The sequence below is a fragment of the Pinus tabuliformis genome, chromosome 4_1 (genome assembly GCF_031772625.1).
Source record: "Pinus tabuliformis cultivar Carrire ecotype Pingquan chromosome 4_1, CPIR1, whole genome shotgun sequence".
Lineage (NCBI taxonomy): Eukaryota > Viridiplantae > Streptophyta > Pinopsida > Pinales > Pinaceae > Pinus > Pinus tabuliformis.
The window spans coordinates 71,288,961-71,361,049 of NC_142303.1; the positions used below are offsets into that span (position 1 = coordinate 71,288,961).

The 72,089-nt window shown below is 35.7% G+C and overlaps 2 protein-coding genes across 2 annotated transcripts; both read left to right on the top strand.

Moving 5' to 3' along the window:
- The first annotated feature begins 26,562 nt into the window (after positions 1–26,562).
- Positions 26,563–30,393, top strand: LOC149174190 ((-)-limonene synthase, chloroplastic-like). The gene is made up of 10 exons (XM_089419224.1): positions 26,563–26,887; positions 27,011–27,213; positions 27,307–27,422; positions 27,585–27,793; positions 28,354–28,463; positions 28,680–28,778; positions 28,863–29,078; positions 29,188–29,326; positions 29,445–29,693; positions 29,936–30,393. Exons 1-10 carry the CDS (start codon positions 26,621–26,623, stop codon positions 30,233–30,235), a joined length of 1,908 nt encoding a protein of 635 aa, XP_089275350.1. The 5' UTR covers positions 26,563–26,620; the 3' UTR covers positions 30,236–30,393.
- A 19,708-nt stretch (positions 30,394–50,101) lies between these two features.
- On the top strand, positions 50,102–53,932 carry LOC149174191 ((-)-limonene synthase, chloroplastic-like). The gene is made up of 10 exons (XM_089419225.1): positions 50,102–50,426; positions 50,550–50,752; positions 50,846–50,961; positions 51,124–51,332; positions 51,893–52,002; positions 52,219–52,317; positions 52,402–52,617; positions 52,727–52,865; positions 52,984–53,232; positions 53,475–53,932. Exons 1-10 carry the CDS (start codon positions 50,160–50,162, stop codon positions 53,772–53,774), a joined length of 1,908 nt encoding a protein of 635 aa, XP_089275351.1. The 5' UTR covers positions 50,102–50,159; the 3' UTR covers positions 53,775–53,932.
- The last annotated feature ends 18,157 nt before the right edge of the window (positions 53,933–72,089 follow it).

Sequence of the window (72,089 nt, forward strand, 5' to 3'; positions counted from 1 at the left end):
AAAAAGATTCACATATGCATTAAAAAATCCAAAAGTGATATTGAATATTCGATGAGTTTTATGCAGGTAAGCATCCACTTCAACTGTAAAGTGACAAATAAAAGATTGACATATAACGATTCAAAAATGTAATGTAATATTTTAAATATTTTATTGCTATTAATATTAAAATTTTTATTAGTTTTATATAGTTAAGTATCCACTTCAAATCTATAATAAAAAATAAAAAATAAATATGTAATAATATAAGAATTTCAAATATTATTTTATATATTTTTTGATCTAATTAATATTGAATATTTGAGTAATTTTATATAAATTAATTTTAATTTCAAATTTTTTTAGATTAAATATATTTTTTTTAGCTAGCCTTAATATTTAGTTTTATGCGAAAAGTTCTAGTCCCAAAAGTCCCTTCTCTTGACTCATGGAGATGTATTTATAACAAATTAGGTGACTCTCCACCTCCCATGTGGCTGTTTACCTCCCTCATGACACTTGAGCTTCTATTATGAATGTTCAAGTTCTTAAGTAACCTTTAGGCTTCTACATGACTTTAGAACTTTCTAGTGACTCTTCATATTCCATGTGGGACCCTTGGTTTTCCAAACATTTTGCATTTCCTCCTTTTTAGAAATACAATAATTATATTCCACAAATGATGTGGCAAAATACATTGACACACATGATTTTGTGATGACACTTGGACAAGCCCCGACATATAATATGCAATTATATACTATGTGAAATAGTATGTAATTATATATACTATTTTTTCCCAAAAAATGTCATGGGAAAACCCAAGGCATATTGCCCCAAATTAGTGGGTGTTATTCCTAATAAATTATTAATGTAGATTAGTGGACCTAACCCAAAGCAATTTGATGTGGGTCCTTGCGTACATGAAACTCGCAAAATGTTCAATATCAATAATAAGGAAAGACATAAAATAGTACATTACATCCTTACATTATTAGGTAATAATCATTTATTTATCATCATAAATTCTTTTAGTTGTGGAGACATACTTGCAATATTATTTTCTATTACTTTATTTATCATCAAAAAAACTATTTCATTATAATTTTATTTATTTATTTTTGCATATGTGCATTAAAAAATCCAAAAGTGATATTGGATATTGGATTAGTTTTATGCAGATAAACATCCACTTCAACTCTATAGTGATAAATAAATGATTAATATATAAGGATTAAAAAATGTAATGCAATATTTTAAATATTATATTGTTATTAATATTAAAATTTCTATTAGTTTTATATAGGGAAGTATCCTCTTCAAATCTATAATAAAAAATAAAAAATTAATATGTAATAATATTATAATCTCAAATACTATTTTATATATTTTTTCTTCTAATTAATATTGAATATTTGAGAAATTTTATATAAATTAATTTTAATTTCAAATCTTTTTAGAATAGATTTAATCTTTTTAGCCAATCTTAATATTTATTTTTGGAAAATGTTATCAAGTTTTGTCTCAAGCGAAGACGCGGGTGGAGGGCGATGGAGGAGGGCGAGGGTTTGGGCGCAGGTGCATAGGCCGGAACCAGGGCCAGCTGGGCCGAGGGCCTAGGGCCCATCAGAAATCGACACCGGATCACGACGAAGGGAGGAACAGTACTCCGGCGGACAACGACAGATAAGAAGGGTAGGTGGAGGTTGGAAAATATCGCGGGGTAGACAGCTGGGGGTCAACAGTTTGAAGCACAGTAACAAGGGTTTTTACTGAGGAAAGAAAGGAGACAGGACTATTGTGCTGGCAGCGACCCTTCATCGAAGAAACCGATCGGCGAGTTATCTGTGACCCTTCTCAGTAACCATGGTTAACCCTAGCGAACTTGTTGACCTAGACCCTGTAATGGAGGATATCCTATCGGTATGGGGGAAGGACCCAACTGCCCAGAACATTGAACGATATTTTGGAGCGACAGAAAACTTTAGCTCCGACCCTCTTTCACTGGAAACGCTAAGGATTAACCATCCCTTCCTACAGTCGACAAAGAAGTTGGAGGGGAACGTCTTTTTTCATCAGGACACCAAGGGTTTGCAGCAGACAAGAAGGTCGGGCGGAGATGAGTTGCATGCAGGCCTTCGACAATCCACCCAAGGCAGCAAAGGGAAACCCTCTTCCATTGGTCCGGTTCTATCTGGAGGTTTAGAGGATATCGTAAATTTCGGATCGAGCATAAGGCAAAGGTCTGAAGGGGGTTTTGGAAGGGTTTCGACCGTTACCATAGCATCCATTGCCAAAGGTCAGGGCAGCCCCAAAAGGATAGAAGGACGGAAGGAAGTCGACTCTGAAGGACTTCCAGACCCACGAAAGAACCCTACAGGATCAAAATTGGGGACTCAGGTAACAAATCAATCTCTAGCAGAGCCTTTTAATTACACCATAAGCAATTCGTTTCTAGCCTCATACAAGCCAAGGCTTTCCCCATTGAATCCCGGCCCGGAACAACAAGAAAGGAATGAGACAAGCGAGAAAATAAGGGAGGAGGACGTCGGGACAAGGAAAAAAGGGGAGAAAAGGAAAAAGCAGAGGCCGATAAACTCGCAGGATTTAGAAGGGAATTTGGTTTTGGGAATGGACGTGCAGATAGAAGAGGCTCTGGAGGTGGCTGAATGCACCTTGGTCGGCAAGGCGAGAGGGAAAAAATACACTTCCAATTTCATCAAATCGTGGGGGGAACAAAATTGGCAGTCTGATCTCATTAGAGGATTCAGGGTTTCGACTCTAGCAAAAGGCTGGTTTATGGCGCGTTTTGAGCACAAAGAGGCAGCAGATTGGGTCGTTGAAAGGAATTGGGCTTTCGGGAACATCCCTGTTCTTCTAAAAAAAATGGAGTCCTCTGTTTGATGCAATTCATGAGAAAACGAATGTCTTTCCGGTATGGGTAAGGGCTCCGGGGTTGCCTTCATTCCTTTGGGTTGAGTCGGTTTTCAAGGCAATAGGGAATAGGTTGGGCACATTTCTGGAAGCGGATATGTCCTTCCTGCAAACCCAGAATAAGGCTATGGCACGGATTCTAGTCAGCCTAAACCCAAGTGGAGGACTAGCAGAGAAGATTAATCTCTAGTACAAAGATTACGTCTTTGAACAGATCCTGGACTACGAATACTTGCCATTCAGATGCCATAGATGCCACGTCTATGGACATTTGGCCAAGGAATGCCCCTTGGGTAGGCGACAGAGAAGATTCCAGAGGACGTCAGCACAGTTGGAGAAGGCAACTTGTCATAATCAGACTCTTCAGAGAAAAGAGACTTCAGTTCATCAGATAGAAGGAGAAATGGAGATGGATTTTCAGCAGGGGGGGCAGACCTCGAATGTAGCAAATCAAGATTCACTGATAAGAAGGGAAGAAGAAGATCTTGAGCTTGGGAGCGAAGAAGCTACCATGGAGCCCATCGAGGAAGCGACAGCAACTCAAAATCCCATCAATAGCGAGGACTCAAAGGGTAGTGCTTAGATCCAATAAATACCCCTTTTCTTAATTCAGAAAAAAAGAAGATTGTATGGTTCCTGAATCTCTTTCAAAAAATTTCATTCCTGTTATCAATGATAATAAAGAAATTCATGATGGGAACAATGTGGAAACCTGTATTGAAATCATTTCGGCCGCCATCCCCTCCTTAGATCTGAATTGTGAAGTTGTTTCTTCTGAACCAATCCCCCTGGTCCCTCATCCCATATGCCCCTATAACCTCAAATCTCAGGACAATAAACCTGATCCCTTAGATACTGTGGGTGGCATAGGTCTGTCCCCTCCTCTGAGCCTGAAAAGAAAAAAAAGGGGAAGGAAATCAAATCTTTCCATGGCCCAGGTTAAAGCAAAGCATGATGTGGCAGATGGAAAGCAATTGTCAATCACTAGGGCACTTAGAGCTGTGCAGGCCCCTGAAAATGCTTTAAAATGATTCTTACATCATGGAATTGCAGGGGTTTGGCCAGTAAACCCAAAAAACCGGCTCTTAGGGAGATGGTCATGAATTCAAAATCGGATATCCTTCTACTTTAGGAGACTTTGGGGAAAGGAGCAGAAGTAGAATCAGTGCTAAATGCCCTCCTTCTAGGTTGGAAATTTTCGGCTATGGACTCAGTAGGACATTCTGGAGGACTGGTTGTAGGCTACAGGGAAGGGAAAATCAAGATAAGGAACCAATGGGGCATGAAACAGGTGATGGGCATGGAACTTCAATCCCTAGAATTTGACTTCGCCTTAACAATCCTAAACATTTATGGGCCATGTCAGGGGAGGGTGCCTTTCTGGAACGATCTGATGTCCAATTCGATGGTGAAGAGTAAATACATGGTGCTGGGCAGAGATTTAAACTTCTCAATAGGAAGAGCGGAGGCCTGGGGACCCTCGGCAAGGGAGGATTCGCTTACAGATTTCTTCCAAAATCTCTTAATTGCCAACAATCTGATAGATGTTAATCTTATTAAGTTAAAGCCGACTTGGAGGAATAGAAGAGTAGGAGAAGCAAGAGTGGCAAAAAGACTGGACCGTTTCCTCATAAATGAAGAACTATCTTCCATGATCCCAATGTTTAGGCAATGGGCTGAAGAGGGGGGGCCTTCAGATCACTTTCCAGTTTATTTAGAACTCTCTAAGCCTCCTACAAAGCCGCCAGCACCCTTCAAGTTTAATGCATCTTGGTTGCAAGAAGTTTCTTTCAACAAACTTTTTAAAGAAACATGGAGACATCCTGACAGAAGCACCTCAGAGGATAAAGGGTTCCTGTTCATGGAAAACCTCAAAAGACTGAAGAAAGCAACAATTATATGGGCGAAGGACAGAAAGGAAAAACAGAACGAGGAAATAATCCAGATAAGTGAGGAACTTCAAAAGCTGGAAAGTATAGAGGAGGATGGATATGCGACACAGGAATCAAAAGCGAGGATCCTATACCTTGAGAAACTCAAAAATCAAATTCTTCTGGCAAAAGAGGAGGAATGGAGGCTTAAGAGCAGAGCGATTTGGCTTAAAGCAGGGGATGAAAAAACGAGTTTTTCCACAACTATGCAAAAGGGAGGAAGAGCGCAAACACTATCTGGAACCTAAAAAATGATGAAGGAAGGGAGGCAAAGACATTTGAATCACTGTCAGCGCTAGGGCAAAGCCATTTCCAGAACTTATTTGCAGATCAAGGTGAGGTCACCATCGCCGAGGTTATCAAAACAGCGCAATGCTTCCCTAGGTATGTGGAGGAGGAAGAAGCGGAGGAGTTGATGAGCCCAGTAACAAAGGAGGAAGTTGAAAGTGTCATCAAATCTATGGCAAAAGAAAAAATCCCTGGGCCGGACGGATGGACCATAGAACTCTTTCACCATTTTTTTGATCTGATAGGAGCAGAAGTAACTGAAGTAGTAGAAGAGTCCAGAAAGAAAGGAGAGGTTTATAGTCCTTTCAACGCAACATTTATAGCCCTCATCCCAAAGAAGGAAGTTCCCGAAACCTTTGAAGACTTCAGACCAATTTCATTATGCAACAGTATATACAAGATTATTGCAAAAGTGATTGCGATCAGAATTAAAACAATTCTGTCAAGGCACATTTCAATTGAACAATTTGGGTTCTTGAATGGCCGACAAATCCATGAAGCTATCGGTGTGGCGCAGGAGGTACTGCACAGTGTAAAGCAGAAGAACAAGAAGGGTGTAGTTATAAAAATCGACTTATCAAAAGCTTATGACAGGATAAATTGGATATATATCCGTTTGCTTTTAACTCATTTAGGTTTTAAAACGGATTTCATCAGCTTGGATCATGGGGTGTATCACAAACGTCAGCTATGCAGTTCTCATCAACGGTGCAACCACTCCATTTTTCAAAGGACAGAGGGGATTGAGGCAAGGCTGTCCCTTGTCCCCTCTACTTTTTCTTTTAGTTGCAGAAGGTTTAAGCCAGCTGATTCAAAAGGCCAAAAGGGAAGGCAAGGTAAGAGGTATAGAAGTAGCAGTCAACATGTTCATATCTCATCTTCTTTTTGTAGATGATATATTGGTTTTCACAAATGGAGATTCTAATGAAATAAAGGAATTAAAAAACATACTTGATCTTTTCTTGAAAGCAACTGGAATGCAGATAAACTCCAGGAAATCTCAGTTAATAGTGGAAGGACTGAACAGACAAGAAAAATCACAGATCTATTCATTCTTTCCTTATGAAACGAGTAATTGGGAATCCCCCTTCAAGTATTTAGGCTTCTGGCTGAAACCCAACGCCTATAAGAAAGAGGATTGGAACTGGTTGATCGCCAAAATTGAAGCCAGAATCTCACATTGGAGCTACAAATGGCTGTCCAGAGCTGGGAGACTGACTCTAATCAAATCAGTGCTACTGGCCATTCCAGTCTACTGGGCAGCTTTAACATGGGTTCCGAAAGGAATTCTGGAGAAAATAAGGAGAATTTGTAGCAGATTTCTGTGGGCTGGATCAAAGGAGAACTCTGTTCTTCCATGGGTTGCCTGGGAGAAAGTGGCAAGGCCAAAAGATTGGGGAGGATGGGGAATAAAAAGCCTTCCTGACTTCAGCCTCATGTTGGCAGCCAAATCAGGTTGGAGACTTATAAAGTTGGAAAATTTATGGACAAGAGTGGTAAAAAGGAAATATATAGACCCGGTTCCTTTAGAAGAATGGATCAGAAACCCAACAAAGAACAAGAAGAATGTCTCGGTGGTATGGAAAGCAACTGTGGAGTCATTCAAAGTGATCGAACAAGGATGGCAAAGAAGATTGGGAATGGAAGGAATTTGAAGATAGGGAAGGATCCCTGGGTTGGCTGCAATGAAAATTTTGCATTACCCCTCGGGTTAATCAGTCACTTAGAAAACAAAGGCATACTCTTCTTAAATCAGGTGGAAAAAGTTGGCCAGTCAACCATATGGGGACAAGCTTGGAAAAATGGAGAAGACCTAGACCTAGAGCATAGATGGTGGAATGAATGGAATATTTATATTCAAGAACTCTCCAGATCAAATGTCAGATTGAAAGACAGCCTGGATCAGTTGATCTGGGCCCATGTAGACACTGGAGAGTATTCTCCAAAAAGTGGATATAAATTCATCATGTCTAGGAAAGGATGGGGGACTCCGGAATGGTGGCCGAAGCACTTATGGAAGCTCAAATGTCTGACAAAGGCTAGACTTTTCTTTTGGTGCATTTTAAAAAGGAAAATCCCAACTTGGGACATTCTTCAGTCAAGATATATGCATGGTCCAGGGAGATGTACCTTATGCAAATCTGAAGCTGAATCCATCAACCATCTGTTCCTATCTTGCTCAGAAAACAAAAAGATATGGGGGGAGGGAGGAAAATTGATGAATAAAATGGTCGAATGGGTAGGTGAAAACCTGTCTGAGGTTTGGGCAAAATGGTGGCAACAATATCCTGAAGGGAATATGTGAAATCTACCTCTCATTATCTGTTGGGGGGTTTGGATTGCCAGAAACAGAAGTATTTTTCAGGATAAGGAAACTCCGGCGACTGTCACAGCAATCCAAAGTGTCTCTATCTACTCAAGTATCCCAGAACCAGAGGAGTACAAATCCCTAAGACAAGACAAAGCCGTACAAATAAAAGAGGGCATTCCCTGGGCATTTTTTGATGGTGCCTCGCAGAACAATAGGGCAGGAGCAGGAATAGTCATTCATGTAAATGCAAATCAGTTCCTCAAAGCTTCAGTTGGACTAGGGACAGGATCAAATAACTACGCAGAGATGTCAGCTTTGAAACTACTTCTCTGTTGGCTCATCCAAAGGAACATCTTCACAATTCAGATCTTTGGAGATTCACTTAATGTTATCAATTGGGTTAATGGGCAAAGTACATGCAAAAATCAAATTCTAAAACCTTTGCTGGAAGAAATACAGGTATTAAAAACTTCCTTTAACAGTTTTTCTTTGTGTCATATTTACAGGGACCGTAACGATTCAGCCGACAAACTTTCTAAGGAAGGTTTGCAGCAGAATCTGGGCAGCTGGAAAATTGTAGAAGGAAACCATGGACAGATCCTTATATCGGATCAGCCGCCTCATTCCTAGATACTTGGTTGCAGTCACAACTTTACTTCATATATATTTTTGTCATACATATTTCCTAGACTCTTATTATGAACTTTTGGAATGAAAACTGCAAATGGAAAAACTCAGAACTTAATATCCTTTTTGCAAGGGTTGTTTTCCTCTCCTGAGGAGACCCGTTTATTTTGATGTTTTTGCTGCCCTTTTTTGAAAGGGATGTTATGATTTATGGCTAGACAGTCTTAAGCAGCAGGTTAGAACTATTTTCAGCAGCCTCTTCTTGAGAACAGATGGTCCTTCTTGAAGGTAGGACGTTTTTGATTGCAAAAGCAGTCTTATAGCAGCAACAGAAATGCTTAAGCGTATGCAATGTAACTTTTTATCACTTCAATAAAAAGTTCGCTTTTTCTTCGGAAAAAAAATCTTAATATTTATTTTTGTGCGCAAATTGATAGAAATGTGTGGTCTATTAGTTTAAAGAATCTTACTAGTGCTAGGGTGTTAAAATTGGTGAAACATCTTGGACAATAGAAATGGTCTTCCCCTATAAATGTAAAGCTTAGGTGTCTTAAAAATATTAATTATATGAATATATTAGTATTTATATTATAATGAAGGTTAGGAATTGAATGTTTGGTTTTCCATTTCTACCTCTTGCATTAAAGGTTTTTGGTTCACATTTCTATGATCAAGGTCTTGGGAGTATGAGTTTCAGGTTTTAGGTTCCAAGGATCCATTAGACACAAAATAAGAACTTTGTTTATGAGACAAAAAATGATTTCATTGAAGTTGAAATTTTATTCCAATTCATTCGAAAAAGACCAAGGAAAAAGATTCAATTATTTGATGAAGAATAAGGAAAAAGTAGTACCTAATGGAAAAGATGACAATATTATGTTCTCCAAATCACATGTATGTTTTTTCTCCCAATTGTTCTCGACTATTGGTGCATTGGAAGAAGCAAACGAAGTATAGGGACACATGTTTTCATTTTTTTTCTATGAACAACATAACACATACACAATATTTTTCATTAAATATATAAGTCATTTATTCTTTCTAATATCTATGTGTTACTCAATCCTAACATTTTATAATATTAATCATAGCCCTAGTAATTAAGGTTGAACAATGAAGACACATTTGCATTATGGAAGTTAGTAACAAGGATGCATTAAAATTGCCCAAAATAGTGGACTTAACTTTGTGCATAGGTCCCATGAGTTTCTTAAAAATACACTATAAACATGTTTACTAAAATCTCCATCATCTATTTTGATGTCACCTTTTCATGCTAGTGAAATTTAAAATATGTATATATATATATATATATACCCAAAAAATGTCATGGGAAAGCCCAAGGCATATCTCCCCATATTAGTGAGTGTTATTCCTAATAAACTCTTAATGTATTTTATTGCACCTAACCCAAAGGGATAATGATGTGGGTACTTGCTTACATGAAACTAGCCAAAAATTCAATATCAATAATGACAAAACATGTAAAATAGTACATTAGATTCTTACATTATTAGGTAATGAGTATTTATTTATCATCATAAACATCTTAATGTATATTATTGCACCTAACCCAAAGGGATTTGATGTGGGTACTTGCTTACATGAAACTAGCAAAAAATCCAATATCAAAATGATAAAAACATGTAAAATAGTACATTAGATTCTTACATTATTAGGTAATGGGTATTTATTTATCATCATAAATTCCTTTAGTTTCGAAGTGCAATATTATGTTATATTACTTTATTTATCATGAAAAAACTCTTCCATTATAAAAATATATTTTTGCATATATACATAAAAAAAAATCCAAATTGATATTAAATATTATATTACTTTTATATAGGTAAGCATCCACTTCAATTCTATAGTTATAAATAAAAGATTAATATATAATAATTCAAAAATATAATTTTATTTTTAATATTTTATTGTTATTAATATTAAATATTTTATTGTTATTAATATTAAATATTTTATTAGTTTTATATAGAGAAGTATCCACTTCAAATCAATAATAAAAAATAAAAAATAAAAATGTAATAAAATAAGAATGGCAGATACTATTATATATATATTTTTTCTAATTAATATATTTTTTTAACACGATCAAATATTGATTATATTGCAAAAAAAGAGAGAAGCAAACTCCTATTACATTCGATGGGGTTTGGATTCAAGTAGAAAGATGAAAATGGGAGCGCAGTCCCTATTTCTAAACTTGAATCCAATTTTCTATGTATTCCTTTGACTAGCTTGGCATATTGCCGTACATACTGTCCTAGAAGTAAAATAAACTTGCAATACATATAAAATTAAATGATTTCTCAATACTAGTTGACTGACTGCTCCTGTTGAGAGTGGTGCTTCTTGCTTTGCTGAGTGGAGTTTTCCCCTTGCTGGCTCTGAGTGATTGACTTGATATAGGCTATGGCTTCCTCAAGATGCTTGCATTTGTTTTTTAGCTCTATTATTTTGGCTTTCTGATTATCTATGTCTCTCTGTTTATAGATGTTCTCTATTTTCATTTCCAACCTGAGATCTATTGTAGCATTTTTTGGTTTTGATAAGATAGAATAAATTAGTCAAAATATGAAAAATATGTTTACAAAATGTTAAGATAGGATATGGACAAAAAGAATATTAAATAAAAATGTTAGGAAATATTTTCATAGATATGTCCATATCAAAGAAAATGTTAGGATAGATGCCCTAAAAAATCAAGACAAAAAAAAAACAAAACATTAGGTTAGGGAGAAAAGAAAAAGAAATAAACTCTGAAAGTGTGCAAGTTCAAATGCCACTACTATTTTACCTTTTTCTGCAAAATAATGGTTGTGTGCAGCTTGTCATAAATGCCACAACCCATGACAGTCAAATAATTTAATCTTGACTGCTTCATGCTTTAAATTCCATGTTTATAGTTAGAGAATAAAGATCTAGCCAAACTATTTAATGTTGGTAGATCAGTAGTTAGGTAAAGAATAATAAGGAGCTCATTAGTTTAATCTGAGCCCTTGGATGTTATAAGGTTAGAATTAGATAGTTTGTTTTTCAAAAGAAAAAGGGAAAAGAAAAGGGTTTGCTAGCTTAAATGCACCCATTAAGTGAAGAAAAATGTTAGGATAAGCAAAGGGTAAGAAGAAGAAAGGTTGCTCAAGTTCACAATTGATTAGTTAACTTCCCCCTCATTTCATCTCATCTTCCACTACATACTTATTAATTTCCTCTTCCCAAATGATCTCCAATACTAAAACCTTCAGTTATAAAGGCTCAGAGCATTTCTCTAACTTCTGGTGGGACCGGACCCTCGAATTGATGACTTAAGAAGGAAAGGTGCTAAATTCCCTTATAAATCATTCATCCCCCTCACAAAACCCCTTTTCTTAAGGTTAAGTTCTTTTGCCTAGGAAAACCCCTTTATAAACATGTTTTATGCAAAAACCCACCAAATACATTTATCCTAAAGTACTAAGTGTATGGAACGCGCATAACATTTCATTATACATAAGTACAATACCCATTCTGCTCATTTCACCACATATTAACTTTTTTAACTTTATTATATAAATTTCCGAGAAACCCATTGTCCTGTATGTATTTAACTCCTTTATATAAATTAACCCCGCTCCTTAGTTTATTTTATAAACTATATTACTACCCCATATCCCACAAATATATTAAAACCCCACCCACAGTCTTTAAGCCTGTATTAAAGCGTCCTTGATGAGATTAAGTCCTAGGATAATCTTATACCACCGGTAATTGGACCCATGGTCCCGCCCCAAAAAAACTTTATGTCTAAATTGCCGCGCAGCTTCGCCTCCCGATCACTGTTGATTATCCCTCCCCATCATCGAATGGCCCGTGATCATATCGGCCGCGCCCGATGTCCATCCTTTACCCGCCCGATAAAGTGGTTTCCCCCCTGACCCCAGACACTACGTGTCACACGATAAGTGGAATTGGGTGACCGCCTCTAAAAACCACCTTCACCACAAAAGCAGTGCGATGGCTTCGCTTACCACTCCACCTTACTCCCGAACGTGGTATTCCTTATTCACTCTAATTTGCGCCAAAATTTTGAAAAGTTTAACGTTTACCCGTTTAAACGTTAAACCCTCACCTTCGCTCTTTTCGCCCGTTTACACATAAAAACTTGTATAAACCCTCCTGCCCCACCCTAAGCGTCTGCAACCCATATAACCATTGTTTGCCTTCCGATAACGCTCCAGACTCCTTACATATACCTTTCAACTCAAAATGAAGCCAACGCGGCCCTCCCTGCCAACTTGTGTTTTTCTTAACATTTGTTGTGTTTTACAGGGGATCATACAAAACCTATTGTCCCAGGTTTACAAGAAAATGAATTCAAAATCCTGCATATAGTTAAGGACAAACGAGATGATCAAAATCCAAATTACCTGATGCTGAGACATAAAAGTTAAATGATTTACTGTTGAAATATACAATAAAAACTTGAAATGTACAATAAAGGTAAAAGGACACAGTAAAGGATATTCACAGAGGTCAAAGTGTATCAGATGAAAGATCATAAGTGAACATCACGTCTAGCGTAAAGATCAAACAGACAAGTAGCTTAAAAGGCAAACTATCAAAAACCAAAGCCAGCAGAACCTAAATAACGGGGACAACAAGAAGCAGTTCAATAGTTGTCTCTATCTTCTTGCATGAAGATTCTTCCTTTTCCTAGAATAAATCCTTAAACAGTTTAGGATATTTTTCTTATTTTTGTATAAATAACTCTTTTATCGAGTTATCTAGGGGTTCATTGTTCATTGGTCATTACTCACTATTCAGCTTTGAACCTTGTTGCACCCTTGATGAAGCATTTCTAGACATTTGATGTACTTGACTTTTCTAGAACCTCAATACGAAGAAAAGGATTCTGAATTCTGTTTTGCATAGTTTGTGTTTCATGTAAGTTTTTCCAGTATTACTCGTTATGTTTTTCTTCATATTCTTATGACTTTAAAGAGATAACTAGGTAGGAATAATTATGTTTCATTCTATTCCTATAAGCTTTCTGAAATGATAATCATTAAAGAGAATGGATTAATGGACTGTCTGTTTAATTAATTCCCTCTGAATCAATAAATCATCAACATCTTGTTGTAAGCATAAGCATATTCTCTTGAACTTTCTGAACATCGATTAGGGGTTTTCATACTTATGATTATGTAATTGTCTATCTGAGAATTGTGATAATCATATTATTTTTTGTTTTCTGCTCACCACTATTCAAGCTTTATCAATGTGTGAAGTTTTATAGCAGCCCTTTATTGAGATATTGATATTATTCAAAGGGTTAGATATATCAGTTCTATATTTGTTTTATTCATTGGTCTCCCAAATCAAAACAAAAACCCCCAAAACATTTATCTTAGATGCTCTGGCATTGATAGCTGACCATTATTATCTCAGAGGTACAACATCAGACTGGCGCCGCTGCCGGGGACTTTAATTTCATTAAGTTTTCCTGGGGAAACGATATGTATTCTATTCCTTTAAGGTGATTAAAGGTCTAGAAAGGTTAAAATCCTTCACCTGGCAACTCCACTCTCTCAAACTGGCACCTTTTAAGCACACCAGATCTCGTTCAGAGGGTAACCTAGTTGATCCTTTGTCAGATCCTGAAAAAATTATGAGAAAAGCTAGTTCTAAAAGGGGACATCAACCCTCTTCTTCTTATTTTTCTTCAGTCTTGCATGTTGAAGATTTACCATCATTTGATCCTTATAGTAACATTCCATCTAGTCCAGATTACTCCCACCTATCACCTAGGGTTGCTGAACTCTTGAAGAGAGGAGTTGATTTTAAATCAGCATTCCTCATTCATTCATTTGAAACTCATCCAGAACCCTCACTACCACCAAGATCTCCTAAAATTGAATTTGACTTGGGTGTTAATTTACCAGAATATAAACCAATAGATTTCATATCCCTACCACTTATTCGTTTCTTGCCACTTTTGGACAACCTGAAGCTTCTACTTCTGAACAACCTGAAGATACCTTCTCAGTGTATTCAAATCCACTCTTTGAAACAAAGGAAGGTATTCATCCATAGGTCCAAAAGTTAGTTCTTAGGACTCCTTTGAAATCACTCAGGAGATCCCCTCCTTCTTCACCTCCAACTAGTTCTTCAACCCCTCAATCACCTTCTTCAACTTCTTCTTCATCTTCTTCAACTTCTACATCCACACAAACACCTCATACACCACCTCCCACTATGGCTTTCCAACCTATTGTACATGCTAGATATGCAACTTTAGTCTTACCTCCTAATCTCGATGCATTCCCAGCTGGATACTTGAAATACCTTCCGAGGTATAATGGAGCGGTCCTTCTGCTGAAGACCATCTTTAAGCATTTTTAGACTTTGCAGATAACATCAATATTGAACGAGAAAACATCTACATGAGATTGTTTGTACAGTCACTTCAAGGAAATGTAAGAATTTGGTTTAGGCATTTACCTGCAAATACCATTAGAAATTGGGAAGAGCTTACAACTATATTTAAAAATGAGTGGGGTGTGAAAAAAGATCCTCTTTACTTTCTTACTGAGTTTGATTAACTTAAAAGAAATTTTGGTGAACCTGTATCAGACTTTATCAAAAGATTCAATAAGCTTCATCATAAAATGCCCCCTGATTGTAAACCCCCTGTAGCAGCAACAAAGTCTAGATTTTCTAAAGCCTTTGATGATGATTTTGTTGTTATGCTGAGAGAGAGAACTTCAAGAACTCTTGAAGATATGTAAACAAATGCTATTGAGGTAGAAGCAAACATGGCTGCTTCAACTACTTTGAAAGCTAAAGAGGAAAAGGCCCAAAGAAAAATCAAATCGACACTAGAGGCTTCTAGTTCCTCTAAGACTAAAAGTAAAGATTCTAAAATAGATGACATAACTTCTCTTCTTAGAAATCTATCTAATAGAATTTCCAATATTGAGACTCAACCTAGGACAACTCAACAAACAGTTTTCAGACCCCAAAATAAAAATCAAGGTCAGAATCAAAGAAATCCACCATTACGAATTCTTCAGAGACCTAGTAATGATCAACAAGTTCCCACTCCTTTGTTGATAGATGATCAACAACCTAATGATAATACTATGACCATCACTGAAGATATAAATAATATGGATACTTCCTCTGATCAAACAGTTATCATTCCTCTCTGACAACAAAATCAGGTTCAAGAAGATCAAGAATCTTCATAGGTTTCTAAATACCATGCTTTCTCTGAATTTTTAATTGCAGAGTTGAACAAAATATATGACCTTAGGCCAAGGCCTGGCCCTGGAAGACCTCGTAAGGAAACTCCAGTAATTGAACCTTGTGCCAAAGCTGCTCAAACTCAAACTACTTTCAGTCGACCATTAGAACAGCCAATTGATATTCCTCAAAATGAAAAAAATGCATTGACTACTTTTAATGTTGAAAAAGAGTTAGAAAGAGTTAAAATCCCAATTCCTCTTTCAGAACTTTCTAAAAACCCTGGGTATAAAAATAAGGTCTCCAAATGGATACAAAATACCTTGGTTGATGCTGAAGGTGATATCATTAGTCTGCAAGATGAAAAACAAGCAGTTGTTTTTGGCCCAAGCTCAGATATGATAGATGAAATAGTGCCTCCTTTCTATGTAACTCTTAAGACAAATGATTCCATGTTTTATAATTGTATGCTTGATTCTGGGGCATCACATAACCTCATGCCAAAAACTATCATGGATCATTTGAAACTTGACATAACTAGATCCTATCATGACTTGTACACCTTTGATTCTAAGGGGGTGCCTTGCTTAGGATTGATTAAGGATTTAGTAGTCACCCTAGCCCAAATTCCAAAAAGTATAGTACTTGATATAATTGTCATAGATATCCCTCCCAAATTTGGAATGCTCCTTTCAAGGTCTTGCTGTGCCAAATTAGGGGGAACTCTTCAGATGGACATGTCTTATGCTACTATTCCAGTTTATGGGGAGAACAACTAAGATTATATAGGGAGGTGAGATTTGTACACACTGTTTGTAAAATAGACCAGCCAAGGAACCATCCCATTTATGCAATTGACCAAGATTTTGGTTGCTTTCAACTCTCTTCAAACCAAGTGCATGAAACTCAAGTTAAAATTGAAGATGTAATTGAAAGTCCAGTACCAAATAAAACTTATATATGGAAACTATTCTTTGATGGCACCTGTACAAAATATTGATCAGGCGCTGGAGTAATTTTAATATCACCAGAAAAAGAAAACATTACCCAATCATGTAAGCTCGACTTCGAAGTTACAAATAATGTGGCTGAATATGAAGCTTTCCTTTTAGGATTGCAATTAACCAAAACCTTAAAGGTTCGAAACTTAAGTGTTTTTCCTGATTCAGAGCTTATTGTCAAACAAGTGAGAAGTATTTACCAGACTAAACATCCTAGACTTAGGTCTTACCGAAATGAAATATGGGATTTATTTGAAAACTTCTTTGATGCCTTTAATTTGACTTATATTCCAAGAGATTACAATATTCATGCAGATGCCTTAGTTGTTTCTGCTAGTTCATTTAAAATTCCTGATCAGACTAATGTACTCTACCAAATACAAGTCAAATATAGACCATCTATCCCAGACAATCTGAAACAATAGCAGATTTTTGAAGATGATGAACACTTGAAATCTTTTCTGCAACTTGTAGATCAATTTTCTCTTCTACAAATTGATGAAGATAGATTTGAAATAAATGAAAATACAAGTGAGAATGATACTTCAGATTTCATTTAAAAAATTGCTGATCATAATATGATCCAATTGTCTAGCAATTTTATTCCAAAAGGCTTGATACCTTTAGAAAAATTGTTTGATCAAAATGATGTTCTCCGAAATCCTCAGTCCATTTCTTCTGAAGAGGACATAGAGGAAATTAACATTGGAACAAATGATGATGTCAAAAGCATCAAAATCTGTGCATCTCTAGACCCTGAGATCAAAGCTCAGTATCTTAAGTTACTTCAAAATTATAAGGATGTTTTTGCATGGACTTATGCTGATCTTAAGACCTATGACACTTCATTAATACAACATAAGATTCCTTTGAAGCCAAAAGCAAAACCTTATCAACAGAAACTTAGGCGGATAAATCCAGCCCTTCTACCAACTGTAGAAAGAGAAATTAAGAAAATGCTAGATGCCCAGATCATTCTCCCTCTTAGATATTCTAATTGGGTTGCAAATTTAGTTCCAGTTAGGAAAAAGAATGGACAAATCAGGCTTTGTGTGGACTTTAGGAATTTGAACAAAGCATCATTAAAAAATAATTACCCTTTGCCCAAGATGGATCAATTACTTCAAATGGTTTCGGGAGCACAAATACTTTCTATGCTTGATGGTTTTTCAGGTTATAATTAGGTGAATGTTGATCGAGCAGATAGGGAAAAGACAACCTTCACTACACCCTGGGGTACATTTATGTACGCTAGAATGCCATTTGTCTTATCAAATGTTGGAGCAACATTTTAGAGAGCTATGGATGTAGCTTTCATGGGTCAGGTAAACAAATTTGTAGTTATTTATCTTGATGACATTACTGTTTTTTCTAAATCTGATCAGAAACATCTAAAGCACTTGAACAAGGTTTTTGACAGGTGTAGGAAATTTGGGATATCATTGAACCCTAAAAAGTCTTTGTTTGCTATTAAAGAAGGAAAAATATTAGGCCATATAATCTCAAAGGAAGGAGTGGTAATTGATCCTAAGCATGTGTATGCCATTGAAACATTGACCTTACCTAGAAACAAGAAAGAAATTCAAGATTTTCTGGGTAAGATTAATTTTTTAAGGAGATCCATCTCGAATTATGCAGAGATTGTAAAAGATATAACTGATATGCTCTAAAAGGATCATGAAGTTAAATGGACTGACTCTTCCAAGCACGCATTTGATCAGATCAAGAAAGCTATCTCTGAAGTTCCCACCTTGGCCAACCCTGATTATACTAAACCATTCAGTATCTTTTGCCTCAGAAACAACCCTTGCTGCTGTCCTATTACAAAAGAATGAAGATTCCAATGACCAGCCCATAGCCTTTTTTAGTAAGTATGAGAGATGTCGAGCTTAAATATGACATAATCGAGAAGCAAGCTTATGCCCTCCTTCAAGCCCTAAAATCTTTCAGGATGTATGTCCTACATTCACCTATTACTTCTTATGTTCCTAAGAGTGCTGTAAAAATTGTTTTAACTCAACCTGACACTGATGGGAAAAGAGGTAGGTGGATCACTCAAATACTTGAGTTTGATCTAACTATCAAAACTACAAAGCTAGTAAAAGGCCAGGGATTAGCTAAGATTCTAGGAGAATCTAATTGCAAAGTGCTTGGAATCAATTCTATTTTAGAAGTACAAGGGAAGAATCCACAAGAACCTTCTGTCCTTACACAAGGAAAGAATCCACAATAACCTTTCCTAATTCTACAAGGGGAGAATCCACAAGAACCTTCTCTTCAACCTAAAGAAAAGAATCAACAAGAACCTTTACCTTCAGATGAGATTAGCCCTTTACATATTGATGACAAATTTCTATTTTTAGATTGGTATAAAGACATTGTAAATTTTCTCCTCATTTTGAATGCCCAACATCATTTTCCAAAGCCCAGTGTAAAAGTATTAAATTGAAAGTAGTCAAGTACTGCATCATAAATGCGAATTTGTACTAGAAATATCCACTAAATATTTTGTTATTATGTTTAACAGAATCAGAAACTGAAGGAATCATTGATCAGTTTCATACAAGATTTTGTTGAGGACATTATGTTTGGAGAGCAACAACATACAAGATATTAAGGGGAGGATTTTATTAGCCAACATTGTTCTTGCAAGTAGGGGCAAAGGTCAGAGGTTGTGTTCCTTGTTAGATGTTTGCTGGTAAGCAGAAACTAGCAGCTTTTCCACTAGTACCATCAATAATCTCAACACCTTTCCTTCAATGGGGATTAGATTTTATTGGAGAAATCCATCCCACTTTAAGTAATCAACACAGATGGATTCTCACAACAACAGATTACTTCACTAAATGGGTAAAAGAAATTCCAGTAAGAAATGCTACTGATTTAGTAGTAATTAAATTCATTGAAGAAAACATCTTATCTAGGTTTGGTTGCCCAACTCAAATTGTCACAGATAATGAAACAACATTATATAGTGTTAAAATGATTGAGTTTTGCCAGAAATATTAGATTCTGTTACATCATTCAACTCCATACTACCCTGCAGGATTCAACAGATGAACCTGATGGTTTTTCAAGGAGAATAAATCAGATTATTGAACTTAATGAAAATAGAGATGAAGTTCAATACAAATTGAAGAAATATCAGAATAAGATGAAAAGCCTATTTGATAGAGGAGCCAGGGAAAGGGACTTTAGAGAAGGTGACCTAGTTCTAAGATGGGACTCCAGGAGAGAGGAAAAGGGAAAGCATGGCAAGTTTGATAATCTATGGTTTGGTTAATTAGCAATTGCTGAAGTAAAGGGTAACAACACCTTTGTGCTGCAAAATCTTGAGGGACAATATTCCACTTATCCTGTAAATGGAAGGTTTTTCAAACATTTCATTCAGTACTAAGAAGTTGGGATACATTTCATTGTAAAATATTCCAATTTCTTTTATTTTTAAGCGGTCAGTGAGAATTCCTACAGCAAAGAATCCAGAGCCCGAGGAGAAGGCACATGGATCTGCAGGTTCTCTGAATTCTATAGGAGAAAGCAGTCCCCAGTTGGAGCCGATGTTGTAGAATTTTTGGGTTTTGATAAGATACAATAAATTAGTCAAAAAATGGAAAATATGTTTACAAAATGTTAAGATAAGATATGGACAAAAAGAATATTAAATAAAAATGTTAGGAAATATTTTCATAAATATGTCCATATCAAAGAAAATGTTAGGATAGATGCCCTAAAAAATCAAGGTAAAAAAAAAAAAATGTTAGGTTAGAGAGAAAAGAAAAAGAAATAAACTTTGAAAGTGTGCAAGTTCAAATGCCACTACTATTTTACCTTTTTCTGCAAAATAATGGTTGTGTGCAGCTTGTCATAAATGCCACAACCCATGACAGTCAAATAGTTTAATCTTGATTGCTTCATGCTTTAAAGTTCATGTTTATAGTTAGAGAATAAAGATCTAGCCAAAAAGTTTAATCTTGGAAGATCAATAGTTAGGTAGAGAATAATAAGGAGCTCATTAGTTTAATATGAGCCCTTGGATGTTATAAGGTTAGAATTAGATAGTTTGTTTTTCAAAAGAAAAAGGGAAAAGAAAAGGGTTTGCTAGCTTAAATGCACCCATTAAGTGAAGAAAAATGTTAGGATAAGCAAAGGGTAAGAAGAAGAAAGGTTGCTCAAGTTCACAATTGCTTAGTTAACTTCCCCCTCATTTCATCTCTATATTCTTGCATGAAGATTCTTCCTTTTCCTAGAATAAATGCTTAAACAGTTTAGGATATTTTCTTATTTTTGTATAAATAACTCTCTTCTCGAGTTATCTAGGGGTTCATTGTTCGTTGGTCATTACTCACTATTGAGCTTTGAACCTTGTTGCACCCTTGATGAAGCATTCCTAGAAATTTGATGTACTTGACTTTTCTGGAACCTCAATACAAAGCAAAGGATTCTGAATTCTGTTTTGCACAGTTTGTGTTTCATGTAAGTTCTTCTAGTATCACTCATTATGTTTTTCTTCATATTCTTATGACTTTACAAAGATAACTAGGTAGGAATAATTGTGTTTCAATATATTCCTATAAGCTTTTTGAAGTGATAATCATTAAAGAGAATGGATTAATGGACTGTTTGTTTAATTAATTCCCTCTGAATCGATAAATCATCAACATCTTGTTGTAATCATAAGCATATTCTCTTGAACCTTCTGAACATCAGTTAGAGGTTTTCATACTTATGATTATGTAATTGTATATCTGAGAATTGTGATAACCATATTATTTTTTGTTTTCTGCTCACCATTATTCAAGCTTTATCACTGTGTGAAATTTTATAACAGCCCTTTACTGAGATATTGATATTATTCAAAGGGTTAGGTATATTAGTTCTATATTTGTTTTATTCATTGGTCTCCTAAATCAAACAAAACCCCCAAAACATTTATCTTAGATGCTCTGGCATTGATAGCTGACCACTATTATCTTAGAGGTACAACAAGATCCTTGAGTGCTTCGTTGAACTTGCCTATCATGAACTTATTTGCCCTGCATGCTGGGCATCCATTATTTTTTGCAACTCTTTCTATAGGATTGCACTCCTTTTTGATCCTCTGACTTGGTATATCTTTTTTAATTTTTCTATTCCTCTTGTATGTGCTCTTGCTGATCTTACTGCCGTTTTTAATATACCTTATGCTGAGATTCTTTTGCTCTGCTTCGCTTTCCTTGGAATAAGAATTTGTCCTGTTGCAGCCTGTTACCGCACAATAAAGACTGATACACAACAGTGCCCAATCTGGTAAAGAGAAGATGCTCTGAACTTGATTTGAAGAGATACTTTGTAGCCGATTTGAAGGGATGTCCACCGAGATTTTTCCGGAAGCTGAATGGATAATGGAGAAAACATTATGGGAAGACAAATGGATCTGAAGGAAAAGATCAAGATTTCAAGAAGAGGGAGACACACTGATAGAATGACACAAAGGAACGGAGACACAGGGCAGAATGCTATATCGATTCAAGGGTGGGATACATAGGGAGTTATTGAGAGTGATATGCTTGTTGGGGGAAACGAGAATACAATTGCTGTTACCGTGTTTGGAGATGGCTGAGAGAGTAACAGAGAGCTTGCAAAGGGACGACGGATGACACAGGTGTATGAAAATGCCTAACTGAGAGAATGCTTCACTGATAGCTTGACACAGGAAACTGAAAACATATAGCTGGGAACTTTTGCTATTCAATGGAGAGTTACACAGGCTAGCATTGAAATTACTAAGCCTGTTAAGGAACGTGAGGATACAAGTCCTGTTACAATGTTTGAATATGGTCATTCGATTATGATTTATGAACACATATTTTCTTGAAACTTGACACTGATATGATAGATATCGGCTCGATTCAGGTAGAGAATATTTCTATCTTCCTTGGCCTACGGGCTTTGGATGGTGTTATATTTTATTTGGATTTGCTGATTATACTCCTGTAGGTACCCATTGAGTGCATCTGCTAACAAATCTTCCTTTTGATCTTCTGGTGTACTCTCACTGTTCTTTTGTTTTTCCTCATGATTTTTTCCAATTTTTTGCTCTTTCTTGATGAGGAATGTAATAGATTATGGGATGGAGCTGCGGTATATTTCGTTGTTTTCCTTGATGCTTCCTGCTTCTCTTTCTGTAGCCTTATTGGCGAGGTTATCAGCGTCTTTATTATGTTCTCTCAAGACATGTTTGAAGCTGACCCTTCCTAATCCTTTTAGATTCAATCTTGTCCACTTATATATTTTGTTCATTGTCGAATTATTGGGATTTTTACTTTTGATCATTGCTTCAATAACAATTGCAGAGTCTCTTATTATTATAAGATCTCAAATTGCTTTTTTTAATATCCTTGAGCCTAATAGAAGGCTATAGGATTCTGCGTTGTTATTTGTGGTTTCTCCTAGGCCCCATTCGTAGGTGACGATCTCTTTCCCATATGGATCACTTATCACTCCTCTTTTTTTTTTTTTTTTTTCACGTAGGAAAAAAGTCGTAATTTTATTCATATGAAGAAAATTACATTTTGTAGATGCTTAGAGCATATGCATATGAGCTGTTCCTGAAAATCAGGATGCATAAGAATACAAAATTAACAAGAATAGAGATATTATGTCAGCATGCCTATACTTTCCTGCTTTTTTTCTTCTCCACTTTTCACCAAATTCCAGTGTTGGGTGGGAATAATTTTAGCAAGTTGGTTTTCCTCTGTGTACATTGGTTGTTCTTTATCAAATTTCGATCCTTCAGAACTATGTGCTCGTTTGATGCCGCTTATTTCCAGCGGTAATTCTTGTTGCCATACCAAGTTATTTGGCCCCAAATTGGGCCCCTCGGTGCTCTCTTCCTGTATGTTTTCCTGTCTCCTTTGCATGTCTGTGGGTTCTGTCTTCAGTTCCTCCTCCCCCAGTGGTTCGGTATGCTGCCAACCTTTAGGTTTTTTCTGTTGTTTCTTGTTCCCTTTTGGCTCCTTACTAGCCAATGGACAGGCATAATGTAGGTGCCCTGTCTGCAAGCAGCCGCGGCATCTGAATGCCGTGTTCTCATAGGCAAGCGGTTGTGTCCACAGTGAATTATTAAAATTCAATGTGATGTGATCTGGTAGTCCTTGACTTAGATCCACCTCTACACATATTCTGGCATATGTGAAGATTCCCCGAATAGCTCTGTCTTCATCTGTTTTAAGGTACTTTCCTAAGGAGTTCCCAATGGCCGTTAAAGCTTTTTGGTGCCAAAAATGCAGTGGGAGGTTATGCAGCCTTACCCAAACTGGCATTGTTGAAACTACCATGGTATTGGCATCAAAGTCCGGGAACCAGGGGGTGATAAAGAGACCAACATTGCCCCAAAACCAAGGCCCTTGATTAATGATGTTGTCTCCTTCCAGTTCTGTGCTAAATCTAACTATGAAAAAACCCTTAGGGCATAGATATATTTCACATTTAGGTGACCATGATGTGAAAATCCATTGATGCAGTGCATCTGCTTTTGGCCAGTAACCATCAAATCTACATATAATTGCATTATGGATTAAATCTGTATATAGATCCGTTACCTCCGGTAGAGATAATGTAAGCATAGGTGATTTCGGCTTCTGTTCCACAATGTAGGGGCCTGGTAGCTCTGTTGTGGGTGTTGGTCTGTGTTGTAATGGTTCCTTTCCTTTGACTGCATCACGAAAAGAGCCTGTAGTTTTTGAGCTGGCCCCCTTGCACCCGCCTCACAGTCTCTCAATTTGAGGATGATGGTTGAATCTTTAACAACTCCATAGTGCTGGAGTGTGTGTTGGTCCTGCAAGCAGAGTCCTGAAAATATCAGATTTTGGTATGTTACTGGGGTTCCCAGTTTGATCTGGATCTCCTTTTTTAACTCTAGAACGCTCATCCCTTTCCTGATCTATACAAAATAATGTCTGCCTTCTATCGATCTGATAAAGATTTGCTTCAGATCTGTATTCATACATGACGGATCTACCTTATCCAGGCCCCGATTTACTGGATTATAAGCCAGATCTGGTGGATCGATGGCAGATCTAGGGTTTATATGTCTTCCCACTGTGTAATAGGGCTGTCCACCTCCTATCAACAGTTTTTCAGGTACTGCCATAGTAGATCCAGTGTGTGATTCAGCAGATCCAAGACATTCAACAATAATATTATAAGATTTGCTTGATCCAGACCCATTAGCGCGCAGTTGTCCCTTTTGCTGTCCAGCCGCCGTAATGATCACAGGAATCAGATCTGGGCTATTTTCCTCGACAGTCGTTTGGTGCTTGCAGACGACCAATATGGGTTGTCTGTTATCAGTGGGGAGGCCCTTGGCCTGGCCAGCTGCTTGGCAGTTCTCATCTTCCCATACGCCCATGCAGGTATTTTCCCTTACTGCTGAGAGATCCCTCTTCTAGGCGTTTTGTATGCAAGCAATCGAAAGGCGGCAGGGATTGCCCTGTTTACCATGATTCTTGCTCAGGTGGATCGGCGTACTGGTTGCTGTCTTGTCCAGTGGGTCAATCGCAGGAAAAATGCTGGATTCTACAATGAAAAAACCCTTTCTTGTGCCGTTTTGATGGAAAAGTCCGCGTAGAAACCGCGCGTTCACGTTTTGACGACGCAGAACCTCTGAAGACTAAGGAAAAAGACTCAATTATTTGAGGAAAAATAAGGAAAAAGTAGTACCTAATGGAAAAGATGACAATATTATGTTCTCCAAATCACATGTGTGTTTTTGCTCCCAATTGTTCTCGACTATTGGTGCATTGGAAGAAGAAAACGAAGTAGAGGGACACATTTTTTCATTTTTTTCTATGGACATCATAACACATGCACAATATTTTTCATTAGATATATAAGTCATATATTCTTTGTAATATCTATGTGTTACTCTACCCTGAAATTTTATAATATTAATCATACCCCTAGTAATAGGATGGACATCCTTAAGGTTGAACAATGACTACGTATTTGCATTATGGAACTTAGTAACAAGGATGCACTACAATTGCCCAAACTAGTGGACTCAACTATGTGCATATGACCCGTGAGCTTCTTAAAAACACACTATAAACATGTTTACTAAAATCTCCATCATCTATTTTGATGTCACCTTTTTGTGCTAGTGAAATTAACTATATATACATATATATTATGTCATGGGAAAACCCAAGGCATACCTCCCCATATTAGTGGGTATTATTCCTAATAAAATCTTAATGTCTATTAGTGCACCTAACCCAAAGGGATTTGATGTGGGTACTTGCCTACATGAAACTAGCCAAAAATTCAATATCAATAAGACAAAACAAGTAAAATAGTACATTAGATTCTTACATTATTAGGTGATGATAAACTTTTATTTATCATCATAAAATCCTTTAGTTTTGAAGTGCAATATTATGTTATATTACTTTATTTATCAAGAAAAAACTCTTCCATTATAAAAATATATTTTTGCATATATACATTAAAAAAATCCAAATTAATATTAAATATTCTATTAGTTTTATGTAGGTAAAAATCCACTTCAACTCTATAATTATAAATAAAAGATTAATATATAATAATTCAAAAATATAATTTAATATTTTAAATGTTTTATTGTTATTAATATTAAATTATTTTTTAATTTTATACAAAGAAGTATCCACTTTAATTCAAACGAAAAATTATATATCCATAAGAAAAGGTACTATCCATTTTGATATCTACTAAGTATTCTGGTATTCACTAACCTAGAAAGGGAGCATCCTAAACAGAAAAGAAATCTATAATGAGATCTAAAAGATCACTGCATAATTAGGTAATAATACTTTATGTATCATCATAAATTCCTTAAGTTGTGGAGACGTACTGCGATGTTATGCTCTATTCGTTTATTTATTATGAAATATTTATTTTTTAAACATATTTTTATCTATGTACATGAAGAAATACAAACACAAATTTATTATTCTAAATAATGTATGCTTAACTAAATTTATATGTACTTAAAAAAAATTATATATGTGCATAATCCAAGTTCACACCTTTCTTTAATAACTTTAATTTAACAAAAGGATTATCAACTGACCATGCAAGAACGTCGGGACAAGGAAAGGAATCTACGCTGATAAACTGAAGTGAAGGATGGAAAGCAGTGCTCGGACAAAACTAGGTATCTAAACTGTAGCGTACATGGGCAAGAAGCCCTATATATACCACTGGCAGCTTATATTTTGCTTCATTATTTCGAGGTATCTCATAGGTCAAAAGCTCTCATATCATCATATTATAAGCAAGCAGGGATGTTTCCTGTTTCTGTGATCTCGTTGCCTTCCCACTTGTGCCTGCCCACATCGTTCATCGACAGGTCTGGTCGTGAGCTTAAACCTCTCCATATAACAATTCCAAATGTCGCAATGCGCAGGCAAGGGAAACTAATGACAGGTGCTTCCATGAGCATGAATTTGAGGACCGCCGTATCTGATGATGCTGTTATAAGACGCAGAGGTGATTACCATTCCAACCTCTGGGACGATGATTTCATACAGTCCCTTTCCGCGCCTTATGGGGTGAGTATTTAGCTTTAGCTTCAGCTTCAGCTTCAGTTGAATTTATTCTTGTTTATAGTCAGTCCTAATTCCTTCAGAATTAGTGCAATAATTTATTTTCCCAATTTATTTTATATGTCCTAGGAACCTTCTTACCTTGAACGTGCGGAGAGACTAATTGGGGAAGTAAAGAAGCTATTCAATTCAATGTCAGAGGAGAATGGCGAATTAATCACTCCCCTGAATGATCTGATTCAACGCCTTTGGATGGTCGACAGTGTTGAACGTTTGGGGATCGATAGACATTTCGAAAATGAGATAGAATCAGCGTTGGATTATGTTTACAGGTCAGCCACCGTATAACCCTTCTCATCATTATTTATTTATGCCTTATAAATGAAATACATCTCATTATATCAGGAATTTACAATGGCCTGCAGTTATTGGAGCGTCGAAAAAGGCATTGGATGTGGGAGAGAGAGTGTTGTCACTGATCTCAACTCGACTGCGTTGGGACTTCGAACTCTTCGTCTACACGGATACCTGGTGTCCTCAGGTTGGCCATCCATCGCCAGAGTTAAAAATTCTGAATTCTGGTCATTGGATAAATTTCTTTGAGGAAGCCAGCCAAGCTGCCATCTAAATTTTGTTTTGAACTCTGTCAAATTGCATGGTCTTTTTCTTAACGGACGTCATTAAAAGATTGTATTCATTTCAGAGGTTTTGAAGGATTTCCAAGACCAAAACGGACAGTTTATGTGCTCTCCCCGTAAAACGGAGGGAGAGATTAGAAGTGCTCTTAATTTATATCGGGCTTCCCTCATTGCTTTTCCCGGGGAGAAAGTCATGGAAGATGCTGAAATCTTCTCCTCAAAATATTTGAAGGAAGCCATGCAAGAGATTTCCGTGTGTAGTCTTTCACAAGAGGTGAGTATCAGGGGTGCCAACACAACTCAGAAGCTTACTCATTTCATCATTAAAGGTTGCAATTTATACACGGCAGCAGATTGAATAGTAACGATGTTGAATGAAATTTATTTATCTATCTATTTTAACTTATTATCCATTTAAAATAGATTACTGAGCTGACACTTTTTTTAATTACTATTTACATATTAATTTATCTGATAATTTAAATCTCAGCTAAACTTACATCATAATTTGAATTTTCTACCCACACACAACTTACTTCTAAACATTTCAAATTTAACCTTTCTAAAAAACTTATAAATATATCATCACGTATTACAATATAATTGATTTCACTTTTTCTGTTACAAATATATCATCACGTATTACAATATAATAAATCAATTTCTTTTGATTTCACTTTTTCTGTTACAAAATGATGACAGCACCTACAAATACATGATCATGTCATTACTGTTTCATTTCACAATGTGGTGCGGTGATGTTTTTCATTTATTTTTTAGCCTAGAGTATGCGATGATGATGCTATGTTATTGTTTCAATTATGTGACTAGCAGATAGAGTACGCTTTGGAATATGGTTGGCACACAAATATGCCGAGATTGGAAGCTAGGAATTACATGGATGTATTTGGACATCCTACTAGTCCATGGCTCAAGAAGAATAAGTAGGAGCGCGCACTTCAAGTCAATTCTGTTTTTGACATTTGGATTTTACATATTCAAGGGAAAGTGAAGATTTCTTTATTTTTTGAGTGGATATTAAAATTAAATTTATTATTAAAATATTAATAAAAGGGTTGAAATAGGTTTATCCTAATGATTTTCTACCACACAACTGATCTTTTAAACTCTTCTGAAATACTTTACATTTCATTTTCCAGGGAACAATATATGGATGGCGAAAAACTCTTAGAACTCGCAAAATTGGAGTTCAACATGTTTCACTCCTTACAACTAAAGGAGTTACAGGATATCTGCAGGTGATGAGTTGTGTTGTTAGATTTCTTTTTCATGGACAAACATTGACTCGATGGGAATAATTTTAAAGCCCATGATATCTGTAGATGGTGGAAAGATTCGGGTTTGCCTAAACTGGACTTCAGCCGGCACCGTCACGTGGAATACTACACTTTGGGGTCCTGCATTGCGACTGACCCCAAACATCGTGCATTCAGATTGGGATTTGTCCAAACTTGTCATCTTAACACAGTTCTTGACGATATCTACGACACTTTTGGAACCATGGACGAAATCGAACTCTTCACAGAAGCAGTCAGGAGGTGGTGATGTGCATTCAATGAATTTTAGAAGAATAATCGTTTGTGTCTATAATGTCTCTACAGTACCAAAAGTTGTGTGTTTAACGTTTATATATAAATGCCTCATCAGATGGGATCCCTCGGAGACAGACCGCCTTCCAGATTATATGAAAACAGTGTACATGGCACTCTACAGCGCCCTAACTGAAATGGCCAGAGAGGCGGAGAAGACACAAGGCCGAGACACCCTCAACTATGCTCGAAAGGCTGTATGGAAGCTAGCATTTCATATATATATATATATATATTTGCAGAGATTAATATTTATTTATTTATTTGTTACAGTGTTCTACTGGCCTGGTAATTAGTTAATGTGTGCACTTGCAGTGGGAGGCTTATCTCGAGTCATATATTCAAGAAGCAAAGTGGATCGCCAGTGGTAACCTGCCAACGTTTGAGGAGTACTACGAGAACGGGAAAATTAGCTCTGCTTATCGAGCGGCAGCATTGACACCAATCCTCACATTGGACGTACCGCTTCCTGAGCGCGTCTTGACGGGAATCGATTTTCCGTCGAGATTCAACGATTTGGCATCCTCCTTCCTTCGACTACGCGGTGACACACGCTGCTACAAGGTATTACCAATCACTTGCTGACGGAAGCAATTTGTATAGTGACCTTCACACTGGTTTTGGTTTTGTACTAGTTAATTGATGTCGTGAGCCTAACTTCATTGCAGATTTCCAAATATTTTAAATTTTGAAAACTTAGATCGTAAATAAATCAAACACTTGATTTGCAAAATATTCTCCAATCTACGATGGACATAAGGATGACCACGATACTGTCATTGTCATTGTCATGGTACTCAATGCAGGCGGACAGGACCCGTGGAGAAGAAGCTTCCTGCATATCGTGTTATATGAAAGACAATCCGGGATCAACAGAGGAAGATGCTCTCCAACATATAAACGCCATGATAAGTGATGTAATCAAAGAATTAAATTGGGAATTTCTACGACCCGATAGCTATATTCCAATGCCTGCCAGGAAACACGCTTTTGACATAACAAGAGCTCTCCACCACCTCTACCTATACCGAGATGGATTTAGCAATGCCACTATGGAGACAAAAAATTTGGTCCGCAGAATGATCCTTGAACCTGTGCCTCTGTAACGAATCCTATTAGCAATAAGTTGATATCGCTTTATGGTGATTGAACCTGTACCTGTGTAACAAATCCTATCAACAATGAGTTGATATCGGTTTATGGTCCTTCAACCTGTGCTTTTGTAACAAATCATAGCAGCAATAAGTTGGTATCCGTTTTCCAATGGGTGTATGCAAAAATCTGTGGCTTCATCTTCCCCATGTGATAACAAAAATGTTGAAAATTACTACCAAACACGCAACAGCCAATCTCAGAAAGGTACGCAAGCAGATTTTCTGTATCAGGCGACCGAATGTCAAATTAATTTTGTGCAGGCCCAAGTACATCTAATTGGTGACTGTTGAGCTGATTATATAAAATGAAATTAAATAATTATACACTTATATATGTATATAATAAAATAATAAATTTAAAAAAGAATAGTAAGTTGTGCTTTAGTTTGGTAAAAAAATCAATGGGAAACATAATATTGTAATAAAAATTTTATAATAAATAAACAATTATATATAAATATTAAAAACTAGACTAATTTAAACATTTGGATTTATCAAAAGTAAACAAACAAATCTATTAACATTTAGTTTTTTTACTTTAAAGGAATTAATATGTAACATTTTTTTTTTTTACTTTAAACAAATTAATATCTAACATTGATGATTAACTTTAGATATGGCATATTTGACCTAAAGATATGAAATTAATTAAGACTTTTAAAATTTTATTTCTATGATAAAAAAAAGGGAGAAAGAAGGGTTGCTAGATTACTATAGTTTTGTGTATTATGGCAAATGCTATGGAAATGAGATAAGATGTGAGTAGGAGCCGACAATCTAAGAAAAAGTGTTTTTCATCTTCAACCTTCTTAGTATCACAAAGGTGGCAAATTTTTTCATCCCAAGGTGTCTTAGGGATAGACCAACCTCTGGTTTCACTTCGAAGCTCATGAGAATTAGTTCTTTCTTCATTGTTTTCTTAGCACTAGTTGAGGCATAAAGATAATTTTGGTTAGCAAGAGTGATGTTGATCACCTCCTTATAATACTTTAGTTTCCTTTTCCCCTATAGCTCCTTATCAACCCACAATTTTTCCTTAAATTTGGAAGTAATAGCATTTTTAATTTTATCCTTCGTCTCTAGGATGATCTCTTCCTTTATTCCCCGATAGACGAGCCAAGACTAGGCATCCTTGCATCATCCCTGCGTAAACCGGAGATGGGGGTCTTGGCTAGAGTTAGAGGTGATTTTGGGGAACCTCTTGACTTCCATGTTGTAAAGCTTCTTCTTATACATGCATGAGAGGCCTAAACATAGCCATGCTTTCAATGGGGGAAAGGATAACTTCAATGAAGAGGATAGGATATGGAATATTTCCTTTAATCTTGAGGTTGTAGGTTATAAGATGCTTTTGGATTAGCTCGATCTTCCTCCGTGATTCTCTAGATATGTTGTAACCCCAAACCTCACAACCATATAAAATAATAGGGGTGACGAGAGTCCCAAAGAGGAACTTCTTCTTACTCCAAACCTAGAGATCAGATGACTTACAACCATTTTTAAGCTCGTAATAAGCTTTGCAATCTCCAATAATCCTTTTCTCAATGCTATAATTCTAGTTGAGCTGATGATAAATGTCAATACCTAAATATTTATATGAAGAAACCTTCTCCAAGAAGGGAAAATTTTAAGGATGAAATCTTATCTTAAAATTTAGAAACCCTCGCGAATCTTACTAGTCTCTAATATGGAAATTGTAAAATTTTTGGTCATATTTTTGTAGAAATATTTAGATTTCCAATGATTTTATATTATTCGATATACTATTTTGGCGATTTTTAAGGTAAAATAATTTTGTACTATAAAAGTTGGGCGAATCATTTAAGAAAAAAATGGAAATTGGTAAATCTTTTTTTTTGGAAAAAGCATCTAAAATTAGCCCACCTATGAATATTAGACCCTAAAATTTTCCCTATCTCCAAGTAATTGTTATCATAGATGAAATTATCATGGTTGATCTTTTTGGACTAAATTATCATGACTTAGTCTTGTTAGTATTAACAATCATACCCATCTTGGAGCAGTAATCATGGAGGATTTTAAGTTGTTTGTCAAGATCATCATAGCTTCTAGCAAGAATAATGATATCATTAGCATAAAGGAGAAGAGTATGACCATATTAGCAAGCTTCGGGCCATCGTAACCAACGACTTCCAAACACTCCTCTAGCTTATCGATGTATATGCAAAAAAGGGTAGGGGAAAGGGGTCACCCTTGCTTAACACTGATATTACATTTAATTTCTATAAACCAACCCTTGGTAGTCTTAAGCTTGGCAACAACATTTTCGTATAGCCAAATTATGGCAATTCTTAACTTGAGAGCATCTCCTCGAGTCTTTGCCATAGCTTATCTCGAGGGACCATGTCGAAAGATTTTCTAAACTCAACTAAACAAAAAAGAGTTCAATTTTACTATTGCAACATTCCTCAACGATGATCCTAAGAGTGAAAACATGGTCAATAATTGAGTGATACCTCTAAAATTGAGCTTGGCCTTTAGCTCTTTTAACATGCCTTTCAAGCCAGAGGTTAATCTTCTTTTCCAGAATGAGCCCATATAGTTTGGCTAAAGTGTGGCTAATCATAATGGCCCTATCGTTAGAGGGAACATTTTTATCCCCACTTTTAAATATAGGCACAATAAGGCTTTGCGTTGAGGGCTTAGAGAAGCCATGTTTTAGGGAATTGGTGCAAAAGGGATTTGAGATGCTCATGAAGAGGGACACAATGGGAGTTTCTTCATGAAGGCCAAGCATGTGGGGTTCACTCTAGAGGTCCTCCAGGATCAAGGAGTGGGGAGTACAGGGACAGTGAAAAAATGTTGTGTAACACTTCTTCATGAAATCAACTAATTAAACCCGGGATAGAGTGTCATACTGAGGAGGAGGTTCAAGGATTTCACAATGTGTGTTTCCAGGAGACAATGATAAAGGTCTAGTCACTATTACTATGCAATGCACAGTAACTGAGGGATAGGGAAGTAGGACAACAAAATCAAGGGAATTAATGAGGCAAGGGAGAAGGTTTGCTCACTGTGATTTCGTAGTGCATAGTTCTGGAATGAAAGAGACAAAGAACCATGCATTTGAGAAACTCAATGAGACAGTGAGAAAGGCTTACTAACTATGATTTCATAATTTGTTATTTCTGAGGATCTAGAAGATAAAACTCCCCAACTGAGGGAGATAGTGACATAGTGAGGCGGGCTTTCTCACCATGATTGCACAGTGCATAATTTAGAGAATACTAAGGTGATTGTGTAGTTTTGTAGGTCAGGGAGATAGTGAGGCCTGAATATTGATTGAGACTACACAAAGTACAATGGAAGAATCACTAGGAGAGAGATTTGCATAGTTTTAAGGGCACAAAGCATATATTGTGCATTATGATTATGTAATATGCAATCCTTGGAGGTAGTGACTACATACTGCACACTTCTAGGAGAAAAGGGTGCTTCACTATGAGATAAGGCTACACAATGCATAGTTATAAAGGGTAGAAATATTGGTCAAATATTGAGCAAGTCATAAAGACAGTGAAAGCTCCAAAAATAGGCAAGTGTCGGATCAGTGAGACAAGAGAGAAGAAACAAGCCATGAAATGATCATCCCACACCTAGATAACATCAACACATGACTCAAAATCCACATGCATACCCTGAAGTGACAACAAAGTGAAACTTATTTCTAAGTGTGATAGTTGAAACATCACTTTGTGACACATAGGATGTGAGTTACCACAGGAGTGTCGAATGCAACCGAAAAGTGCGCTAAGTTATAGGAGAGTGTCTACCAAATATTCATATAATATATATGATCAAATAACATAACATAATGAGCTAGGGTTTCCTCTTATGGTGTGCTAAAGTACAACAGATGTAGGAGTGAAAACAATCAAAAGAAATACTTGCAATAATAAGAAAAGGTGAAAATGAAACTTACAAAATCTAGAAAAAGTGAAAGAGGAACATGACAGAGAAAAGAAAAACAAAAAGTAACACTTGATAAAGTGAAAGAAAGCATAAATGAAAGTCGTGAAAGTGAAAGAGACACTTATGAAAGAAAAAGCGCACAAAAACAACAATTGAGGAAACTCACTATTAGCGAGAGAGACTATCTCATACAATTGCATGTTCACTATCAACTATGATTGTGCACTTACTATCAACAAGAACTACGTAGTCATTATCTTTATGAATTTCGCAATCACTGTCAGCAAGGGTTACACAATGACTATCATCACAAGTTGCACAGTTACTATCACTGGGCACTACACAATCATTGTATCTAGGGATTGCAGAGGCACTACTATCAAATATTGCGTAGTGACTACTCTCAAGGGTTGTGAAATGTCTCTCTTCAAAGGTAAACATTGACCGTTGAAATTGTTGTAAAGAAGAGTACTTGCAAATGCATGAAAGGTTTCCCATGTGTGAGAAAGTGGCTTTGATACTCAAAATCTCAGAAGGAGACTTAAACACATAGAAAATCATTAACCAATCATGAAGCGACCATGAACAGTTTGAAGTGATAGATCATGGGATCTTAAGTAGTTTCCAAAATTCAAATGTAGTTGAAATTTTGGAGGGTGTTTGTCATAGCGACAACACTTGGACAAACATTGGAAGAACTCATGCTTCCCTTCTTAGGTTTACCTTTATGAACAAGGTATATTCTTTTAAGAAATATTAATTCACTATGCGGATTGCCTCAGCTTCCCCATTTATCATGGTTATAAGTATAGTTTCTCCTATCCCCTTCTCGGAAGAAAAAATATTCATGAAGCTTACCATATCACAATTGTTTTGATCTAGGAGAAGGGTAATATTTAGTTGTGACTTTGGAAATATCAGAGTCTTCATTTCATCTCTGGTTTTTCTCAGCTGTCAGCAAGCTTGTTCAATACCCCAACGAAGTGACTACCGGAACACAAGCCTTTCTTCGCTGCCATTCATCCTTTTCAGTACCTTGATGAGGTTACTTGCTTCACCTCCCTGCGAAGGAAGTCTTTCTCTTCTTCCATGTCTTATTTTATTTTATTTCAATGTGCTCATTGGAATTTTATGAACATTTATACTGCCAAGGTGGAAGAGGGATCCTGACTTATTGAGATAAAATGAAGTTGTTCCATCAGAGAAAGTTTATATACCTTTGTACTAAATATGCTCACCATTAGGTTTCCCCTTCCCCTTCTGTACTTGATTGGATCGCCATGTCGAACACCATTCAAGTACAATATTGAGTCATGGATTGAATATTCTAAGGTAGAGACAGGCCTCAGAGTTCTGCTTATGGATTTCTAATTGAATGAATCGTATTTTCCATTCAAACATGATAGGCTTTAAAAGATATGTAGGCCCAAACAAATAAGAGGGAGACGAATTAGCCAAGAGTCACTCACCAAGACAATTTCCTTTTCAAAAATTTACCATGTTGGTCTCATGAGAAAGACATTAAAGAATATTTTATGCATGGTCTTATTGAACAAAACCCAAAAGAAAAGACATGACAAAATAAGAAAGACAAAAGAAAAAAAAAATGTAAGACTAAAAAGAAAAACAACATGCAAGATGGAAGAAAGAGATAAAGCAAATGCAAAAAATAGATGTGGAGCATAATGCAAGGTCCATACTGTTAGTGTCGGTCTTGAGCCCTCCATCAGTGATCAATAACTCTTTGCATATGCATTTATAGGTGTCTCATCAGTGTCAGTTTTGCATCCCGCTAGGCATGCCATAACACTGAATGGAGGAGCTGGTCTTTGTTCCCTTCTTGGCTTTGTTGGATCAGGTCATACAACAATGTAATTGAGTCATGCTTGTTTTTATTCTTGTTTTGAAGTCCCATGGTCTTAGGTCTAGGGTTATGAGTCAAAATCATTTCAAGGTCATGAGTCATGGTCAGTAAGTGCCCAGCAAGCCGGAAGGAGTTTTGTACATATGTTTCATTGTCATCTTCTTCAGCTACAGCTCATTTTATGCCTTGGATTTAAAAACACTGTTTTTAATTCCAAGGTCATGTGGAATTTGAAAAAACAAAGAAATTTTCAAAAATTTGTAAAAGTGCCGGCAACAACCCTGGTTCCTTCGCTACAGTCCATCAGGCGGTCAACCTGCAAAAAGAACGAAGTCAAACGCATCCAAGGAGCTTATTTCAGGACAAAAAGACTCTAAAATAGTGTTAAAGAGAATGTAAAGGTTTAAACATTATAAAGTGGGTTTTTAAAGTCAAATTTTTTTAAATATGAGCCTATAAAAGCAAATTCCCTCTTGCAAGGTCTTCATTGTGCATTTGGAGCAAGAAATTACAAGCAAAAGGCGATTAGAGGGCGAAATTGGGCAAATTGCAGAAGTTTCAGTCTTTTGGAGGAGCGCGACCAAACGGAGGAGCGCGACCAAAAAAAGGCCAACGCGCTGTGTTAAATTACACAGGCGCGACCAAACGGAGGGGTGAGACCAAACTGGGAGCTTGCGCGACCAAAAAATCAGTTTGCTGTAAAATTTATTCAAACGCCAAATTCACCCTCGAATTTTCTCCAACTGTTCAGGTATGCCTCATTCACATGTTTGATGATGGGTTGGGGTTGCAAAAGAAGATTATGGTCATGATTTTATGCAAGGAAATCCATAGAAAATAGGTTAAAATGACTTGATGTTTTGCATGCATATGTATGACAGTTTGTTTGTTTTTCAAGGCAATTTTTTTCCTTATATCCCTCCATTCATTTTCCCAAAATTAAATTACATATGTTAACATGTTATATTTGTTAATCTCATTTGCAAATTAGTCATACCAAACCTGCCCCTTAAATCCTATCAAATCCTACCCCTAAATCATGTGCAAACCCTAGTCCTTTCAAACCCTATAAACCCTACCTTTTCCCATGTGTCATGTTCAAACCCTACACTAGTATATACAGCAAATTTACATATGTAAATACATAGCAGAATAAAAAAAAGCATATAAAACAAAAAGAAAAAATGATAGCAAGGCATGCTTATGAATATCACACAAAAAACAGTGAAAAATGTAACTTGCATAGCCTTATAAAAACAAAAGAAAAATGACCTCTTGCTGTGTAAATGTCAAAGATTAGTAGCTGTATGGTGCTCATGACAAAAATTCATTAAATATACAGCTGCATAGTTATCAAAAGAGCAGTTTTGCTGTGCTAGGCTTTGCAAAGTGACATGGTATTTATCTCCCTATCCTTAAGCTCTGTTTTCCCTTACCTTTCCCCTCACAAAAACCTCGATTCAATTGCTCATTAAATCCCCTAAAATCCCTATGCAATTGATACCCTTCCCTTTTGACAAAGTATGTAATTAAAAACCCTAATTCGCTCATGGCAAAAGCATGATGAAGCTGCCTCTGTTTTAAATGAACTGCTGTTATGAAAATTAGTTGGCAGACTTTGTTGAGGGGTTTCATTGTCCCCTTAAACCCTAATTCCCTTTCACCCTCATCTTCCGAAATACCATCGACACATCATATCCCATTTTTCTTGCAAATTTATTACAGTAACCCTTCCCTCCCTTGGTGATCAAGCATACAAAGTCCCTGTTTCCCAAAAGCATCAATGACCATTTTAAAAGTTATAAAAAACAGAGTATGCTCTTAATAGACATTCAAAGACAAAATGAAATGAGCAGCCTGTTAAATGTTGATAGTTGATGCTGCCTTATCCCCCTATGCCCATGACATCCTTCCTTCCATCATGATGAAAATTCTATATTGTCCTTTCCCTTGGTGATTAAAAATCACAGTTTCCCTAAATAAAGTATTGATTTGCAAATGATGAAAGATGAGATGGCATGTTTAACATTATGTGATGTTTTCCTTCAGAATTCCCTGCTTATATATATATTTTTTCCCTTTCCTATATGTAAATTCCCTCCCCTAACATATCCCTCATGATGTTTCCCCTTGAAAACAGCATACTTCACAGCATTTTGCAGGCAGGGCAGTGGTCATTTTGACTTATTTATTCCACCTTGCTCAATAACACCATGTCAACCACTGAGACTAATGAGCAAGGTGATGACCGATCATCATCTACTGAGATTGAGATACAGCAGAGGCCTCGTAGGGGAGGCAAGGGTGGTCACCACAAGAGGGAAGAGCCTACATCACTGACAGAGTTGCAAGCTTGCCCATTGGCAGTATCTTGCTTTCAGCATATGGCTTGTTTTCAGTTTTGTGAGAGGCTGTCACACATCCAGCATCACAGAGACTTGGCCCGGTTGTTTGTCCTCCATCTCCATGACAGGCAGGTCACCCTTGCAGGGGTGAATTTTGTGTTTTCTCCAGAGGCTATCACAGATGCTACCGGGATACCCAATGTGGGTGAGGTATGGCCAAAGCGCAAGTGGGTGGACCTGGTATACTATGAGCCATATGTTAGGCCTGCCTATGTGCATCACTTGACAAGGAACTTTCCTATCAAGTTCCTCCGAGCAGAGTATATAGACACCATGAGACTCATTATGCACTACTTCACATGCGAGGGGAGATTCTCACGAGTATTTTCTTGTCATATCCGCATGATGATGCACTTCACCAGAGTGAGGATGATGAACATCTCGGCATACTTATTTCACGACATTCAGAGGATAGCCACTACCTTTCGGAGACAGACTCCAGTACAGCAGCTCCGGAGCCTATGCCATCATGGTCTTATTCAGCTAGTAGTTTCCCATCAGCTGAGCCAGCAGGGCATCCCTTGGGCGGATTTCATCTCCCGAGATGTTTTCACACAGCCACATTCAGGGCCTGAGGCAGTTCATGAGGAGGGAGGGCCATCACATCAGCCCGAGACCAGCAACCCGAGACACATGGCTTCTTCTCCTCGGGTCACATATCAGAGAGGTCACAGGACCTTATTTGCAGCAGCCCGACGAGTACTTTCTCTACAGCGAGTGGAAGGGGTCTTGTCTTCATCATCAGAGCAGCGAGTGTTATCTCCACACCAGGTGGAAGGGGCCTCGCTTTCTTCATCGGCACAGGCAGTACGAGAGGGCAAGCAACCCATGGTTGAGGATGAGGCAGTTGGCGAGGCAGATGATGATTTCACTGGTCGTGATGCTCATTCTCCTTCCTCTTCAGATTTCTATGAGCTCAAGGAAGAGAACCTTGTGTTGCAGCAGAAGCTTGAGATGGCTCAGTGGACTATCACTTATTTAGAGCAGCGGACCAAACAGCTGGAGACCGAGAAGGAGTTGGATGAGTTATGGAGGATTCGATTCGACCGAGTCATCAACCGCAGGAGGCCTGGGGACCCACTGCCCAAGGATAGAGAGTTATTGCTCATCCGAGCAAATTGGCGCTTGGAGGGACTATTAGACAAGGCAAACCATGACAAAGAGCTGCTCCGGAACATGAAGACACACTACTGGGCAAGATTACATGTTTGCAGGGCGAGAATGAAAATTCTTCAAAGAGAGCTGTCAGAGGCCCGGAAGAAGAAGAAAAGGACAAATCCACTCCGCATCTTGGCTGAGGCATCCCTCACTCATCATGGTACTGATCAGCCTTGATCTAGCATCAAAATCTGAAAATTTTGAGAATTTTGGAGCATTTTGCAAATTTTTGGTAAAATTACAGGTTTTGCCCACGGTTTGGTCTCACCCCGGGTGAGACCATTTTGAAGGGCTGCTCGGAATTTTGCAAACTTGGCATTTTTGGAAAGGGCATGCAAAAAGAAAAATTACCAGTACTTGGGGGCAGCCTAATTTTGAGTTTTGAGCCTCCAAAAGCTCAAAATACACCTAAAAAATGACTTTCTGCCCACTTTTTGAGTTGCAGAAAGTGACCTTGGGAGAAATGGTTTTTGAGGGGTCAAATCAACACCAAATTCAGAAATTCCACTTGGGATGGAAATTAGACAGACCAAGCTTTCCAATGAGCCATCTTGCACCTGATTTGGATCAGTGGAACCCACTCAAAAGTAGCTGCAAAGGGGCGCGACCAGAACTTCCAGGGGCGCGACCAAAACTTCCAGAATTGCCAGAATTTGCCATTTTCGGTCAAAAAACACTGTTTTGACTATGGTTGACCATTTTTACTTGTAGATGATGGATGAATGTAATATTTTCATGGTACTTTGATAGGCTTTATCTTTCTTTACTCTTCTAGAAGCTTCTTTGATGTAAATAGTTAATATTTAATGCATGGATAGGCTTCCTAACTTTTAGAGGCAAGTTGTTGTGCTGGCCTATTATCTAGTGACTGATTTAGAATTAGTTGTAACAGCTCCTAGGAAGCTGAGCTCGACCCCTAGAGGTGGGGAAAGAGGTTTGACCTTCTATATTATGCCTTCTCTTTCTCATTTTGATGGTTGGACTCTAGAGGGAGAAGGGCTATTGTATTTTTGACTTGTATTTTCTGCAATTTGAGGAAAAGGAAGGCCAGGGTTTTGCAGACTTCATTGTGGATTATTATGTTGATGGTGTGTCTCCTACTGTTATTGTAAGTGTGTTTATGTGTTCCATTTCTTAATCTCTTGCTGCTATTTAAACAAAAGAAGTGATAAAGTTTGAATTCATGCATGCCATGCTCAGCTTTCAATTTTGTTTAAAATTTATGTTTTCCACTGTCTAGAGAGGATTCGAATTCATTGTTTGCCCTCTTTAGCCTCTCTTCTTTCTTCCCTGATCATCTCTTTCAGCTAAAGGCATCAGCATAGACTCCTACCTTGCCCCAAAGACCCACCTGCAAAAACTGAGCTCAATCCCCGCACCCTGAATTGCACTCCCTCCAATTGCCACCAAAAACCCAAAAATCTTTAAATCAACCCCCCTTATCAATTTACTAGCCTAATATCTTTGATCCTAATTGGTCAACTGATTATATTATAAGATCTATCAAATCTGACCCGAGAGAGCCTTCTCATACCTCGTAGGGCTAGCTACGAGGTGAAATGGTTTGATGTAGCCTTGAGAGTTTGTCTATCTCAGCCTAGGTGAATTCCAAGCGTTAACACATACAATGCAAAAAAAAAACTAAAATGAATGTCTAGACCTACTCCTAATCTAACCGGCTAGAAGGTCATGGTTAAGTGTACTAAAATTTCCAATGTAACCACCGAAACAACTCTAGACCCACAAATACAAAGATATGAGCAATTAAAAGAAATATAAAGAAATGTGCAAAAATAAAATTTAAATATGATTGTGAATAATTTGCATAGAAGATAAAAGGTATTTACTAAAGGTAGAAATATGTGCCTTAAAAACTAACCTTAACGATCTCGTATCCTTAAATTTTTGGTTAGAAAAACTATCATACCAACCTTGAAAGCTTCTTGCGAATATACCTTCATTTGTGTTATCATCATTAGAAAAAATCAAGGAAATTTGAAGCTTACTATTAGTGACAGAGATTGCTAAGTAAGATGCTTCCAACAATTGATATATTTGATCATGAAATCCAAAACAATCCTCTTGAAAACCTTGAAATCCTTGAGAAAATGAATTTTCAATTAATGGCATGAAATCAAGGGGAGAATATTGTAAGGGAAAATTTGTTTGATCATGTTTATAAGGCTTGTCAATATCACGAAACCCTAACATAACCTTCACAATAGCTGAAGTGCTTTAACTACTTGACAAGTATTTGAAAAGTCAAATGATGAATCATAAGAATATATGGCCTAGATGGAATCAACAAATGTAAAAAAATTATCATCATATACACTCATGGGAAAATAATGAATTGAAAGACTATTGTTAAGGCCAAAGTTATGATCATATGGGTTGATTAGGACGTCCTATTATCCATTATTTGAACATAAAAAGGGATCAATCTGAGAAACTTCACAAATGATTTGAATAAAGGAATCATTCTCCTCACATTTTGAATACGAAAAGTCACTAATTTGTATCTGATTAGAAGAATTAAAGATGACTACTAGTATAGAAAATATGGGAAACCAATCAGGGTACAATGAATCAACACGTGATGAATCAAATTTAACCTTTATATCGACTTGGGAAATTAATCTATCAAGATGAGGAATTTGATTCACCAAATAACTTAATAATTCATTAATACTCAATAGGATAACTTATGCCATAAGGAAAATGATTAGCATTACAATATTCACAATAAGGATCAAGAGTTGATGATTATCAAAAACATTTGATATATGTGATTCTTTCAACCGATGAGAATCTCTGTCATCATGATTAAAATGGTAAGCTTCATAACTCTATGAATCCATGGAGAATGAGCACTCCAATCCATAGTTCGATGCAAGAGATTTACATGAAGTGTTATCTTGAAAAACCAAAAAAATTATCAAAAATGAGTCTACATCGAGTGAAACAATATGAATAAAAGAATTTTGTGAGAGAATCCATATCTGACATAGTTTTGGGATCTCATCAGGATTTCAAGAACCTCAGATAACCATCAATGAGAGTTGAAGTGTCTCTACTTCCTGACAAGTCCCAAAACTTTGAAATGTTGGATAAGTACAATTTGAGAGTTGAGTGAGATTCTACACTATATGTGGACAATTACTACCAGTTACAACAACATCACTATTATCTTAATAATATCCATCTACATCATTGGTTTGATCATATTATTCAACTTCAACAAACAAATTACTCAAGTCATAAGGTTCTATTGATTGTGTATCTAAGGATATCTCTCTCTCTCTCTCTCTCTCTATATATATATATATATATATATCAAATAAACCTCATCAGCAACCTGTACTAAAGAATTATCCTGATGCAAGGCTGAAGTTTGCAAAGCATTTGATGGATGCTTGATAATTTGATTGCTTTGTTATTCTTCATGAATGATCTCACTATCTTGTGTCGATTTAAAGTTTTAGATCATAGGATTGTGAAAACGAAGAGCATGGAATATTTTCATCTCAAGTTAATTCATTGTAAGTAGGAGAACACAAAAGATAGTGGGATGAAGAAAGAGTGTCCATAACATAATATTCTTTGAACAAATCATATTATCATTAGAGTAAATTTCATCCTAAAAGTGCCATCCTAAGGAAAAATAATAAAATAATAGTTAAACTAATAAAATGAGATCTGTGAATTTTGGAACGGAAAATAAGAAAACTACTTTTTTTAATTGTATTTTTGGCTTATCTCCTTATAGTTTTACTCAAATTTCAAGAGTAGAAACTTGTCAGATGTGGAATTAAATTCCACATAGAATGAGTACATATTATAAATACTTTTGAGAAGACCCACATTGATCAAAATTAAAGATACATTGAAAAAGTGTGTTAAACATGTTTTTTAATGTATCTTCACATTTTATTAAGGTGGGTCTTCTCAAATGTATTCATAATGGGTAGTCGTTGGATGTGGAATTTAATTTTTCATCCAGCGAGTGTCTAGACTTAAAATTTGAGTCAACCTATAAGGAGATAAGCCAAATACAATTACAATAAGTAGTTTTTATTATTTTCCCTCCAAAATCTTTACATGTACCTATTTTTAAATTTAAAGTATTTTGATTGGTTTACATATTATGACATGGAAATTACATGAAAAATCCATGGGAACTTTTAGGCTGAAATTTCCTCAAATGAGATTTAAACTTTTCAAATAGAAGCCTTCTTGAAAAATCATGAAATCAATGAATGTACCTAGGCAACCATCACCACATACATCAATGGTGTCATGGTTAACAAAATGATGATTTCCCAAGGTTTGTGATTGATTAAGCATCATGATATCATCTGATTAACTATCGATATCACTAGATTCTAAATCAACCAAGAATGAAGGACCATCATCTTGACAGGAATGATTTTGAAAGAGAGAAAAGAGATTTATATCATCTTCAAACTCTTGCCCCCCTACCTGTGAAATGTAACCACCTTGTACCTGATCACCATTTGACCCAACAAATTGAAAATCAAAATTATCTGAAGTACTGACTGGTGGAGGAGATTGATCAAGAAAATCAAGGTACAAAGGGTCATGACATGTAGATAATAGAGGATGACAAGTGTCCTTTGAAGAAACAACATTTTTAATGTTGTTAGATTCAATATTTCAGTTATGTATATTAATTTGATCTGGGGGAGTCAAGGGACCAATATTCACCTTAGGTTGCTTGTGCATAGAGCATCAAACAAGAAGATAAAATGAGGATGGGATGAATGGATCATCAATCTGATTTTTAGAATTCTCAACTTCAACAATAGAACTAGAGACAACCTTGTTAGGCAATGAAAAGGGAGGAGGATAAGTGACAAAAGGAACAATAATTTCCTCCTTCGAGATGGGAGGTGTCTCATGATTAAAAAAATCTAGGAGAGGAGAATCAACCAAATATTGAGATTCAGACTCTTTCAAGGAGATTTGAGCCAAATGTAGAAACATTTCCTTGAATTAATACTAATCCTTATCTTCTTCAAGAAACCCATAACACAGGTGCAGAAATATATTAGAAAAATCCTCTATTGATTCATTAGATTCCATCATAAGTTGATTAATCCTTTTTTAAACATATCGGTAATCATACTTGTCAAATGCTTGATGAATCTCCTTAAAGAGTTGTTCAAATGAATGAATATAAGAAGATGGTAAGGTATGGCACCATAATTTAACTCGGTCGTCAACTGTGAGGGTGAATAGTTTACAAACAACATCTTCATAAATTAATTCATTAATATCAAAATACTTAAGAAATTGAGATGTATGCTCAGTTATGGATGTTCCACCCTCGCCATCAAATTTTAATTGAGACATGGTGGAAAGAAGTTCTACTAGGAGTTTAAGATTTTCTCTATTAGAGAAACATCCCAAGATTATGATTTGGAAATGAGCCATTCAAGATAAAGGATTCAAATAGACTCAATGTGCTTAGCTTGTTATCTATCCCTCCTTCTAGTACCAACTATTGATGGTGTTGGAAATCCATCTACCAAGGGGGTCTCCCCAGTGTCAAGTCCCAATAAGACCTCACATAGTTTGGAGCAAGATCCCAAACCGGAAATAATGTTGGTTTCCATTACTCTTAGGAATTTTCCTTGGCTGCAATTATCAACATAAGAGATTATACAACAATAATTATAACAAGAAAGTAAATTGACACTGTGACACATACAATTTCAAATTATATAAGGTACTTTCATGGCAAGGAAAGAGAGAGTGAGCGTCTATAAGAAGAGTGATAGTACTATCCTAAAAGAGACACACAAGAGCTTGAAAGGAGAATTGTTGATTAACATGCAAAGTCATTCACATGATAACAATTATCATAAAAGAAACTAACAACTCACATTCAACATGGTACATATCGAAGCCAATGAGATAGATCATTTTCATTAGTATGTGTTCATATAAGCATATATTGTAAACAATGAAAGAATAGTCTCACAATCATTCACGACATATGCATGAAAGTGCACCAACTCTGATAGCTTCATATATTAAGTGAAAGTGGAAAAATATACAAGTACAATGTTGTCACACTAGTCCCAATTGTGAAACATTGAGTCACCACTTTCTCCTCCATAGAAAGATCTTCTCTCCTATGTCCAACTAGAGAAACCAAGGTGAAAAGTTCTGGTCCCAAAATTCCCCTCTCTTGATTTATGGAGGTGTATTTATAACAAATGAGGTGACTCTCCACCTCCCATGTGACTCTTGACCCCCCTCATGACTCTTGAGCTTCTACTATGACTTTTAAAGTTCTCATGTGACCTTTATGCTTCTACATGACTTTAGAACTTTCTAGTGACTCTTCATATTCCATGTGGGACCCTTGGTTTTCCACACATTTTACATTTCCTCTTTTTTAGAAATAGAATAATTACATTCCACAAATGATGTGGTGAGATACATTGACACACGTGACTTTGTGATGACACTTGGACAAGCCATGACTTTGCATTAATGGCATGGAACTTCATTGTCATGTGTGTAGGCGAAGCCTTTCTCTAGTAATAGGATGGAAATCATTAAGTTTGAATAATGTAGACACATTTGCAATATGGAAGTTAGTAACAAGGATGCACTACAACTGCCCAAAATATTGGGCTCAACTTTATGCATAGGTCCCATAAGTTTCTTAAGAATACACTATGAGCATGTTTACAAATATCTCCATCACCTCTTTTGATGCCACCTTTTTTGTGCTAGTGAAATAAAAAATATGTAATATATATATATATATATATATATTTTACAAAAATATGTCATGGGAAAACCCAAGTCATACTGCCCCACATTAGTGGGTGTTATTCCTAATAAATTCTTAATGTAGATTAGTGTACCTAATCCAAAGGGATTTGAAGTGGGTACTTGTGTACATGAAACTAGAAAAATATAAAATATCTATAATAAGAAAACATATAAAACAATACATTACGTCCTTACATTATTAGGTAATAATCATTTACTTATCATCACAAATTCCTTTATTTGTGGAGATATACTTGCAATATTATGTTCTATTACTTTATTTATTATGAAAAAACCCTTTCATATATATATATATATATATATATATATATATAAATGCCCATATGCATTAAAAAATCCAAAAGTGATATTGAATATTCGATTCGCTTTATAAGCATTCACTTCAACTCTAAAGTCACAAATAAAAGATTGATATATAATGATTCAAAAATGTAATGTAATATTTTAAATATTTTATTTTATTAATATTAATTTTTTTTATTATTTTTATATAGGTAAGTATCCACTTCAAATCTATAATAAAAAAAAATAAAATTAATATGTAATAATATAAGAATTTCAAATATTATTTTATATATTTTTTGATCTAATTAATATTGAATATTTGAGTAATTTTATATAAATTAATTTTAATTTCAAATATTTTTAGATTAAATATAATCTTTTTAGCTAGCCTTAATATTTAGTTTTATGCAAAAAGTTCTAGTCTCAAAAGTCCTTTCTCTTGACTCATGGAGATGTATTTATAACAAATTAGGTGACTCTTCATATTCCATGTGGGACCCTTGGTCTTCCATACATTTTACATTTCCTTCATTTTAGAAATTCAATAATTACATTCCACAAATGATGTGGCAAGATACATTGACTCACATGATTTTGTGATGACACTTGGACAAGCCCTAACATATAATATGTAAAAAAGTATGTAATATATACTATTTTTTTCCCAAAAAATGTCATGGGAAAACCCAAGGCATATTGCCCCACATTAGTGGGTGTTATTCCTAATAAATTCTTAATATAGATTAGTGGACCTAACCCAAAGGGATTTGATGTGGGTACTTGTGTACATGAAACTAGCAAAATGTTCAATATCAATAATAAGGGAACACATAAAATAGTACATTACATCCTTACATTATTAGGTAATAATAATTTATTTATTATCATAAATTCCTTTAGTTGTGAAGACATACTTGCAATATTATTTTCTATTAGTTTATTTATCATGAAAAAAACTCTTTCATTATAATTTATTTATTTATTTTTGCATATGTGCATTAAAAAATCCAAAAGTGATATTGGATATTTGATTAGGTTTATGCACATAAACATCCACTTCAACTCTATAGTGACAAATAAATGATTAATATATAAGGATTAAAAGATGTAATGTAATATTTTAAATATTTTATTGTTATTATTATTAAAATTTGTATTAGTTTTATATAGGGAAACATCCTGTTCAAATCTATAATAAAAAATTAATATGTAATAATATTATAATTTCAAATGCTATTTTATATATATTTTTTTGTTCTAATTAATATTGAATATTTGAGTAATTTTATATAATTTAATTTTAATTTCAAATCTTTTTAGATTAGATTTAATATTTTCAGCTAATCTTAATATTTATTTTTGTGCACCAATTGATAGAAATGTGTGGTCTATTAGTTTAAAGAATCTCACTAGTGCTAGGGTGTTAAAATTGGTGAAACATCTTGGATAATAGAAATGGTCTTCCCCTCTAAATGTAAAGCTTAGGTGTCTTACAAATATAAATTATATGAATATATTAGTATTTATATTATAATGAAGGTTAGGAATTGAATGTTTGGTTCTCCATTTCTACCTCTTGCATTAGAGGTTTTTGGTTCACATTTCTATGATCAAGATCTTGGGAGTATGAGTTTCGGGTTTTAGGTTCCAAGGATCCATTAGACACAAAACAAGAAAGTTGTTTATGAAACAAAAAATGATTTTATTGAAGTTGAAATTTTATTCCAATTCATTTGAGAAAGACTAAGGAAAAAGACTCAATTATTTGAGGAAAAATAAGGAAAAAGTAGTACCTAATGGAAAAGATGACAATATTATGTTCTCCAAATCACATGTGTGTTTTTGCTCCCAATTGTTCTCGACTATTGGTGCATTGGAAGAAGAAAACGAAGTAGAGGGACACATTTTTTCATTTTTTTCTATGGACATCATAACACATGCACAATATTTTTCATTAGATATATAAGTCATATATTCTTTGTAATATCTATGTGTTACTCTACCCTGAAATTTTATAATATTAATCATACCCCTAGTAATAGGATGGACATCCTTAAGGTTGAACAATGACTACGTATTTGCATTATGGAACTTAGTAACAAGGATGCACTACAATTGCCCAAACTAGTGGACTCAACTATGTGCATATGACCCGTGAGCTTCTTAAAAACACACTATAAACATGTTTACTAAAATCTCCATCATCTATTTTGATGTCACCTTTTTGTGCTAGTGAAATTAACTATATATACATATATATTATGTCATGGGAAAACCCAAGGCATACCTCCCCATATTAGTGGGTATTATTCCTAATAAAATCTTAATGTCTATTAGTGCACCTAACCCAAAGGGATTTGATGTGGGTACTTGCCTACATGAAACTAGCCAAAAATTCAATATCAATAAGACAAAACAAGTAAAATAGTACATTAGATTCTTACATTATTAGGTGATGATAAACTTTTATTTATCATCATAAAATCCTTTAGTTTTGAAGTGCAATATTATGTTATATTACTTTATTTATCAAGAAAAAACTCTTCCATTATAAAAATATATTTTTGCATATATACATTAAAAAAATCCAAATTAATATTAAATATTCTATTAGTTTTATGTAGGTAAAAATCCACTTCAACTCTATAATTATAAATAAAAGATTAATATATAATAATTCAAAAATATAATTTAATATTTTAAATGTTTTATTGTTATTAATATTAAATTATTTTTTAATTTTATACAAAGAAGTATCCACTTTAATTCAAACGAAAAATTATATATCCATAAGAAAAGGTACTATCCATTTTGATATCTACTAAGTATTCTGGTATTCACTAACCTAGAAAGGGAGCATCCTAAACAGAAAAGAAATCTATAATGAGATCTAAAAGATCACTGCATAATTAGGTAATAATACTTTATGTATCATCATAAATTCCTTAAGTTGTGGAGACGTACTGCGATGTTATGCTCTATTCGTTTATTTATTATGAAATATTTATTTTTTAAACATATTTTTATCTATGTACATGAAGAAATACAAACACAAATTTATTATTCTAAATAATGTATGCTTAACTAAATTTATATGTACTTAAAAAAAATTATATATGTGCATAATCCAAGTTCACACCTTTCTTTAATAACTTTAATTTAACAAAAGGATTATCAACTGACCATGCAAGAACGTCGGGACAAGGAAAGGAATCTACGCTGATAAACTGAAGTGAAGGATGGAAAGCAGTGCTCGGACAAAACTAGGTATCTAAACTGTAGCGTACATGGGCAAGAAGCCCTATATATACCACTGGCAGCTTATATTTTGCTTCATTATTTCGAGGTATCTCATAGGTCAAAAGCTCTCATATCATCATATTATAAGCAAGCAGGGATGTTTCCTGTTTCTGTGATCTCGTTGCCTTCCCACTTGTGCCTGCCCACATCGTTCATCGACAGGTCTGGTCGTGAGCTTAAACCTCTCCATATAACAATTCCAAATGTCGCAATGCGCAGGCAAGGGAAACTAATGACAGGTGCTTCCATGAGCATGAATTTGAGGACCGCCGTATCTGATGATGCTGTTATAAGACGCAGAGGTGATTACCATTCCAACCTCTGGGACGATGATTTCATACAGTCCCTTTCCGCGCCTTATGGGGTGAGTATTTAGCTTTAGCTTCAGCTTCAGCTTCAGTTGAATTTATTCTTGTTTATAGTCAGTCCTAATTCCTTCAGAATTAGTGCAATAATTTATTTTCCCAATTTATTTTATATGTCCTAGGAACCTTCTTACCTTGAACGTGCGGAGAGACTAATTGGGGAAGTAAAGAAGCTATTCAATTCAATGTCAGAGGAGAATGGCGAATTAATCACTCCCCTGAATGATCTGATTCAACGCCTTTGGATGGTCGACAGTGTTGAACGTTTGGGGATCGATAGACATTTCGAAAATGAGATAGAATCAGCGTTGGATTATGTTTACAGGTCAGCCACCGTATAACCCTTCTCATCATTATTTATTTATGCCTTATAAATGAAATACATCTCATTATATCAGGAATTTACAATGGCCTGCAGTTATTGGAGCGTCGAAAAAGGCATTGGATGTGGGAGAGAGAGTGTTGTCACTGATCTCAACTCGACTGCGTTGGGACTTCGAACTCTTCGTCTACACGGATACCTGGTGTCCTCAGGTTGGCCATCCATCGCCAGAGTTAAAAATTCTGAATTCTGGTCATTGGATAAATTTCTTTGAGGAAGCCAGCCAAGCTGCCATCTAAATTTTGTTTTGAACTCTGTCAAATTGCATGGTCTTTTTCTTAACGGACGTCATTAAAAGATTGTATTCATTTCAGAGGTTTTGAAGGATTTCCAAGACCAAAACGGACAGTTTATGTGCTCTCCCCGTAAAACGGAGGGAGAGATTAGAAGTGCTCTTAATTTATATCGGGCTTCCCTCATTGCTTTTCCCGGGGAGAAAGTCATGGAAGATGCTGAAATCTTCTCCTCAAAATATTTGAAGGAAGCCATGCAAGAGATTTCCGTGTGTAGTCTTTCACAAGAGGTGAGTATCAGGGGTGCCAACACAACTCAGAAGCTTACTCATTTCATCATTAAAGGTTGCAATTTATACACGGCAGCAGATTGAATAGTAACGATGTTGAATGAAATTTATTTATCTATCTATTTTAACTTATTATCCATTTAAAATAGATTACTGAGCTGACACTTTTTTTAATTACTATTTACATATTAATTTATCTGATAATTTAAATCTCAGCTAAACTTACATCATAATTTGAATTTTCTACCCACACACAACTTACTTCTAAACATTTCAAATTTAACCTTTCTAAAAAACTTATAAATATATCATCACGTATTACAATATAATTGATTTCACTTTTTCTGTTACAAATATATCATCACGTATTACAATATAATAAATCAATTTCTTTTGATTTCACTTTTTCTGTTACAAAATGATGACAGCACCTACAAATACATGATCATGTCATTACTGTTTCATTTCACAATGTGGTGCGGTGATGTTTTTCATTTATTTTTTAGCCTAGAGTATGCGATGATGATGCTATGTTATTGTTTCAATTATGTGACTAGCAGATAGAGTACGCTTTGGAATATGGTTGGCACACAAATATGCCGAGATTGGAAGCTAGGAATTACATGGATGTATTTGGACATCCTACTAGTCCATGGCTCAAGAAGAATAAGTAGGAGCGCGCACTTCAAGTCAATTCTGTTTTTGACATTTGGATTTTACATATTCAAGGGAAAGTGAAGATTTCTTTATTTTTTGAGTGGATATTAAAATTAAATTTATTATTAAAATATTAATAAAAGGGTTGAAATAGGTTTATCCTAATGATTTTCTACCACACAACTGATCTTTTAAACTCTTCTGAAATACTTTACATTTCATTTTCCAGGGAACAATATATGGATGGCGAAAAACTCTTAGAACTCGCAAAATTGGAGTTCAACATGTTTCACTCCTTACAACTAAAGGAGTTACAGGATATCTGCAGGTGATGAGTTGTGTTGTTAGATTTCTTTTTCATGGACAAACATTGACTCGATGGGAATAATTTTAAAGCCCATGATATCTGTAGATGGTGGAAAGATTCGGGTTTGCCTAAACTGGACTTCAGCCGGCACCGTCACGTGGAATACTACACTTTGGGGTCCTGCATTGCGACTGACCCCAAACATCGTGCATTCAGATTGGGATTTGTCCAAACTTGTCATCTTAACACAGTTCTTGACGATATCTACGACACTTTTGGAACCATGGACGAAATCGAACTCTTCACAGAAGCAGTCAGGAGGTGGTGATGTGCATTCAATGAATTTTAGAAGAATAATCGTTTGTGTCTATAATGTCTCTACAGTACCAAAAGTTGTGTGTTTAACGTTTATATATAAATGCCTCATCAGATGGGATCCCTCGGAGACAGACCGCCTTCCAGATTATATGAAAACAGTGTACATGGCACTCTACAGCGCCCTAACTGAAATGGCCAGAGAGGCGGAGAAGACACAAGGCCGAGACACCCTCAACTATGCTCGAAAGGCTGTATGGAAGCTAGCATTTCATATATATATATATATATATTTGCAGAGATTAATATTTATTTATTTATTTGTTACAGTGTTCTACTGGCCTGGTAATTAGTTAATGTGTGCACTTGCAGTGGGAGGCTTATCTCGAGTCATATATTCAAGAAGCAAAGTGGATCGCCAGTGGTAACCTGCCAACGTTTGAGGAGTACTACGAGAACGGGAAAATTAGCTCTGCTTATCGAGCGGCAGCATTGACACCAATCCTCACATTGGACGTACCGCTTCCTGAGCGCGTCTTGACGGGAATCGATTTTCCGTCGAGATTCAACGATTTGGCATCCTCCTTCCTTCGACTACGCGGTGACACACGCTGCTACAAGGTATTACCAATCACTTGCTGACGGAAGCAATTTGTATAGTGACCTTCACACTGGTTTTGGTTTTGTACTAGTTAATTGATGTCGTGAGCCTAACTTCATTGCAGATTTCCAAATATTTTAAATTTTGAAAACTTAGATCGTAAATAAATCAAACACTTGATTTGCAAAATATTCTCCAATCTACGATGGACATAAGGATGACCACGATACTGTCATTGTCATTGTCATGGTACTCAATGCAGGCGGACAGGACCCGTGGAGAAGAAGCTTCCTGCATATCGTGTTATATGAAAGACAATCCGGGATCAACAGAGGAAGATGCTCTCCAACATATAAACGCCATGATAAGTGATGTAATCAAAGAATTAAATTGGGAATTTCTACGACCCGATAGCTATATTCCAATGCCTGCCAGGAAACACGCTTTTGACATAACAAGAGCTCTCCACCACCTCTACCTATACCGAGATGGATTTAGCAATGCCACTATGGAGACAAAAAATTTGGTCCGCAGAATGATCCTTGAACCTGTGCCTCTGTAACGAATCCTATTAGCAATAAGTTGATATCGCTTTATGGTGATTGAACCTGTACCTGTGTAACAAATCCTATCAACAATGAGTTGATATCGGTTTATGGTCCTTCAACCTGTGCTTTTGTAACAAATCATAGCAGCAATAAGTTGGTATCCGTTTTCCAATGGGTGTATGCAAAAATCTGTGGCTTCATCTTCCCCATGTGATAACAAAAATGTTGAAAATTACTACCAAACACGCAACAGCCAATCTCAGAAAGGTACGCAAGCAGATTTTCTGTATCAGGCGACCGAATGTCAAATTAATTTTGTGCAGGCCCAAGTACATCTAATTGGTGACTGTTGAGCTGATTATATAAAATGAAATTAAATAATTATACACTTATATATGTATATAATAAAATAATAAATTTAAAAAAGAATAGTAAGTTGTGCTTTAGTTTGGTAAAAAAATCAATGGGAAACATAATATTGTAATAAAAATTTTATAATAAATAAACAATTATATATAAATATTAAAAACTAGACTAATTTAAACATTTGGATTTATCAAAAGTAAACAAACAAATCTATTAACATTTAGTTTTTTTACTTTAAAGGAATTAATATGTAACATTTTTTTTTTTTACTTTAAACAAATTAATATCTAACATTGATGATTAACTTTAGATATGGCATATTTGACCTAAAGATATGAAATTAATTAAGACTTTTAAAATTTTATTTCTATGATAAAAAAAAGGGAGAAAGAAGGGTTGCTAGATTACTATAGTTTTGTGTATTATGGCAAATGCTATGGAAATGAGATAAGATGTGAGTAGGAGCCGACAATCTAAGAAAAAGTGTTTTTCATCTTCAACCTTCTTAGTATCACAAAGGTGGCAAATTTTTTCATCCCAAGGTGTCTTAGGGATAGACCAACCTCTGGTTTCACTTCGAAGCTCATGAGAATTAGTTCTTTCTTCATTGTTTTCTTAGCACTAGTTGAGGCATAAAGATAATTTTGGTTAGCAAGAGTGATGTTGATCACCTCCTTATAATACTTTAGTTTCCTTTTCCCCTATAGCTCCTTATCAACCCACAATTTTTCCTTAAATTTGGAAGTAATAGCATTTTTAATTTTATCCTTCGTCTCTAGGATGATCTCTTCCTTTATTCCCCGATAGACGAGCCAAGACTAGGCATCCTTGCATCATCCCTGCGTAAACCGGAGATGGGGGTCTTGGCTAGAGTTAGAGGTGATTTTGGGGAACCTCTTGACTTCCATGTTGTAAAGCTTCTTCTTATACATGCATGAGAGGCCTAAACATAGCCATGCTTTCAATGGGGGAAAGGATAACTTCAATGAAGAGGATAGGATATGGAATATTTCCTTTAATCTTGAGGTTGTAGGTTATAAGATGCTTTTGGATTAGCTCGATCTTCCTCCGTGATTCTCTAGATATGTTGTAACCCCAAACCTCACAACCATATAAAATAATAGGGGTGACGAGAGTCCCAAAGAGGAACTTCTTCTTACTCCAAACCTAGAGATCAGATGACTTACAACCATTTTTAAGCTCGTAATAAGCTTTGCAATCTCCAATAATCCTTTTCTCAATGCTATAATTCTAGTTGAGCTGATGATAAATGTCAATACCTAAATATTTATATGAAGAAACCTTCTCCAAGAAGGGAAAATTTTAAGGATGAAATCTTATCTTAAAATTTAGAAACCCTCGCGAATCTTACTAGTCTCTAATATGGAAATTGTAAAATTTTTGGTCATATTTTTGTAGAAATATTTAGATTTCCAATGATTTTATATTATTCGATATACTATTTTGGCGATTTTTAAGGTAAAATAATTTTGTACTATAAAAGTTGGGCGAATCATTTAAGAAAAAAATGGAAATTGGTAAATCTTTTTTTTTGGAAAAAGCATCTAAAATTAGCCCACCTATGAATATTAGACCCTAAAATTTTCCCTATCTCCAAGTAATTGTTATCATAGATGAAATTATCATGGTTGATCTTTTTGGACTAAATTATCATGACTTAGTCTTGTTAGTATTAACAATCATACCCATCTTGGAGCAGTAATCATGGAGGATTTTAAGTTGTTTGTCAAGATCATCATAGCTTCTAGCAAGAATAATGATATCATTAGCATAAAGGAGAAGAGTATGACCATATTAGCAAGCTTCGGGCCATCGTAACCAACGACTTCCAAACACTCCTCTAGCTTATCGATGTATATGCAAAAAAGGGTAGGGGAAAGGGGTCACCCTTGCTTAACACTGATATTACATTTAATTTCTATAAACCAACCCTTGGTAGTCTTAAGCTTGGCAACAACATTTTCGTATAGCCAAATTATGGCAATTCTTAACTTGAGAGCATCTCCTCGAGTCTTTGCCATAGCTTATCTCGAGGGACCATGTCGAAAGATTTTCTAAACTCAACTAAACAAAAAAGAGTTCAATTTTACTATTGCAACATTCCTCAACGATGATCCTAAGAGTGAAAACATGGTCAATAATTGAGTGATACCTCTAAAATTGAGCTTGGCCTTTAGCTCTTTTAACATGCCTTTCAAGCCAGAGGTTAATCTTCTTTTCCAGAATGAGCCCATATAGTTTGGCTAAAGTGTGGCTAATCATAATGGCCCTATCGTTAGAGGGAACATTTTTATCCCCACTTTTAAATATAGGCACAATAAGGCTTTGCGTTGAGGGCTTAGAGAAGCCATGTTTTAGGGAATTGGTGCAAAAGGGATTTGAGATGCTCATGAAGAGGGACACAATGGGAGTTTCTTCATGAAGGCCAAGCATGTGGGGTTCACTCTAGAGGTCCTCCAGGATCAAGGAGTGGGGAGTACAGGGACAGTGAAAAAATGTTGTGTAACACTTCTTCATGAAATCAACTAATTAAACCCGGGATAGAGTGTCATACTGAGGAGGAGGTTCAAGGATTTCACAATGTGTGTTTCCAGGAGACAATGATAAAGGTCTAGTCACTATTACTATGCAATGCACAGTAACTGAGGGATAGGGAAGTAGGACAACAAAATCAAGGGAATTAATGAGGCAAGGGAGAAGGTTTGCTCACTGTGATTTCGTAGTGCATAGTTCTGGAATGAAAGAGACAAAGAACCATGCATTTGAGAAACTCAATGAGACAGTGAGAAAGGCTTACTAACTATGATTTCATAATTTGTTATTTCTGAGGATCTAGAAGATAAAACTCCCCAACTGAGGGAGATAGTGACATAGTGAGGCGGGCTTTCTCACCATGATTGCACAGTGCATAATTTAGAGAATACTAAGGTGATTGTGTAGTTTTGTAGGTCAGGGAGATAGTGAGGCCTGAATATTGATTGAGACTACACAAAGTACAATGGAAGAATCACTAGGAGAGAGATTTGCATAGTTTTAAGGGCACAAAGCATATATTGTGCATTATGATTATGTAATATGCAATCCTTGGAGGTAGTGACTACATACTGCACACTTCTAGGAGAAAAGGGTGCTTCACTATGAGATAAGGCTACACAATGCATAGTTATAAAGGGTAGAAATATTGGTCAAATATTGAGCAAGTCATAAAGACAGTGAAAGCTCCAAAAATAGGCAAGTGTCGGATCAGTGAGACAAGAGAGAAGAAACAAGCCATGAAATGATCATCCCACACCTAGATAACATCAACACATGACTCAAAATCCACATGCATACCCTGAAGTGACAACAAAGTGAAACTTATTTCTAAGTGTGATAGTTGAAACATCACTTTGTGACACATAGGATGTGAGTTACCACAGGAGTGTCGAATGCAACCGAAAAGTGCGCTAAGTTATAGGAGAGTGTCTACCAAATATTCATATAATATATATGATCAAATAACATAACATAATGAGCTAGGGTTTCCTCTTATGGTGTGCTAAAGTACAACAGATGTAGGAGTGAAAACAATCAAAAGAAATACTTGCAATAATAAGAAAAGGTGAAAATGAAACTTACAAAATCTAGAAAAAGTGAAAGAGGAACATGACAGAGAAAAGAAAAACAAAAAGTAACACTTGATAAAGTGAAAGAAAGCATAAATGAAAGTCGTGAAAGTGAAAGAGACACTTATGAAAGAAAAAGCGCACAAAAACAACAATTGAGGAAACTCACTATTAGCGAGAGAGACTATCTCATACAATTGCATGTTCACTATCAACTATGATTGTGCACTTACTATCAACAAGAACTACGTAGTCATTATCTTTATGAATTTCGCAATCACTGTCAGCAAGGGTTACACAATGACTATCATCACAAGTTGCACAGTTACTATCACTGGGCACTACACAATCATTGTATCTAGGGATTGCAGAGGCACTACTATCAAATATTGCGTAGTGACTACTCTCAAGGGTTGTGAAATGTCTCTCTTCAAAGGTAAACATTGACCGTTGAAATTGTTGTAAAGAAGAGTACTTGCAAATGCATGAAAGGTTTCCCATGTGTGAGAAAGTGGCTTTGATACTCAAAATCTCAGAAGGAGACTTAAACACATAGAAAATCATTAACCAATCATGAAGCGACCATGAACAGTTTGAAGTGATAGATCATGGGATCTTAAGTAGTTTCCAAAATTCAAATGTAGTTGAAATTTTGGAGGGTGTTTGTCATAGCGACAACACTTGGACAAACATTGGAAGAACTCATGCTTCCCTTCTTAGGTTTACCTTTATGAACAAGGTATATTCTTTTAAGAAATATTAATTCACTATGCGGATTGCCTCAGCTTCCCCATTTATCATGGTTATAAGTATAGTTTCTCCTATCCCCTTCTCGGAAGAAAAAATATTCATGAAGCTTACCATATCACAATTGTTTTGATCTAGGAGAAGGGTAATATTTAGTTGTGACTTTGGAAATATCAGAGTCTTCATTTCATCTCTGGTTTTTCTCAGCTGTCAGCAAGCTTGTTCAATACCCCAACGAAGTGACTACCGGAACACAAGCCTTTCTTCGCTGCCATTCATCCTTTTCAGTACCTTGATGAGGTTACTTGCTTCACCTCCCTGCGAAGGAAGTCTTTCTCTTCTTCCATGTCTTATTTTATTTTATTTCAATGTGCTCATTGGAATTTTATGAACATTTATACTGCCAAGGTGGAAGAGGGATCCTGACTTATTGAGATAAAATGAAGTTGTTCCATCAGAGAAAGTTTATATACCTTTGTACTAAATATGCTCACCATTAGGTTTCCCCTTCCCCTTCTGTACTTGATTGGATCGCCATGTCGAACACCATTCAAGTACAATATTGAGTCATGGATTGAATATTCTAAGGTAGAGACAGGCCTCAGAGTTCTGCTTATGGATTTCTAATTGAATGAATCGTATTTTCCATTCAAACATGATAGGCTTTAAAAGATATGTAGGCCCAAACAAATAAGAGGGAGACGAATTAGCCAAGAGTCACTCACCAAGACAATTTCCTTTTCAAAAATTTACCATGTTGGTCTCATGAGAAAGACATTAAAGAATATTTTATGCATGGTCTTATTGAACAAAACCCAAAAGAAAAGACATGACAAAATAAGAAAGACAAAAGAAAAAAAAAATGTAAGACTAAAAAGAAAAACAACATGCAAGATGGAAGAAAGAGATAAAGCAAATGCAAAAAATAGATGTGGAGCATAATGCAAGGTCCATACTGTTAGTGTCGGTCTTGAGCCCTCCATCAGTGATCAATAACTCTTTGCATATGCATTTATAGGTGTCTCATCAGTGTCAGTTTTGCATCCCGCTAGGCATGCCATAACACTGAATGGAGGAGCTGGTCTTTGTTCCCTTCTTGGCTTTGTTGGATCAGGTCATACAACAATGTAATTGAGTCATGCTTGTTTTTATTCTTGTTTTGAAGTCCCATGGTCTTAGGTCTAGGGTTATGAGTCAAAATCATTTCAAGGTCATGAGTCATGGTCAGTAAGTGCCCAGCAAGCCGGAAGGAGTTTTGTACATATGTTTCATTGTCATCTTCTTCAGCTACAGCTCATTTTATGCCTTGGATTTAAAAACACTGTTTTTAATTCCAAGGTCATGTGGAATTTGAAAAAACAAAGAAATTTTCAAAAATTTGTAAAAGTGCCGGCAACAACCCTGGTTCCTTCGCTACAGTCCATCAGGCGGTCAACCTGCAAAAAGAACGAAGTCAAACGCATCCAAGGAGCTTATTTCAGGACAAAAAGACTCTAAAATAGTGTTAAAGAGAATGTAAAGGTTTAAACATTATAAAGTGGGTTTTTAAAGTCAAATTTTTTTAAATATGAGCCTATAAAAGCAAATTCCCTCTTGCAAGGTCTTCATTGTGCATTTGGAGCAAGAAATTACAAGCAAAAGGCGATTAGAGGGCGAAATTGGGCAAATTGCAGAATTTTCAGTCTTTTGGAGGAGCGCGACCAAACGGAGGAGCGCGACCAAAAAAAGGCCAACGCGCTGTGTTAAATTACACAGGCGCGACCAAACGGAGGGGTGAGACCAAACTGGGAGCTTGCGCGACCAAAAAATCAGTTTGCTGTAAAATTTATTCAAACGCCAAATTCACCCTCGAATTTTCTCCAACTGTTCAGGTATGCCTCATTCACATGTTTGATGATGGGTTGGGGTTGCAAAAGAAGATTATGGTCATGATTTTATGCAAGGAAATCCATAGAAAATAGGTTAAAATGACTTGATGTTTTGCATGCATATGTATGACAGTTTGTTTGTTTTTCAAGGCAATTTTTTTCCTTATATCCCTCCATTCATTTTCCCAAAATTAAATTACATATGTTAACATGTTATATTTGTTAATCTCATTTGCAAATTAGTCATACCAAACCTGCCCCTTAAATCCTATCAAATCCTACCCCTAAATCATGTGCAAACCCTAGTCCTTTCAAACCCTATAAACCCTACCTTTTCCCATGTGTCATGTTCAAACCCTACACTAGTATATACAGCAAATTTACATATGTAAATACATAGCAGAATAAAAAAAAGCATATAAAACAAAAAGAAAAAATGATAGCAAGGCATGCTTATGAATATCACACAAAAAACAGTGAAAAATGTAACTTGCATAGCCTTATAAAAACAAAAGAAAAATGACCTCTTGCTGTGTAAATGTCAAAGATTAGTAGCTGTATGGTGCTCATGACAAAAATTCATTAAATATACAGCTGCATAGTTATCAAAAGAGCAGTTTTGCTGTGCTAGGCTTTGCAAAGTGACATGGTATTTATCTCCCTATCCTTAAGCTCTGTTTTCCCTTACCTTTCCCCTCACAAAAACCTCGATTCAATTGCTCATTAAATCCCCTAAAATCCCTATGCAATTGATACCCTTCCCTTTTGACAAAGTATGTAATTAAAAACCCTAATTCGCTCATGGCAAAAGCATGATGAAGCTGCCTCTGTTTTAAATGAACTGCTGTTATGAAAATTAGTTGGCAGACTTTGTTGAGGGGTTTCATTGTCCCCTTAAACCCTAATTCCCTTTCACCCTCATCTTCCGAAATACCATCGACACATCATATCCCATTTTTCTTGCAAATTTATTACAGTAACCCTTCCCTCCCTTGGTGATCAAGCATACAAAGTCCCTGTTTCCCAAAAGCATCAATGACCATTTTAAAAGTTATAAAAAACAGAGTATGCTCTTAATAGACATTCAAAGACAAAATGAAATGAGCAGCCTGTTAAATGTTGATAGTTGATGCTGCCTTATCCCCCTATGCCCATGACATCCTTCCTTCCATCATGATGAAAATTCTATATTGTCCTTTCCCTTGGTGATTAAAAATCACAGTTTCCCTAAATAAAGTATTGATTTGCAAATGATGAAAGATGAGATGGCATGTTTAACATTATGTGATGTTTTCCTTCAGAATTCCCTGCTTATATATATATTTTTTCCCTTTCCTATATGTAAATTCCCTCCCCTAACATATCCCTCATGATGTTTCCCCTTGAAAACAGCATACTTCACAGCATTTTGCAGGCAGGGCAGTGGTCATTTTGACTTATTTATTCCACCTTGCTCAATAACACCATGTCAACCACTGAGACTAATGAGCAAGGTGATGACCGATCATCATCTACTGAGATTGAGATACAGCAGAGGCCTCGTAGGGGAGGCAAGGGTGGTCACCACAAGAGGGAAGAGCCTACATCACTGACAGAGTTGCAAGCTTGCCCATTGGCAGTATCTTGCTTTCAGCATATGGCTTGTTTTCAGTTTTGTGAGAGGCTGTCACACATCCAGCATCACAGAGACTTGGCCCGGTTGTTTGTCCTCCATCTCCATGACAGGCAGGTCACCCTTGCAGGGGTGAATTTTGTGTTTTCTCCAGAGGCTATCACAGATGCTACCGGGATACCCAATGTGGGTGAGGTATGGCCAAAGCGCAAGTGGGTGGACCTGGTATACTATGAGCCATATGTTAGGCCTGCCTATGTGCATCACTTGACAAGGAACTTTCCTATCAAGTTCCTCCGAGCAGAGTATATAGACACCATGAGACTCATTATGCACTACTTCACATGCGAGGGGAGATTCTCACGAGTATTTTCTTGTCATATCCGCATGATGATGCACTTCACCAGAGTGAGGATGATGAACATCTCGGCATACTTATTTCACGACATTCAGAGGATAGCCACTACCTTTCGGAGACAGACTCCAGTACAGCAGCTCCGGAGCCTATGCCATCATGGTCTTATTCAGCTAGTAGTTTCCCATCAGCTGAGCCAGCAGGGCATCCCTTGGGCGGATTTCATCTCCCGAGATGTTTTCACACAGCCACATTCAGGGCCTGAGGCAGTTCATGAGGAGGGAGGGCCATCACATCAGCCCGAGACCAGCAACCCGAGACACATGGCTTCTTCTCCTCGGGTCACATATCAGAGAGGTCACAGGACCTTATTTGCAGCAGCCCGACGAGTACTTTCTCTACAGCGAGTGGAAGGGGTCTTGTCTTCATCATCAGAGCAGCGAGTGTTATCTCCACACCAGGTGGAAGGGGCCTCGCTTTCTTCATCGGCACAGGCAGTACGAGAGGGCAAGCAACCCATGGTTGAGGATGAGGCAGTTGGCGAGGCAGATGATGATTTCACTGGTCGTGATGCTCATTCTCCTTCCTCTTCAGATTTCTATGAGCTCAAGGAAGAGAACCTTGTGTTGCAGCAGAAGCTTGAGATGGCTCAGTGGACTATCACTTATTTAGAGCAGCGGACCAAACAGCTGGAGACCGAGAAGGAGTTGGATGAGTTATGGAGGATTCGATTCGACCGAGTCATCAACCGCAGGAGGCCTGGGGACCCACTGCCCAAGGATAGAGAGTTATTGCTCATCCGAGCAAATTGGCGCTTGGAGGGACTATTAGACAAGGCAAACCATGACAAAGAGCTGCTCCGGAACATGAAGACACACTACTGGGCAAGATTACATGTTTGCAGGGCGAGAATGAAAATTCTTCAAAGAGAGCTGTCAGAGGCCCGGAAGAAGAAGAAAAGGACAAATCCACTCCGCATCTTGGCTGAGGCATCCCTCACTCATCATGGTACTGATCAGCCTTGATCTAGCATCAAAATCTGAAAATTTTGAGAATTTTGGAGCATTTTGCAAATTTTTGGTAAAATTACAGGTTTTGCCCACGGTTTGGTCTCACCCCGGGTGAGACCATTTTGAAGGGCTGCTCGGAATTTTGCAAACTTGGCATTTTTGGAAAGGGCATGCAAAAAGAAAAATTACCAGTACTTGGGGGCAGCCTAATTTTGAGTTTTGAGCCTCCAAAAGCTCAAAATACACCTAAAAAATGACTTTCTGCCCACTTTTTGAGTTGCAGAAAGTGACCTTGGGAGAAATGGTTTTTGAGGGGTCAAATCAACACCAAATTCAGAAATTCCACTTGGGATGGAAATTAGACAGACCAAGCTTTCCAATGAGCCATCTTGCACCTGATTTGGATCAGTGGAACCCACTCAAAAGTAGCTGCAAAGGGGCGCGACCAGAACTTCCAGGGGCGCGACCAAAACTTCCAGAATTGCCAGAATTTGCCATTTTCGGTCAAAAAACACTGTTTTGACTATGGTTGACCATTTTTACTTGTAGATGATGGATGAATGTAATATTTTCATGGTACTTTGATAGGCTTTATCTTTCTTTACTCTTCTAGAAGCTTCTTTGATGTAAATAGTTAATATTTAATGCATGGATAGGCTTCCTAACTTTTAGAGGCAAGTTGTTGTGCTGGCCTATTATCTAGTGACTGATTTAGAATTAGTTGTAACAGCTCCTAGGAAGCTGAGCTCGACCCCTAGAGGTGGGGAAAGAGGTTTGACCTTCTATATTATGCCTTCTCTTTCTCATTTTGATGGTTGGACTCTAGAGGGAGAAGGGCTATTGTATTTTTGACTTGTATTTTCTGCAATTTGAGGAAAAGGAAGGCCAGGGTTTTGCAGACTTCATTGTGGATTATTATGTTGATGGTGTGTCTCCTACTGTTATTGTAAGTGTGTTTATGTGTTCCATTTCTTAATCTCTTGCTGCTATTTAAACAAAAGAAGTGATAAAGTTTGAATTCATGCATGCCATGCTCAGCTTTCAATTTTGTTTAAAATTTATGTTTTCCACTGTCTAGAGAGGATTCGAATTCATTGTTTGCCCTCTTTAGCCTCTCTTCTTTCTTCCCTGATCATCTCTTTCAGCTAAAGGCATCAGCATAGACTCCTACCTTGCCCCAAAGACCCACCTGCAAAAACTGAGCTCAATCCCCGCACCCTGAATTGCACTCCCTCCAATTGCCACCAAAAACCCAAAAATCTTTAAATCAACCCCCCTTATCAATTTACTAGCCTAATATCTTTGATCCTAATTGGTCAACTGATTATATTATAAGATCTATCAAATCTGACCCGAGAGAGCCTTCTCATACCTCGTAGGGCTAGCTACGAGGTGAAATGGTTTGATGTAGCCTTGAGAGTTTGTCTATCTCAGCCTAGGTGAATTCCAAGCGTTAACACATACAATGCAAAAAAAAAACTAAAATGAATGTCTAGACCTACTCCTAATCTAACCGGCTAGAAGGTCATGGTTAAGTGTACTAAAATTTCCAATGTAACCACCGAAACAACTCTAGACCCACAAATACAAAGATATGAGCAATTAAAAGAAATATAAAGAAATGTGCAAAAATAAAATTTAAATATGATTGTGAATAATTTGCATAGAAGATAAAAGGTATTTACTAAAGGTAGAAATATGTGCCTTAAAAACTAACCTTAACGATCTCGTATCCTTAAATTTTTGGTTAGAAAAACTATCATACCAACCTTGAAAGCTTCTTGCGAATATACCTTCATTTGTGTTATCATCATTAGAAAAAATCAAGGAAATTTGAAGCTTACTATTAGTGACAGAGATTGCTAAGTAAGATGCTTCCAACAATTGATATATTTGATCATGAAATCCAAAACAATCCTCTTGAAAACCTTGAAATCCTTGAGAAAATGAATTTTCAATTAATGGCATGAAATCAAGGGGAGAATATTGTAAGGGAAAATTTGTTTGATCATGTTTATAAGGCTTGTCAATATCACGAAACCCTAACATAACCTTCACAATAGCTGAAGTGCTTTAACTACTTGACAAGTATTTGAAAAGTCAAATGATGAATCATAAGAATATATGGCCTAGATGGAATCAACAAATGTAAAAAAATTATCATCATATACACTCATGGGAAAATAATGAATTGAAAGACTATTGTTAAGGCCAAAGTTATGATCATATGGGTTGATTAGGACGTCCTATTATCCATTATTTGAACATAAAAAGGGATCAATCTGAGAAACTTCACAAATGATTTGAATAAAGGAATCATTCTCCTCACATTTTGAATACGAAAAGTCACTAATTTGTATCTGATTAGAAGAATTAAAGATGACTACTAGTATAGAAAATATGGGAAACCAATCAGGGTACAATGAATCAACACGTGATGAATCAAATTTAACCTTTATATCGACTTGGGAAATTAATCTATCAAGATGAGGAATTTGATTCACCAAATAACTTAATAATTCATTAATACTCAATAGGATAACTTATGCCATAAGGAAAATGATTAGCATTACAATATTCACAATAAGGATCAAGAGTTGATGATTATCAAAAACATTTGATATATGTGATTCTTTCAACCGATGAGAATCTCTGTCATCATGATTAAAATGGTAAGCTTCATAACTCTATGAATCCATGGAGAATGAGCACTCCAATCCATAGTTCGATGCAAGAGATTTACATGAAGTGTTATCTTGAAAAACCAAAAAAATTATCAAAAATGAGTCTACATCGAGTGAAACAATATGAATAAAAGAATTTTGTGAGAGAATCCATATCTGACATAGTTTTGGGATCTCATCAGGATTTCAAGAACCTCAGATAACCATCAATGAGAGTTGAAGTGTCTCTACTTCCTGACAAGTCCCAAAACTTTGAAATGTTGGATAAGTACAATTTGAGAGTTGAGTGAGATTCTACACTATATGTGGACAATTACTACCAGTTACAACAACATCACTATTATCTTAATAATATCCATCTACATCATTGGTTTGATCATATTATTCAACTTCAACAAACAAATTACTCAAGTCATAAGGTTCTATTGATTGTGTATCTAAGGATATCTCTCTCTCTCTCTCTCTCTCTATATATATATATATATATATATCAAATAAACCTCATCAGCAACCTGTACTAAAGAATTATCCTGATGCAAGGCTGAAGTTTGCAAAGCATTTGATGGATGCTTGATAATTTGATTGCTTTGTTATTCTTCATGAATGATCTCACTATCTTGTGTCGATTTAAAGTTTTAGATCATAGGATTGTGAAAACGAAGAGCATGGAATATTTTCATCTCAAGTTAATTCATTGTAAGTAGGAGAACACAAAAGATAGTGGGATGAAGAAAGAGTGTCCATAACATAATATTCTTTGAACAAATCATATTATCATTAGAGTAAATTTCATCCTAAAAGTGCCATCCTAAGGAAAAATAATAAAATAATAGTTAAACTAATAAAATGAGATCTGTGAATTTTGGAACGGAAAATAAGAAAACTACTTTTTTTAATTGTATTTTTGGCTTATCTCCTTATAGTTTTACTCAAATTTCAAGAGTAGAAACTTGTCAGATGTGGAATTAAATTCCACATAGAATGAGTACATATTATAAATACTTTTGAGAAGACCCACATTGATCAAAATTAAAGATACATTGAAAAAGTGTGTTAAACATGTTTTTTAATGTATCTTCACATTTTATTAAGGTGGGTCTTCTCAAATGTATTCATAATGGGTAGTCGTTGGATGTGGAATTTAATTTTTCATCCAGCGAGTGTCTAGACTTAAAATTTGAGTCAACCTATAAGGAGATAAGCCAAATACAATTACAATAAGTAGTTTTTATTATTTTCCCTCCAAAATCTTTACATGTACCTATTTTTAAATTTAAAGTATTTTGATTGGTTTACATATTATGACATGGAAATTACATGAAAAATCCATGGGAACTTTTAGGCTGAAATTTCCTCAAATGAGATTTAAACTTTTCAAATAGAAGCCTTCTTGAAAAATCATGAAATCAATGAATGTACCTAGGCAACCATCACCACATACATCAATGGTGTCATGGTTAACAAAATGATGATTTCCCAAGGTTTGTGATTGATTAAGCATCATGATATCATCTGATTAACTATCGATATCACTAGATTCTAAATCAACCAAGAATGAAGGACCATCATCTTGACAGGAATGATTTTGAAAGAGAGAAAAGAGATTTATATCATCTTCAAACTCTTGCCCCCCTACCTGTGAAATGTAACCACCTTGTACCTGATCACCATTTGACCCAACAAATTGAAAATCAAAATTATCTGAAGTACTGACTGGTGGAGGAGATTGATCAAGAAAATCAAGGTACAAAGGGTCATGACATGTAGATAATAGAGGATGACAAGTGTCCTTTGAAGAAACAACATTTTTAATGTTGTTAGATTCAATATTTCAGTTATGTATATTAATTTGATCTGGGGGAGTCAAGGGACCAATATTCACCTTAGGTTGCTTGTGCATAGAGCATCAAACAAGAAGATAAAATGAGGATGGGATGAATGGATCATCAATCTGATTTTTAGAATTCTCAACTTCAACAATAGAACTAGAGACAACCTTGTTAGGCAATGAAAAGGGAGGAGGATAAGTGACAAAAGGAACAATAATTTCCTCCTTCGAGATGGGAGGTGTCTCATGATTAAAAAAATCTAGGAGAGGAGAATCAACCAAATATTGAGATTCAGACTCTTTCAAGGAGATTTGAGCCAAATGTAGAAACATTTCCTTGAATTAATACTAATCCTTATCTTCTTCAAGAAACCCATAACACAGGTGCAGAAATATATTAGAAAAATCCTCTATTGATTCATTAGATTCCATCATAAGTTGATTAATCCTTTTTTAAACATATCGGTAATCATACTTGTCAAATGCTTGATGAATCTCCTTAAAGAGTTGTTCAAATGAATGAATATAAGAAGATGGTAAGGTATGGCACCATAATTTAACTCGGTCGTCAACTGTGAGGGTGAATAGTTTACAAACAACATCTTCATAAATTAATTCATTAATATCAAAATACTTAAGAAATTGAGATGTATGCTCAGTTATGGATGTTCCACCCTCGCCATCAAATTTTAATTGAGACATGGTGGAAAGAAGTTCTACTAGGAGTTTAAGATTTTCTCTATTAGAGAAACATCCCAAGATTATGATTTGGAAATGAGCCATTCAAGATAAAGGATTCAAATAGACTCAATGTGCTTAGCTTGTTATCTATCCCTCCTTCTAGTACCAACTATTGATGGTGTTGGAAATCCATCTACCAAGGGGGTCTCCCCAGTGTCAAGTCCCAATAAGACCTCACATAGTTTGGAGCAAGATCCCAAACCGGAAATAATGTTGGTTTTCATTACTCTTAGGAATTTTCCTTGGCTGCAATTATCAACATAAGAGATTATACAACAATAATTATAACAAGAAAGTAAATTGACACTGTGACACATACAATTTCAAATTATATAAGGTACTTTCATGGCAAGGAAAGAGAGAGTGAGCGTCTATAAGAAGAGTGATAGTACTATCCTAAAAGAGACACACAAGAGCTTGAAAGGAGAATTGTTGATTAACATGCAAAGTCATTCACATGATAACAATTATCATAAAAGAAACTAACAACTCACATTCAACATGGTACATATCGAAGCCAATGAGATAGATCATTTTCATTAGTATGTGTTCATATAAGCATATATTGTAAACAATGAAAGAATAGTCTCACAATCATTCACGACATATGCATGAAAGTGCACCAACTCTGATAGCTTCATATATTAAGTGAAAGTGGAAAAATATACAAGTACAATGTTGTCACACTAGTCCCAATTGTGAAACATTGAGTCACCACTTTCTCCTCCATAGAAAGATCTTCTCTCCTATGTCCAACTAGAGAAACCAAGGTGAAAAGTTCTGGTCCCAAAATTCCCCTCTCTTGATTTATGGAGGTGTATTTATAACAAATGAGGTGACTCTCCACCTCCCATGTGACTCTTGACCCCCCTCATGACTCTTGAGCTTCTACTATGACTTTTAAAGTTCTCATGTGACCTTTATGCTTCTACATGACTTTAGAACTTTCTAGTGACTCTTCATATTCCATGTGGGACCCTTGGTTTTCCACACATTTTACATTTCCTCTTTTTTAGAAATAGAATAATTACATTCCACAAATGATGTGGTGAGATACATTGACACACGTGACTTTGTGATGACACTTGGACAAGCCATGACTTTGCATTAATGGCATGGAACTTCATTGTCATGTGTGTAGGCGAAGCCTTTCTCTAGTAATAGGATGGAAATCATTAAGTTTGAATAATGTAGACACATTTGCAATATGGAAGTTAGTAACAAGGATGCACTACAACTGCCCAAAATATTGGGCTCAACTTTATGCATAGGTCCCATAAGTTTCTTAAGAATACACTATGAGCATGTTTACAAATATCTCCATCACCTCTTTTGATGCCACCTTTTTTGTGCTAGTGAAATAAAAAATATGTAATATATATATATATATATATATATATATTTTACAAAAATATGTCATGGGAAAACCCAAGTCATACTGCCCCACATTAGTGGGTGTTATTCCTAATAAATTCTTAATGTAGATTAGTGTACCTAATCCAAAGGGATTTGAAGTGGGTACTTGTGTACATGAAACTAGAAAAATATAAAATATCTATAATAAGAAAACATATAAAACAATACATTACGTCCTTACATTATTAGGTAATAATCATTTACTTATCATCACAAATTCCTTTATTTGTGGAGATATACTTGCAATATTATGTTCTATTACTTTATTTATTATGAAAAAACCCTTTCATTATATATATATATATATATATATATATATATAAATGCCCATATGCATTAAAAAATCCAAAAGTGATATTGAATATTCGATTCGCTTTATAAGCATTCACTTCAACTCTAAAGTCACAAATAAAAGATTGATATATAATGATTCAAAAATGTAATGTAATATTTTAAATATTTTATTTTATTAATATTAATTTTTTTTATTATTTTTATATAGGTAAGTATCCACTTCAAATCTATAATAAAAAAAAATAAAATTAATATGTAATAATATAAGAATTTCAAATATTATTTTATATATTTTTTGATCTAATTAATATTGAATATTTGAGTAATTTTATATAAATTAATTTTAATTTCAAATATTTTTAGATTAAATATAATCTTTTTAGCTAGCCTTAATATTTAGTTTTATGCAAAAAGTTCTAGTCTCAAAAGTCCTTTCTCTTGACTCATGGAGATGTATTTATAACAAATTAGGTGACTCTTCATATTCCATGTGGGACCCTTGGTCTTCCATACATTTTACATTTCCTTCATTTTAGAAATTCAATAATTACATTCCACAAATGATGTGGCAAGATACATTGACTCACATGATTTTGTGATGACACTTGGACAAGCCCTAACATATAATATGTAAAAAAGTATGTAATATATACTATTTTTTTCCCAAAAAATGTCATGGGAAAACCCAAGGCATATTGCCCCACATTAGTGGGTGTTATTCCTAATAAATTCTTAATATAGATTAGTGGACCTAACCCAAAGGGATTTGATGTGGGTACTTGTGTACATGAAACTAGCAAAATGTTCAATATCAATAATAAGGGAACACATAAAATAGTACATTACATCCTTACATTATTAGGTAATAATAATTTATTTATTATCATAAATTCCTTTAGTTGTGAAGACATACTTGCAATATTATTTTCTATTAGTTTATTTATCATGAAAAAAACTCTTTCATTATAATTTATTTATTTATTTTTGCATATGTGCATTAAAAAATCCAAAAGTGATATTGGATATTTGATTAGGTTTATGCACATAAACATCCACTTCAACTCTATAGTGACAAATAAATGATTAATATATAAGGATTAAAAGATGTAATGTAATATTTTAAATATTTTATTGTTATTATTATTAAAATTTGTATTAGTTTTATATAGGGAAACATCCTGTTCAAATCTATAATAAAAAATTAATATGTAATAATATTATAATTTCAAATGCTATTTTATATATATTTTTTTGTTCTAATTAATATTGAATATTTGAGTAATTTTATATAATTTAATTTTAATTTCAAATCTTTTTAGATTAGATTTAATATTTTCAGCTAATCTTAATATTTATTTTTGTGCACCAATTGATAGAAATGTGTGGTCTATTAGTTTAAAGAATCTCACTAGTGCTAGGGTGTTAAAATTGGTGAAACATCTTGGATAATAGAAATGGTCTTCCCCTCTAAATGTAAAGCTTAGGTGTCTTACAAATATAAATTATATGAATATATTAGTATTTATATTATAATGAAGGTTAGGAATTGAATGTTTGGTTCTCCATTTCTACCTCTTGCATTAGAGGTTTTTGGTTCACATTTCTATGATCAAGATCTTGGGAGTATGAGTTTCGGGTTTTAGGTTCCAAGGATCCATTAGACACAAAACAAGAAAGTTGTTTATGAAACAAAAAATGATTTTATTGAAGTTGAAATTTTATTCCAATTCATTTGAGAAAGACTAAGGAAAAAGACTCAATTATTTGAGGAAAAATAAGGAA

Coding starts and splice junctions, on each gene's coding strand:
- LOC149174190 (XM_089419224.1), top strand. CDS start 26,621: ATGTTTCCTGTTTCTGTGATCTCGTTGCCTTCCCACTTGTGCCTGCCC. Junction 28,779..28,862: donor GAGTTACAGGATATCTGCAG/GTGATGAGTTGT, acceptor TGATATCTGTAG/ATGGTGGAAAGATTCGGGTT. Junction 29,079..29,187: donor TTCACAGAAGCAGTCAGGAG/GTGGTGATGTGC, acceptor ATGCCTCATCAG/ATGGGATCCCTCGGAGACAG.
- LOC149174191 (XM_089419225.1), top strand. CDS start 50,160: ATGTTTCCTGTTTCTGTGATCTCGTTGCCTTCCCACTTGTGCCTGCCC. Junction 52,318..52,401: donor GAGTTACAGGATATCTGCAG/GTGATGAGTTGT, acceptor TGATATCTGTAG/ATGGTGGAAAGATTCGGGTT. Junction 52,618..52,726: donor TTCACAGAAGCAGTCAGGAG/GTGGTGATGTGC, acceptor ATGCCTCATCAG/ATGGGATCCCTCGGAGACAG.